The sequence below is a fragment of the Miscanthus floridulus genome, chromosome 15, assembly GCF_019320115.1.
Source record: "Miscanthus floridulus cultivar M001 chromosome 15, ASM1932011v1, whole genome shotgun sequence".
NCBI lineage: Eukaryota > Viridiplantae > Streptophyta > Magnoliopsida > Poales > Poaceae > Miscanthus > Miscanthus floridulus.
In genome coordinates this window covers 30,829,885-30,881,644 of record NC_089594.1, presented here as the reverse complement: position 1 = coordinate 30,881,644, position 51,760 = coordinate 30,829,885, and the positions used below count along the sequence as shown (strand labels likewise).

Below are 51,760 nucleotides of genomic sequence, written 5' to 3'. Positions count from 1 at the left end.
GGACGAGGGCGGGGCCGGCGGCGGCGACGGCGACACGGCGGGTTCCGTCTCGGCTTGGTGGTCGGCCCTGCGCTGATCCTGCTCGCGCTCGCGGTGGCCGCGGCCAGGCGGCGGCGGCAGCAGCAGCAAGCCCGGTGAACCGGGCGGCTTTGTCACCGTGCATTGTTCTTCGGCACAGGAATGACAAGACACAGGTGTTGTGCGCAGTAGTGTAGCGGTGCAGTGAGTGTGGTGTGCTAGAATTTTGCGAACGCGTGGTGTAGCGCGTATTATCGAATGGAGTTTTTCGTGTGATTGCTAGAACAAAGTACAGCTGATTTTTTTTTTGAAACTAGTACAGCTGATTTTTCAGATTGCAAGCATCTGTTCCGTGGTTCTTTACGCTTCAAACAGAATTTCTCAATGTCATAGTTTTCTTTTTTTTTTATCCAAGGTGCTCTTTATTACTCATTCATACCAACCAAATCGCTGGTCACCGCAACCTTAGTCTCACGAGGTACACCCTCCCAAGTAGCCATATGCCCACTGAGAAAATTACAAGCATGAGGGGCCAAAGCGTGTGCCACTCCATTACAAAAGCGATTACAAACACTGATATTACATTACAGGAAGGGAACTCTGTAGCTAACAAGAGGTTTATCTCAGTAATGATACCTCCGACCGCAGAGAGCCTGTGATCATCCGACTCCAGTGCTGCCTTGACGAGCGTAGCATCCATCTTGATGTGTAAATGGGCGATCCCCATCCGAGCAGCTTCTTGCAAGCCCGCCCCGCAACCCAGGAGTTCTGCATGGAACGCATCCAGCAAGAAACCCTCTCCTCCTGCCCCCGCCTTGATTACCTGGCCTTAGTCATCTCTGATCACAAAGCCCCACCCGCCGTCCTTCCTCTCTTTGCTAAACGCTTCATCATAATTCAGTTTCAGGACACCCTCTGGTGGTTTTTTCCATCTAGCTAGGTCAGTTATTCGATAATAGCGTGCGAGCCGGTGTTTTCAGAAAATTTGCAGCGTAGACTGCTGCCAAATTTGCCACCTCTGTATGTGAGCGACTTGTCCCCTCTCCCCTTCTCTTGTTCCTCTCATTCCACAATAGGATAACGATGAGTTGCTCCTTACCCCGTAAGGCCAGTATGGACTCCATGACTTGTCTTGCTGAGTCGGCTGCCATCAGGTTGCACCTGACCCTTCCAAATTCATTTCGCGCCATGCAACTTTCTCTTCCTTGCACTTGAAAAATAGATGTCCGCCATCTTTCATCTAGTCTGTTACAAATGTTGCAAAGAGTATCAGTCTTCACCCCCTGTGCTTTAGGACTCTCTTCGTAGCTAGAGTATTGTGGCTAATTCTCCATAAAAAAAATGTTTGACTTTCGACGGGCACTCAAATCTCTATATCTATTTCCAAAACTCTAACCCCTCGTTACTACCTCCTACTCCAGCACAGCCAAGGCTTCTTTGTCCACAAAATTTCAAAAACTCACTGCAATTTGTATGCAGACTTCACAGAGAAAATACATTTCTCATCAAAATGCCACCCAACAACATCATCCATCTCATGGTGTGTTGGTATGAATCGAATGATTTGGATGTCCTCTTCTCTGAAGATTTCTTCAAGCAATGGGATATCCCAATGTTTAGTGTAAGGGTCTATGAGCTCGTCCACCTTGGTGATAAAATTTCTTCCTCTTGGAGTGATCGGTACCCTAGATAGATCGCGCGGTAACCATGGATCCTCCCAGATATTGATTGATTGGCCATTGCCCACTATCCAAACAACACCATTTTTCAGAGTTTGTACCCAATCTACCTCAGGTGCGGACCCAACCCTAGGCAGCCGACCTGTCGACCCCGTCCCCGTCGCCGCCGGAGGCGCCGGCCGCCACCCCGGTGCCGGCGCCCCCCGCCATCTCCCCCTCCCCCTCCACCTCCCCTCCCCTCCCCTCCCCCGAAAGCCCAGCGAGATCTGGCGCTCAGGGGCCGCTCGCGCCGTCACCGGACGCCATCACGACCACCGCCGTAGCCGGGACGGAGTTGGCCGCCGCGGCCAGATCTGGCGACCAATACCTCCTCCCCGACGCCGGGTGCCTCCGCCTCTCCTCCCCTTCCTCCACCTCCTCCGCTGGCCGCGTCTGGCCACTCCGGCGACACGCCGTCGAGGCTGGGCCACGCCGCCGCGGCCGCCACCTCCACCCCCGGCGGCGTGGTTGCCCCAGGACTACAGGGCGACGCCGGATCTGGCGCGCGCGTGCCGACCGCGGCGCCCTCGCAGCAGCAGCCCCGTCCAGCAGGCTCCACCGCGGCCATCGGCGGCCAGGATGACAGCAGCCGCGTCGCGCAGAGGCCACCTTCGGCCGTGGAGGCCACCTCGGCGCCCCACCCGCAGCTGCAGCAGCTAGCGCCGAGAAGCCCCAGTGGGGACGAATTGTGAGCCGCTGGGTCTGCGTCTTCTGAGGCCTACGGCACGCCGCCGCGGCTAGCGCAGTCCTCCACCAGCGCCTGAGCCGGCTGCCGCCGCTGTGGCCACCTCGCCTGGGACACCAGTAGCCGAGGCGCCGGCCGCGCCTAACGGCAGTCCATCACCCCTGATATGTTGCTCGTCCCCGCCTCCGGGTAGCCTCGACGGTGTCGGAAGCTCCTTCACCCTCTCACCGGACGCGGCGCCTTTCCGTTGTTCCTCCGGTGGGCGCACGAAGAGTCGTTGATGGGCGGACGAAGATGTAAGTGTTACGAAGTACTGAGATTATGGCCCGACAGGTAGATCTAATAATACAGTGAGCTCAGCTAGTATTTTTGGAAGCTCAGAAATCAAATTGAAATTAAATCCACTCTTCATAGTTCAATCGGCAAACAAACAATTTAAGTTTAAAGTTCTATCTTTGATAAATTATATAGTCGAATATACTTAAATAGTGATTTAATATTTTGTTTCTACGAGTTAGTACGAAGTATGGACTAGGTCATGGTATGTTAGTTAGTTAGTTAAAATTAACAAGGCTTAAACACTTTAAAAATTACGACAAAAGCGATAAAGGTTGTTAGTTCTAACCAAGCCTTTACTCAGTCCAAGTCAGAAAAGAATGATAGACAATGCCATTTTGGCATTTAAAATTCAACAAAAATGATTAATCAATACATCTATGTTTTTGTACAGTTGGTTGCATCAAGACGAGCACTTGGGCATGGTGTAGGTTATAGTCATGTTGGTTATCACGTGGAACTCGTAAAAATTGCCCAAACTACGTTGGAACGCGATGTGAACCATGTCATTGGCTCTCTGTTCGTGAACCGGCATTACAGTGACGAGCTTACCTTGGCATTCGTGAACAGGTAGATCATAATGATTGTTTCGTTAGGAACGGGGTAGTGTTGGCTTTAAACTAGCATAAGTGATTGAACATTAGACAAGATAATTAGTTGTTTTTTTAGCTTTAAAATGTGTGCACGACGTAGTTTGCTGCCACTCGGCCTGAGCCGTGGTCACCGCGCGCGTGGGCGATGCTGGCGTCGGGCATGTATCTTGATCGGGCTACGGCCGCTGGCCAGCTTGCGTTGGTTGGCGCCGCACAGCCTTGCCCTAGGCAATGGCCAGCCCTAGCTGGCCATGGCCTGGTCCCATTGCTGCGTGCTCGCCGCGCTCGCATGACCGGCCGCTGGGCCTTGCCGAGGTTGCGGCTGCATCGCTTGGTCGACGTGGCGCTCACCCCGCCCCTCGTTCTACCTACCACGCCAGTCTATGCCTTGGAGCCCTGCCGTCGTGTCACAACGGTGGCCCAACCATAGAAGCGATGGGACGCTTCCCTGCCTTGCCTTGCCCCGCTAGACGCCATGGAGAGCTTGGCTCAGGTTCGGTCACTCCGAGTTAAGAGCGTCGCGCCAAGTCTCCTATTCATCCGTCGCGTGGACTTGCTCGTGTCACAGTCAGTGACCAGGGTTGGCTATCTTAACCCTTCCGCCCACGCGTGTGCTTCTCCATGGCAGGGCACGACCAGAGCTCGCCTTTTCTGCCCTCCAATTTGTTTAGCTCCGGTCCTCCACAAATCGATTCTTTGCTCTAGTAGAGGGCACTGGAAGCCCACTTGGCGCTCCATCTCTTCCACCCCTGGCCATGGGCTATCAATGGTCAATTGGGTGTTTTGCTCATCGTGGGCCTTGGTCGCCGCCGTGACCTGGAACTGGCGAGAGAGGTAGGATTGGAGCGATATAAGTTCGATTGCTTGAGACCTTAAACTCGCATTGACCCCATCCACTAGGCACTCGAGTTGCTTTGTCCAGGAGGGCCACCATCAGTGCGGTGACGCGCTAGTGCCACGCTCGGCACGTCGCCGTGAGGTATGAGCGCACGTGGCCAGGTCGCCTCGTCGCTCCTCCGTCTCAACCGCCACCGTAGCGCGAACCCTGGTGAGCTCTTGATGCTTCTCCACCACTTTCACTCTTCCGTGAGCACGTAGGTTTAGGGGAACGGCCACGCCACTACCACAAATGGCCGCTCGCCGCTGTACCTCGCAGTACTGCATCCCCGAGCCCCTAATCGCCACCTAGACGTGCGCGTTTAGCTGTGGATTGAGGTTGGCCCCTTACTCTTGTCTTAGCGAGCCTTGGTAGCTTGGCGTAGCGACCCTCTGCCATTGGCCGCCGTGGCGGCGAGCGCGGGGAGTTCAGGGACCCCCCCCCCCCCCCATGGTGAAGTCGGCAACATTCGGGGGTCCATTTGCAAAAATGATGACTAGGAGAATAGTATGTTGGGAGGTTGTGCTATTTCGTAGAAGAACATGGTCTCTTTTACAAGAATGCCACCGCACGTGGGCGTCCTAGCCTTGGGCCACGTTGGGCCGTCGTAGTGTGCACGCGCCCGTACCCCGTGCTGGGCCGTCGGGACAGATTGGGTTAAGGTCGGCCCTTTTCTTTTTTTCTAAGTATTTGCTAATTTAGCTTCTAAGCTAAAATTGTAAATTCAATATAAATTTGTGTAGTGGACCAAAAATTATGAAACCAATTTTGTTAGGTTTCTAAAATCATGACCTATCTGCTAATGTATTTTGTTCACTTAGTTTCATAGAATTTTCAAGAGTAGACTAATTAATTTGAAACACTTAAAATGGGTAAAACATGAACTTGTATGAATTATTGTGATGAATTGACAGTAGTACTGGCCCTGAAATTTTTATAGTAGATTCCTAACAATATTAGGTGCTCACTGTAATTTTTGTAGCTCCGTATAAATTAGTTTGTTAAGGTAACTTAATGAGCCCTATTACGAAAATATATATTTAATCAATCAAATGTCAAAAATAATTGGGGGTTTGTAGAACAAAAACATTTTCCAGAAACGAGCCTTACTTGACCACGTGGATACATGGCTTAGTATGTTAGTCATTAGAGCTAGCTCGTTAGCTTGCAAGGCGTAATCGTATTTTAGAGTTGCGGTTGCTGTTGATTACTTATGTCCGTGCGTTGCATCCACGTATTTCATGATAGGAGCGATGCTGGATCGCGGAGTCATCGGGAGTAGCGGAAGCAGATGGTGACTTGATGATCGTGCCACCAAGATGAAAGCTAACTTGGTTATATCTTACACAAACAAGCCCTAGTGCATAACCCCTATTATTCTGTACTTATTCTTATGCTTGTGCATTAAGTTTTAAAGAGTTGAATGAAAACCACTTGCGCGCACACATACACACACACCATATATATATATATATATATATATATATATATATATATATATATATATATATATATATATATATATATATATATATATATATATATATATATATATATATATATATATATATATATCCTTATCCTATAAGTCCTACTAGTATGTCAGGATCGTGTAGATTGCTATGCTATAGGATCCGGTAGAAGTCGAGTGATTATCAATCACTCGCGAGAGAAGATAGAAAAAATATTATTGTTGTTGTTATATTACTATCACATGGAATATAAATGAATGATAATTGGAGACCAGGTGGAATGGTACTTTGGATCTGGACTTGGTTAGTCATTCGAGCAAGGCTTGGATTGCATTTGTTCCGCCTATATCGATTGAGGACCGTCGATTGCATCGGATTCTAGTCATTTCACAGACTTATTATCCTGAGCACATACTTGCTTATGGAAACGGAAAGGCTCGTTGCTCTCTTGTTGTGGGTTCCGGCTCTTTCCGGACCGATTGATGGGAGGCAGGGATGGTGAAGGTCCTAGCACCACACTGAGTCCGGGACTCAGGAGTGGGGGCTTAGAGTCTAAGTTTGGACGAAGACCTAGATCCCTTGACAGGAGAGTGGTGGGTTGGTCTTGTTTGTGCCTGGGGTACAAATGGGACGTATGTTTCGGGGTACCCAGCTAGGATACATTGGTTCATGAATCGTCGTATGATATGATACGACTTGGCTATGATCTAGCACCATAGTAAGAACTAGAATATAAAAGATGGTAAAATGGTTCTGATTGCTTACCACCTACTTGAAAAGTAGCACACGTGCTTACATAGAATGGTTAGTTAATGAACTAATAATGACTGCTAATGAAATTTAATATAAGGACGCACGTGTTAGTAATGCTTCCGTAGATGCAATAACCCACAAGCCAGATAGCCTTACATATCCTTAGAGTCTTTTCTTTCCTCCTAACGGGTAAGCCTTGCGGAGTACAATTAAGTACTCAGGATTTGCTCTATCCTGTTGCAGGTGATAGAAACATGTGGAGCTGACACTTGTGTGTGGAAACCTCCTGGTGGGCTCAGCGAGGATTTTCTTAACGTTGCGGACATAGAGTTTATTTGAAACTTCCACCCAAAATGTTTTACAATGGAAAAAACTTATAATATGTTATGATGTATATAACGGATCATCATGTTAATGTTTAACTTGTCATTAAATGATTTTATTTCCGCTAAAACTCTGATAATATGGTTATATTTCGCTGTTATAAACAATAAATATTATACTCTGATGATGCATGAAAAGTGATGTAAGAAATAACTAAAATATTGTAAGCTTTATTCTTCCATTTATGATCCTATTGAAAAATATGGATTTTCGGGTTCTCCCATGGGGTGTGCTCGACATAACTGTTTTAATTAGCTCACTCTTGGGGTGTTTAGTGTCTAATGGACGGCAAGCACCTCTGGAAGTGAGTTATTTTAGGTGGTTCTACCGCAGAAGACGGCGAGGAGTCCGATGACGACCACCCCATGACCTACCTCGACGTCATTCGTCACCCAGCAAAGTCAGTACCTGTGTCCCCGCCGCCCGCCAAGACTCGTCTAGTCACAATTCGAGCCTGTAGCGGGGCGGGCGCTGTGCGGCAGGGATCTGGGCGAAGGTGGAGGAGACGCAGCCGGCCACGCCCCTAGCTGGTGCACGGCTTTGTTGCTCGACCATTGGATGGTCGTATCCCTGCCCGCCAAAGCCTTGGCCGTCGTGGACGGGTCTCCGCCCCCCAACGCCGATGGGTAGCTGGATATCCTCCCATGGTAGGAGACGCAACCTGCGGCCGCCGCGGTTGAGCATCACCAAAAGCAACTCCCACATGCTCGGAGGATCCCCGTAGAGCTTCACGGCAGATGCTTCAACCGTCTCTCCTGCTCGCACCGTGTTGCGACTTGCCGGTTGCCACAGCATTGACTGCGCTGCCATGGCCTCCACCACCTCGCCAAGGAGTGCACTCGACCTAGGACTACGGCGACAGCGGCGAAGGGTGCCAACCTACCACGGTAGTCTGCTTGTGACAGCCACCCGCCCTCCCAGCATGCGCCGCATGGTGGTCCACCGAGTTCGGAGGGTGCCACACCAAGGGCCGAGGGGGCGCCGGCAGCAGCAGACGACGACGACGGCAGCGATGGCGCCAGACTTGGACGAAGAAGGACATCGCCACGGGTGCGCCTGCCGACCACAACTACAGCGCAGCTGCTTCTGCTGCTGCACTCTGCTTCTCCGCCCCTGATCCGCTGGCGTTGGCACTAGGGTTGGAGCCATGTGCGAGCACGGTGCCACCCGCGTGGTTCGACCCAATGTTGGAGGAGCTCGCCGCCTCGCATGTCGTGCGACGCGCAGCGGGTGCGCCAGCACTGAGGTGTTCGCCTTCTCAGGAGGTTCGAGCTTCGTTGATGGACAACAGTTGTCCAGCGATGGCTACTCAGTGCATGATGGATCCGCCACCGTCATCACCTATGCAGTGCATGCCTCCTCGGATGGTTGTCGCGGGTGATGCAGCGCATGGAGAGGAAGGGCGCACTGTGTGGGTCGCCTCCGTCGACCCAATGCTGGACGAACTTGCCACCTCGTACGCCACGAGCCGACCAGCGGCCTCAATAGCACCTGAGTGCCTGCCAGCAGTCGCAGGTGCTGTTGTGTCAGAGGAGGGTGCGGAGGTGGAGATGGCCAACAACCCTCCTAGCGACGTCCAGTCGACCTCCGATGACGGGGACGGCGCTGCGCGGACTCTTTGCACCCCCCTCCCCCCGCCCAACGCTGTTCCGGTCGCTTCAGGAAGAGCTCGAGTCACATATATGCGTCCCTCTAGAGCCCCCCATCATTCATGCTGCCCCCAAGCTCAGGAGATCCAAGACGCCAAAGTCTGGGTTCACGCCGAGGTGCAAGCGTACGCCTCACCGCGAAACTCCGCGTGGCCATCGCCACGATCCAGGCGCAGAACGTTCTCTTGTAGAAGCTTGGCATCGGCGTCGACACCAACGCTGTGGACGTTGAGGTCGTTCAAAAGTTCCGGGCGGCCTTTGCGGCCCCCATGTCAGCCTTTGCGGCCCCCATGTCGGCCTACAAGCAGAACACACTGCAGGTGCTGTTTTTGGGCGATTTTGACCCAGTGGCCATGAACTTACATTTGACCGGGTTTGACGCCGAGGATATGTAGGCCGTGTGCTTAGCCGGTTTGTCGTGGTTTATTGTTGTGTAATCACAACCACGTTGCGTGTTGTTCGGTCGTTGGTCTTGGTAATCACTGGATTACCGTGGCTACCTTAAGATGTAACGAACTCTACTTCTGCTTAATGAAAAACGTGCCACGGCACGATCGCAAAAAAAAAAAGAGAGTTTGTACCCCTTGTAAGATGTTTTTTTAGAACACTTGTAAGATGCTTCTCCAGGTGTACGAACAACCCTCTTTCACTCTCGCTTTCAGCAGGTGCGTTCCAGGGAAATATTTGGCCTTTAGGATCCTGGCAGATAAGGACTCCAGGTTTTGGATGATTCTCCACCCCTGTTTAGCCCACATGGCCATGTTGAAGGAGTGGAGGTCTCTGAAACCAAACCGCCCATCTGACTTTCGGCTCACCAGCGTTTCCCAACTGAGCCAGTGCATGCACTTCTCCCTGTCCTGAATGTTCCACCAAAACCTTGCTATCATCGAACTAATCTTGGAGCACATTTCTTTGGTGATGTGATGTCAAAACACCCCATCGCAAAGACCAGAATCGCTTGTGCCACAGCCTTGATAAGCACTTCTTTTTCCGGCTCTAGACAGCAGTTTTTCCTTCCACCCTGAATGCACTGCCAAACTCTCTCCTTTAGGTATGCAAAAACATTCGTCCGGGCTCTCCCAAGTACCGCTCGTTCATTGTTTCCGAATTGATACTCAAAGCTTGCATAACTCCTTGCCTGTCCCCAGAGCTTGTGTTTGTACTGAACATTACAGCCGATTTGTCGACATTGATCAATTGTTCAGAGCATTCTTCATACACATTCAAAATATCTTTTAGCTGCCACACTTTTCCCTGGACAAGCCTTGCACATGATCATCAACGAAGAGGAGGTGCGAGACCGTCGGGGCATCTCTAGAGATCCTAATTCCGTGCAGTCTACCCTCCCGCTCTGGGTGAGCCAACAAGGCGGAGAACCCCTTGTGCGCATAGAAGAAAAAGGTACGGCGACATTGGGTCGCCTTGGCGCAGCCTCCTCTCCGGACAGAACTCTTCTGACAATTCACCATTGATTTTGATCATGTAATTAACAAAGGAGACGCAGTAGGAGTATGTAGTACTACAACTGTATAGTAGTAGTTGTCAATAACAACTGCACTGCACGAGTCCGCGATTTGGGCGGAGCCGTTTCGTTATGCGTTTAGCCGAAAGCGGGCTGTTTTCGGCCCGGAAAAAAGCCGGCTTGTTCGTCTTATTTTTCCAGCCGAAGCAGTAATTTTTCTCTCACAACGTTCCAGCATGAACAGTGTTTTTAGACTGAAGAGTAAATAATCCGTACCAGCAAGTCGCCACTGGAGTCCGCGATTTGCTGTGTGGCTCGCAGCCTGGGCCCGTGCACAAGCCATCCATGATCCAACGCATGCGCATCCAACCCGCCCAGCCCAGTCCAGACGAGCTCAGTTTCATGCGGACCACGAAGTAACGTCACTCAAGCGTCCCCGGGACCGGCCCGGCCCGGCCCACCCAGTCATAGCCAACTACACGACACCCACCTTGCCGTCCTCGGCTCCTCCACCCCCGTCCTCCCCTGCCCCGTCGCGTCCGACACTCGCCGCGGGCAACTCCCACCGCCGCCGCTGCAGCAGCAGCCCATCCGCTTCCATCGCCCCGCGGAGGCCTCCGGGTTCGCCTCCGCACGCTCCGCCTCTCCCGCCGCCCTCCTCTGGGGCGCCCTCGGCCGCGCCGTGGCGCGTTAAACCCTAGATCTGCTGCCCCCGCGCTGGCCGTGGCCGCGTCCCGACGCCGCCGCGCCGCCGATCGCCGCACGTCGCTCGATTCCAGGTGACGATCGGTTGCTGCTTGCTGCGGACTGCGTATCGTGGTCACGCTGCTTAGTTCATAGTTCAGCCTTTAACAACTGATCGCTCCATCTCCACTGTTTTGAATCACCGCTGTTACCGATTAATGGCTTGATTCGTGCCGAGTTTGATTTCTGTCGTGCTCGGATTCCAGCTTGGGCGCACGTGTGAGCCAGTGTTGCAGCGGTTGGTAGAATTTTGACCTTATTCTCTAGTTGTGAGTGCCAGTGTTATCGGCACAGACTTAGGTTCATGTGTCTTTTGCGTTGAACTGCTCATTGAACCCATGCTCCCGTTTCCGTAGTTTAACTAGCTTGTTTGGATACATGTGTGAAGTTTTCAGCTGATAAATTTTAGGAAATGCTGTTTTTGGCATTAAGTGATCTTATTAATATATATGGGAGGCCCAGAGTGTCTACCTTCCGTTATTTTGATTTCTGAATTGCCACGTTTCACACGAGGGCGGTCATGCATGTGTGGCACTACTAGATGTTCTTTGTACCTTCTCTATCTAGATGTTCTTTGTACCTTCTCTATCTATGCACAGATTTTTCAGATTAGGTACTTGCTGAAAGCTATTTCTTCTTGTGCTATGGTGGACCATACTAGCATGCATTAGTTGTGATCCTAGTGCCCTTATGAAATATTTATCACTACTTTGTAGGTTTAGCTGCTCCGAGTTTAGATAGGTTCCTTCAATGCATCGTGTTGGGAGTGCTGGTAATACGGCTGGCTCGACTCGACCGAGAAAGGAGAAGCGCTTCACATATGTGCTCAATGATGCTGATGATAAAAAGGTATGCTGTCTATTAAAATAAGTCATCGTTTGCAGCTCTTTCAGTTTTTCCCTTTAGAACTAGCTGTTTGCAGGTCTAATATATACATTTGAAACAATCCATATTTCATTCAAAGGTCTTGCTAATGCATTTATTTCTGTTTGTTTTCAGCATTGTGCGGGGATCAATTGCTTGGCTTATCTAAATGGTTCCACATTTAGTACAAGCGATTATCTTTTTAGCGGGAGTCGTGATGGTACCTTGAAAAGATGGGAATTAAATAATGGGGATGCAAGCTTCTCAGCAACTTTTGAGTCTCATGTTGATTGGGTAGGCCTTTTTCTTTCTTTTTTTTTACTCAACTAGACTTGCTGTTTGAAACAGCAACCAGTGCTTGAAATAGCCATTGTGTTCATAAATTTAGTTATGTTTCTTTCAAATGTTCTCTCCGAGTTAGGCCTATCATATCCATTCCCCCATCTATATATTTAACATGATGTCTGAGGTCTACTATTTGGATCCAAAGCTTAGCACATTTGTTCTAGTGTCAAACTGTCCATATATTTTACCATCAACATTTTAATTGACATTTTGAGTTCGTTTTATTAACAGACATCTAGATTGATATGTTCAAGTTGGTTTCCATTATTTTCTGCCCTTTCTTCTTTACTTTTTCTTTTTTCCGTTCTTAGTTGCAATGTTTAAATCAGAGCACCACTGGTTTATATTCGACAAAATTTAACAAAGGGCTAATGTCAAAGCGGGACTTCAAATTATTTTTTTTGTTTGGCATATTTGCTAGATGCTTTGTTATTTTTTTTAGAACAAAACAACGTAACCTGTAAAGAAGAGTAATCGCTTGCTTTAGGATTAGTAGTTATCTGTGTCCTAATATGCCTGGAAATTTGGGAAGGTGGTGGCAGTGTATTTAGAGATACCTCCTTGGGAGTTTGAAACTAACACTTAATTTCTGTTTGTAAGTGGAATAGTAGCATGGCTGGGTGTTTTATATTGTTTAAACTTTTCTTTATTCTGCAGGTTAATGATGCCATTATAGTTGGAGAAAAGCTTGTTTCCTGTTCCTCAGACACCACAATAAAGGTTTGTTGCCTAACACTTTCTCCTCTTAAATATTGTTCGCTGGGCGTGCACATCTTTCATTTCCTAACTTCACAGGTCTGGAATTGCTTCTCTGATGGTGCCTGTACCAGGACTCTCCGCCAGCATTCTGATTACGTGATTTGTCTCGCTGCTGCTGAGAAGAATGTAATATTATCCACGCTTGTGCTTTTCTGTGGTACTTTTAGCTTTGTCATTTTTGGTTTTACAGTTGTTTTTGTGCCTCTGAATTGTAGAGCAATATTGTAGCCTCTGGTGGTCTTGGTGGTGAGGTTTTCGTTTGGGACCTTGATGCTGCTCTTGCTCCTGTAGCAAAATATGTGGATGCCAAAGAGGATGAGGTTCCTAATGGAAACTCTGGGCCTGCTTTGTCAACATTGTGCAGCGTAAATTCTAGTAGCAATATTGCTTCCTCTAATGGTCAATCACATGGGTACAATCCAATTGCCGCCAAAGGTCACAAAGACTCAGTTTATGCACTGGCTATGAATGATACAGGAACCCTTCTTCTCTCTGGTGGCACTGAAAAGGTATCACACTCTTCATCTAACAGTATAAATATGGATTTTTTCTCTGTGATTAGGAGACCAGTCAACAGCCAGTTTCAGTAGGCATCCCCACCCCCCTAAAGAACTATTTACTTTATTTGCAGGTTGTCCGAGTGTGGGATCCGAGAACAGGTTCAAAAAACATGAAATTGAGAGGGCACACTGACAATATCAGGGCCTTACTTGTTGATTCTACAGGGAGGTTGGTGTCTAGGCATATGCTGTTCCAGTTCCTTGACGACATTGCTTAAACATTGAACCACATCTTCCTTATCACCGCACACTTCACTTTCATCCTAAATGCTGCCATGATTATGTATCAGTAATGTTTGAGTTTACGTATGTACGCATGTGTTGACAAATTGACAGTTGTAATACCAAGACATTTGTGTTTCCTGGTTTACAATTTAGGCCCTGTTTGGATGCAAAGTATTTTTTGAGTTTTAGAAAAATTCCATGGTTTTGCGAAACACATAAGTTTTGGAGCACCATGAAGTGTTGGATGCAACAAACTTTTTGGTTTTGAAAACCATAATAGTATTTTGTAAAACTGTAGTCTTTTTGGAGTTTTAAAAATTCCACTCTACCTCTTCTTTCTAAACCTTGGTTTTGCACATCTATGGGTTCTAAAACTGCAGTTTCTTAATACTATGGTTTCTTGATGCTACAGCATCCGAACATGCACTTACTGTTCATTCATAAAGATTTTGGATTTCTATTATTTGTGCATGAAAGAGAAGTTTGTTTATGGATGAGTTTTAAAAAAAACTCGACCGGGGGGGGGGGGGGGGGGGGGGGCGTTAAGACTGCCCCCGCAGCATTTCAAATAAGAAGGACCTTCTCACCCGGCCGAGAAAACCCCCGCCCCCCACCCTTACACGGTGGCTTTCCGTCGCCCAAGTGAGAATTGGGCCGGTGCCCCCCCCCCCCCCCCCCCCCCCCCCCCCCCCCCCCCCCAGTGCTTTGGTTATGGGGACGGACAAGGGGATTTTTTTAACCTCAGCCTGAAATTCGCTCCCACAGGGAGTCGAACCCAGGACCTAAGGAGTGCCGCTGGGTCACCTAACCGTTTGAGCTAGGCGCCCTTTGGCTTTATGGATGAGTTTACATATGTTGACTGTTGTAATACCAAGACATCTGTGTTTCCTTGTTGTTTACCATGCTAGTACTCAGCTTGCCTGGTTTACTGCTTGCTCAGAAATATTTTGGACTTATAATTATTTGTGCATAAAGAGAAGTTTGTTTATGGATGCATGGTCAGCAATCTTTTAATGCAGTGCATATAGGATAATGTTTGCTCCAGAAACACTATTTGGAGTCAGTCAGCACTCAGAAATAACTGTTTATATCATCAATCAGTTCAAATGAGGAATTTAACCGTTTAGATTAACATGTTAACGTCAATGGTGACCTTAGTTTGCAGAGTCGATGTCCTGGTTACCATCCAAGTTGAGTAATGTGGCATGTAATCCACTTTCATGTTAGTGCAAATGAGTTGATGTGGAAATGGCTTATCCGCTTATGTGACACATTATATAACTATGACTATGATGGTTAAACCATGGTGGTGTACCTGGAGGCAGCTGGTTTTTTTCACATTTTAACCTGAATATGTTTTTGTATGGTCAAAATACTGATTTTCTGGATGATAACACTGAGTGATCTCTCACTGTGGCCTATCAGTTAAGTCTGCTTTCACCAAACCACGTGCTAATCATTTTTTAACGATGTTTTCAGGTATTGCCTATCAGGATCATCTGATTCCATGATAAGGTAAACACGCAGCTCCAACATCCCAACCATCTCCCTCTGTTCCATGTGCTTAGCATAAATGCTGTGATTAGTTTGACATCATAGGTACATATTTTTATATACTTTGCAGACTATGGGATCTAGGACAGCAGCGTTGTGTTCATTCTTATGCTGTGCATACTGATTCAGTTTGGGCGCTTGCAAGCACTCCTTCATTTGGTCATGTCTACAGTGGTGGAAGAGACCAATCTGTGAGTTAATTGTTTTGTGTGTGTTATGGAATAGTCACTATACTTCTTCATTCTGAACTTTTATGTATTCCCTGTATTGCAGGTATACCTAACTGATTTGTCCACAAGAGAGAGTGTTTTACTGTGCACAAATGAATACCCTATTCTACAGTTGTCTCTGCAAGATGACACAATATGGGTGGCAACAACTGATTCTTCTGTTTATGGATGGCCAGCTGAAGGGCGCACACCCCAAAAGGTCTTCCAAAAGGGTGGTACATTCTTAGCTGGGAATTTGTCATTCTCAAGGGCAAGAGCATCTTTAGAAGGATCAGCACCTGTAAGCATGAGCATGAGGGTTATCTTCTTTGGTCAAATTATATTTCTTTTTTTGAAGATGCTGTACCACATGCCATGATTTTTGGGTTTCTGCAGAGACACCATTAAGTTACTCTGTTTACTAGTAGTATGAAATATACGGACCATAATATGGGTGTCTGTTGTGCATAGTTGACACCATACTTGCAGGTGTAGAGGTTAACTTGAACTTGTCTAAGTGCTATTTTTGGTTGTATTAATTGCATAGGATCTAAAAAGTTCTGTAAAGAAATAAGCTTAAGCTTGAGATCTTTCCCAAGTACTCCCAGTAGGTCTTTCTTCTCAGTCTAGTATTCTGGTGATTAACGGTTTCACTTTAACTTCTTAACCTACTTACTATTCGGTTGTTGCCCTCTAGGCTCTAGTGTAATTTTAACTAATGGTAATTAATAAGGGCTTGCAATCTATTTCATTTTAGGTTCCTGTATACAAAGAGCCATCATTTGTTATCCCAGGAGTTCCAGCAATAATTCAACATGAGATAATGAATAATAGAAGGCATGTACTGACAAAGGTGAGATTTTTTTACTTATCCTTTATTACTAAACTGCAAAGAGTGGCATCATGATATGTGCACTCATCTCCTTCAATGCAGGATACCACTGGTTCAGTCAAATTGTGGGAGATCACCCGCGGTGCTGTTATTGAAGACTTTGGCAAGGTTATTGTTTGTCCTCAATTTCTTGGATGTTTTTCCCTCGGATTTATACACATTGTTAAGAACTAAAATCTGCTCATTTGTATCCCATTTTTTAATCACAGCAGTTCTTACTTGATAGCCTTTTGAACTAGCAAGATTTTTGTAGAATGCTAAACTCCTTCATTTTGATTATGCAGGTTTCTTTCGAAGATAAGAAAAAGGAGTTGTTTGAGATGGTATTACTGAAATGTCATGATTTCTATGTTTTATTAAAAAAAATGCTGTGTAATTTGTTAATTGATTATTGATTATTAGGTAAGCATACCTGCTTGGTTCACCATGGATGCTCGATTAGGATGCTTGTCTGTCCACCTGGATACTCCACAATGCTTTTCTGCAGAAATATATGCGGTTGATCTAAATGTTGCTGGAGCACAAGAAGATCTCAAGGTTTGTACAGCAACATATCATTGTGTGTACTGGTTACATCTGTTTTCACACTTCAGTCTATAGAATTTTGTTGGCCCTTTGAATATTGCTGTTAAGAGTGTAGGAAAGATACTTTTCATCATTGATGGATTTTTAATTCTTATTTGCTGAATAGTATTTATGACACATCAATAACATGCATTTTGGCAAAACTATGATTGCTGCTACCTACAGTTCAGTGAAGTGAGATACTGAGTCTACCCAATCTCATCTTCTGAATGGTTCTCCCAATAATTGTGCAGATTAATTTGGCTCAAGAGACCCTTCGGGGTTTGCTAGTTCATTGGAGTAAAAGAAAGCAGAAATCTAGTTCGCACAGCTTGTCTAATGGTGATAGTTCAATAGGGAAAGATGTTCCATCAAAAGACTCGCCCCGGTCAAGATCTGAGGTGGACGATGTCACTGAAAACCATGCAACTCATGTGCTTCCATCATTTGAGTTTTCTACAGTTTCACCTCCCTCAATTATCACGGAAGGTTCTAGTGGAGGGCCTTGGAGAAAGAGAATTACCGATTTGGATGGAACTGAGGGTGATCTTCCATGGTGGTGTGTGGACTGTGTTACTCACAATCGATATCCAAAGGAGAATACAAAGTAAATGCTCAATACAATTCCTAATTTCTCCTCAGATGATATTGTTCCCTTGATATATGATATATCTTAAACTTTGTTCGTTGTCTGGGAAAGATTAACTTGGAACATAATATAGCACCCTTCTGTTTTCTAAATTTTAAGCTAATGTGGTTTTTAAGTTCATGGTGATTGATATGTCTTCAAAACAGTTCAGTTGGGGAGAGCTTTCATAATATTTCTATTTAGCTGTGATTATGTGCTACTAACAGTATGCTAACTCAAAGACATTGAACTTCTATTTTTTAATGAATTGTTCATCTTTGAGTTCTGGTAACTACATATTACTTTATTCAGTCCTGTTAGTTTTTCTCCTGCACTATATCTTTATACAGAGAATCACATGCAGACCGTCCCTAGAGCTTTGTGTAGCCCAAACAGTCGGATAGTGAACTATTGAAAAACATGTGTGCACAAATACATGCATCAGCATCCAATATGGTTTTGTTTACGCCCTACTGGACATTTGAGCTACTGAAGATTAATGATGCTCTCCCTGGCCCCTGCTATATAAATGTGATACTGGGTGCCCTATGTAACCATTGCTTTCATGGGTTATTTCTTTATGTAATGCAGATGCGGCTTTTATTTACATCCTGCTGAAGGCTCGCCTGCGCCAAACATAACTCAAGGGAAGCTTAGTGCTCCACGGATATTGCGAATTCACAAGGTAAGAGTTCTCTAAATCATTGGTCACAGCAAATGCAAGATATCATCAAATGGTGAATCCTCTAGCACACAACATGTGATAAAAGCGGTTGTTGGAGATAGGATGGGGGTGGTGGGGGGCGGGATGAACTTTGTTAGTAAACTAGTTTGCAAAACAGCTAACTATCTACATGTTTGCATTGGACTAGCCAAGCATATACCATTTTGCATGCAATCTTAAAATAGTGATGCTTCAGGACACTAGATTTGAATCATTCAGATATTTACAGCTTGACTGAATAGCATAGAGTAATTTATTGTCATTATAAAGGAACTTCTGTTGTATAAGACTATAAGTCATCTTATTTACTCCCTGAAAGTTTACAGCTATTCCATTTCGTTGTACAGGTAGCTAACTATGTGGTTGAGAAACTCGTGGTTGACAAACCATTGGATGGAGGCTCTGATGGTGCTTTTGTTATGGGATTGAGTTCTGCTCAATCACAGCTCTCAGCGCTAGATAGTTCTTCACGGCTTGGACTAAAGTCATGGCAAAAAACAAAGCCATGTATTGAGATATTGTGCAATAACCAGGCAAGTTCTCTAAATATAGCTATTTCATTATATAGTTAGACACGTTTTTACCTACATTATGAACAAATGGAAGAATACCCCGGTCCCTGTTTCTGTAGGAAAAGAAAATTGCACAACAAACTACGTACAACAAGCTTGTGTTGTCATAAGATTTCAATTGATAATTTTCTCCATTTATTTTCCACCTTTGTTAATTGTTTTCTCCGTCAATAGATTCCTATGATTATGGTGCTACTTTTAGCTCTCCATGTTTTCAAAGTTAGCTTCAGTGTGTAGACACCTTTTGAGCAGAATCGAAATCCTTAGCAGGTCAAACTCAGTTTTTCTGTAAATTCTGTCATACGCTCTTTAGAAATATATCTTCTGTTCCAGTTTGAACTGAATTAATAGAGATATTCCTGGGACTGTATTTATTTGTCTCATATATTTCCTGATATTCCCATGTTTGTAAATAAGCATTATAGAAATGTATTTGCAGTAAACTACCCTTATCTCCAGAATCTAATGCTTATTTCATGTTCTTCCCCTATTGCTCTTGATTTATTTATGTGGCCTGCATTATAAAGCAATTTGCTGCATAGTTTGTCTTTTGCTGTTGGGCTAAAGTGTCCTCTGTGGATCAGGTTCTATCACCAGAGATGAGTTTGGCTACAGTGCGAACATATATATGGAAGAAGCCAGAAGATTTGATTCTTCATTATAGAGTGGTCCAGTCGAGATGATCACGGCTTCAGATGTACATGCTCACATGGTTCTCCAGATATGTTCAGCATGTCTGCACGATAGATGGTGTTGTTCAAGATCACCTTGGCTTAGAGAGGAAAACATCATCTTACAGAGGAAATATTTTGCTCTTGTGCCCCGTAGCCGTTCCCAGAATCGCGACTTGTTTGCTTCTTTGTAAAGTTCCTGATATTGCCCGGGTAGTAAGATGTATCATAGCACAGGTATAAGGTTCTCTGCTGGCTGCCAAGCTTGTAAATGTAGAAGATTGGGATCTTAATAAAGATCAAATGGATATGTTTTTTTTTTTCGTTTTTCTTTGACAACGTTTGTAAGAAAAAAGGCTGATGCTCGGCTCAGACCGTGACGTTCCGAGGTCGATTATTGGATTTAACCCTGTCGCATGCTCTTGGACCTGTTTGTTTGAGATCAGGGTAAGAGGTGGACTGGATGTCCGGAGCAATAAAGCTGTTTTGGGTATATGTTTCGAGAGCTGCTATGCGCGACGGATTAGAAAGACTGCAGAGACTCGGAGATTTTGTGCACCTTTGCAGTACAGTTATGTAATTTTTTTCCCTAATAATAATAATAAACTCAAGATCGTACAAGTCGACAATGCGGGTCATGTGAGTTGGCTGGGCTTTTTGTGAGGGGCTCCTCCGAAGGAGCCAGAGTCAACTCACAATTTATGGCTTTTTCGGTTTTTTCAAAGTGTCTCTGGCTTCTCTATTTTTCATTGAAAAACAGCTGCTTTGACAAAACTTTTGGCAGGGTTCTCCGGAGGAGCCCTGCTAAATAGGCTCTAATCATTTGACATTAAAGTATAAATGTAGAGTTTCTCTCAAAATTATGGTAAAAACTACCACCCTCATTCCAAAACTAATTTAATTTTATGTACATTCTTTTTTTAAAAAGTATCTAAAGTTTAAACATATATAATAAAAAACATAGATGTTGCCAAAGGGCTGCAGTGTAGTGGTTATGAGAGTTTCAGTAGCATCTGAGCTCCTGAGTTCGACTGTCCCCGTCAATAGGTTTGTCAGCTTAGTTTTTGAAGATGCTCATAGAGGTGAGTACATGTTGCATTGTGCTTGTGTAACCTCTAGAATATATATGTTTATGACACGAATGCCAAAAAGTGGTCGACACAACGATGGATGGTGGCTTCACGGCATCGGCGGCTGCACCAATCTTTGAGGATTGCTACAATATATGGAAAGATCTTCCAATGGCTACGATCGAGTATTGTGAGAAGCCAATCAAGTTGCCCACGAGCTAGCTCGGCAAGCTTTAGTTGCAAAAGCTTCTTGTATTTGGGTTGATTTACAACCCACGTTTATTATTGCATTATTAGCAAATGATGTAACACTCTTATCTGATGAATAAAGCTTGCCGATTGGCTTTGAAATATATATATATATATATATATATATATATATATATATATATATATATATATATATATATATATATATATACTATAAAAATATATCTAATGATAATTATTTAATATCATAAATATTAATAATATTATATACAACTCTTCGTACAAAATTATAACTCGTTTTGACTGTTCTAGTACATAGATTTTACTATGGGCTTGTTTGGCAGGGTTCTGGCTCATCTGAAAATGGCTCCGGCTCATCTGAAGAAGCAGCTCCTTTGGAGGAGCTGAAGCCGTTCTGGAAAACGTTTGGCAAAATGGCTCATTCGCACTAGACGACGTGAACCCACAGCAAGGAGCCACGCGAAGCTCATTTTTTAGGCTTCTCCTGCGCAGGCAAAAAATGACTCCGGCTCTTGACCGGCTTCCCATGCGGAGCCCTTTCCAAAACAGGTGTTTGGCACAGCTCCTGTAGGAGCCGGAGCTGAAGCCCCTACAGGAGCCTTGCCAAAAAGGATCTATGTATCTAGACATACGTTATATCTAGATACATAATAAGTTGATGTAAAAAAAAGCCAGAGTGACTTATAATTTGGAATGGATAGAGTACTTAGGTAGATTTAAGATACTTCAACTTCATATTAGGTTGTGTTTAGTTCGCGAAATGAAATTTTTAGATGTCACATCGGATGTTTCGGGGATGTCGGAAGGGGTTTTAGGATACTAATAAAAAAACTAATTACATAGCTCGCCTGGAAACTGCGAGACGAATTTATTAAGCCTAATTAATCCATCATTAGCGCATGTTAGTTACTGTAGCACTTATGGCTAATCATGGACTACTTAGGCCCTGTTTAGTTCCTCCCAATTTCCAGAATCCAGAATTCCAACTTTTTAGAAACCCCAAATCCAAAATCCAAGAAATCTCATGCACCTGTTTAGTTCCACCCAAAATCAAGAATGGGAACACAAATATTACAGATTTGCCATGCATGCTGCTTCTTCTTCCAGGCACAGTCGATGGCACCAGCTGCTTCTTCTTCCAGGCACCAGCTTCTTCTTCTTCCGTGCTTCTTCCCGCTCCACCACGTAGCTGCCCCACCGCCAGATTCGGCGCGCCCACAGCGTCGCCCGCCGCTGCCCCCGCGCCACACCGCCGCCGGAGCCGGCCTCGCCGCTAGATCCGCCCCGCCTCGGTGACGGCCCCGCGCCGCCGGCCTCGTTCTGCCCCATAGCCGCCCTGCCGCCGGATACGCGCTGCCCCGGAGCAGGCCAGCCACCGAACGTGCCCTGCCCTGGAGCCGCCCCGCTGCCCGTCCCCGCAGGCCTCGGAGCCGTCCCGCCCGTCCCCGCCGGATCTTGAGCGCCGCCGCCGGTGGGTAAGAAGAGGAGACAGCGTGCGAGAGAGTGGGCGAGAGAGCGTTCGCGGCCGGGGAGTTGCGAGCGAGCAGCGTGGCGGCGGCGGCCCGGAGACAGCGTACACGGCCGGGGAGTTGCGAGCGAGCGGGCGAGCAGTTGAGTGCGAGAGCACGTGCAGTTGGGCTAAATTTGGGCTTATTTTGATCTCTGGACTCCAGAATCCAGAATTCAGAATGGGTATGTTTTTCCAAAAAATCCTGGATGGTGTTTAGATCCATTTCCCAGAATGCTGGGCCAAAATCCAGAATATTTTGGGTTTGAGGAGGAACTAAACAGGGCCTTAGTCTTAAAACATTCGTCTCGCGATTTACAACCAAACTGTGCAATTAGTTCCTTTTTCGTCTATATTTAATACTCCATGCATATGTCGCAAGATTCGATGTGATAGTTTGGGATGAAAATTTTTGGGAACTAAACCAGGCCTTACACTAAAGTAAGGAATTGAACTACAGCTTATTTGAACGTACAAGTATCAGTTTAAATTTACATGAAAAACACATGAATGGAAAATTTTCCCCAACCGGTTGCTGGCAGAGTGGCAACGCAGTGGGCTCAGCGTATATACCTCGCGGGCGGGCGGTGGCAGAGGGAGCCGGAGCAATCACCCTCAGCTCCTTTCGTCGTTTCTCCAGCCACCCATTCCCGTCGTCCACGGTCACCGGTCGGGGGCACAAACCAAACATAAGTGGCGTCCTGGTCGTTGATCGGCTGTGCTTGCGGCGGCCGCCGCAAGAGAGCAGAAACGAGAGCACGGCCGTCTCGAGGCCGAGCAAACTCGGCACGGGCCGCCGGCCGGATCTTGACCTGCCGTGCCGGGCGCTGCAGTGTCCAACAGGCAGCAGCCAGCAGCGATCGCTCCCACATTCACGCAGACAGAGACAGTCACGCGACACGACACACCGGCTGTCCGGCTGGCATATTCCCCGTCCAAATCAATCAAGCACAGTGTGGCGGAGCGTGGCAGAACAAAAAAAGAAAGAGAAAACAATGAACGCAGCACAGTCGCATCACGCGCGCCCCGCTGCCCGTGCCCGTGGCGAAGAACCGGATCATGTTCTGGTCATGTGCCTTGCCCCGAGGCGGTGTCCGGTAAAGCGCCGGCCGCCACCAACCGGACACCATTATCACCGCCGCGGATCCCTCCGACCGCCCGCGTCCGGATCCATCTCGGTCTCGGCTCGATCGGCGGCCTTTGGCAGCATGATTCCACGCGGGTCCTGTGTTTTCCACGGGCCAGAAAATCGCGGGACAGCCTCTCCTGGACCATCTTAAGGTACCAGCGTGGATTCGAGACCCGCTTTCACCCGATTTCTACAGGGTAAGGAATCCGGACTGATGACATTGGGCGTCGATTCCTGTCTCGCATCCCTCGCTCGGGCGCTGCTTCCCCGTTCCGCTCGAGGCGAGGCTCGCAATTCGCCGCCACCTTGACCTGGCATGCGCCATCGCCGCCACCTCAATTTCCGTCCTAGCCTCAGTCACCTCCTTCGTCCTAGCCTCGGTCGCGTCCTCCATCCTCGCCTCGGTCGCCTCGACGCCTCCGCCGCCGGTTGCCTCGATTGCCCCCGTGAAAGCTCTAGTTTGGTTTTAGTTAATTGATGAAACCCTAAGTGCTAACCTAGTTTATCAAGATGATTATGAGATAGGTGGTGTTTGCAGGATTCGGCACTTTCGAAAAAATGAAATGCCTATTTTTTATTGCGCCGAATGCAAATTCTTGTGGTTGGCACATTGGATCAAGGGTGAAGAAGTTAGAAGTGAAAACGAGTTGATCGCGAAGACGCTGGCGTCGGTCAACTGACCGGACGCTGGGTCTGAAAGCACCGGACGCTGGTTTCTGCGTCCGGTCAAACTGACGGGTCTGCACAGTACCGAGGGTATTGCACCGGACGCTGGTCTGTGTCCGGTCAAGGTGGACCGGACGCGTCTGGTCGAAAAAATATGCCTCGGGGAGCTTACTGGAAACGACGGACGATGGGGCTTCAGCGTCCGGTCAGCTTCGTAGCCATTGAAATCTGATGAACAGCGTTTGAAGCTGGTGACGCGTGGCGTCCATCGGGCGACCGGACGCTGAGGGCCAGCGTCCGGTCAGTATGACCGGAGCGTCCGGTCAGAGCGCGTTTTATCCAGTGAAGGGGTATAACGGCTCTATTTGATGGGGGCTCTATTTATAGCCCCATGGCCGGCTCAAGGGAGTACTTTTGCACATTTTCATTAACATAGTAACCTTGTGAGCTTAGCCAAAGCCCTCCCACTCATCTCCATCATTGATCCATCATCATTGTGAGATTGGGAGATAATCCAAGTGCATTGCTTGAGTGATTGCATCTAGAAGCACTTGGTATTCGTGTTGCGCTGCGGATTTCGCTTGTTTCTCTTGGTGGTTGCCACCACCTAGACGGTTGGAGCAGCGGTGGAGGATCGGCACGAGTTGGTGATTGTTCGTGGTCGTCTCCGGTGATTGTGAAGGAAGTTGTACCTTCCCCAGCGGAGCGCCGAAAGGTAACTCTAGTAAATTGCTCGTGTCATTGAGTTACCTCACTTGTGGGTCGGTTCTTGCGGTGTCCAATCGTGTGGACGAGGTTTGTGAAACACCTCTTAGCCGCCGAACCACCAAGTGTTGGTCGACACAACGGGGACGTAGCATGTTGACAAACACGTGAACCTTGGAAGAAAATCGATTGTCTCTTGTCTTTGGCATTCTCCCGTTGATTGGCTATATATTCATCTTGTGATTGGTTCATCTCCTACACGTCGGTATAATCACCTTACTCACTTATTTACATTCTTGCAAACTAGTTGACACAAGCTCTTTAGTATAATTAGAATTGAGAACTTGCTTTGTTATTTATATTCATCTAGTTGAGCTCTTTAGAGTAGCAAGGTTGAGAGCTCTTAGTGAGTAATTACATAGTAAGTTTGTGTGCCTAGGTAATCATTGCAACTAGAATTGTTGGATAGGTGGCTTGCAACCCTTGTAGAGCTAAAGTAAGTTTGCATTACGCTATTTGTTATACTAATCAAATTCTCTAGTTGATTTGTAGATTTTTAAATAGGCTATTCACCCCTCCTCTAGCCATATTAGGACCCTTCACCCCATCGATCATCCGCCTGCCCTGACTAGACCCGAGAAGGTACTCATTCCCCTCCTATCTCTCGTCAGATACTACTACACTCGATTTCTTGATCGATCTGAAGGAACTAGTGCTTACTGCAAGATCTAGGTGTTCTCTGTCTTCCCTACATGAACTGTGTCTAACTTGATCTAGGAGCTGTACGGGCTTTGCACTATTTGACAAATTGCAGTAGAAATTCACAAGCACTAGTGTAATCACTATGATGCATGGATTGAACTATCATAAATTGAAGTATTTTCTTTTGGAACAAAACTAGACCTACTCATTTATCTGTGTTAGCAGTTTCTATTATCAGTGCCATCTGACTATTAATTATGTGGAAAACTATATTTTTTTAAGCATTATGGCCTTGGTGTTTGTTTGTATATAGTTAATCCATGGTGATTTCATTACTGTCCTGTTTCTTACGCTAACTACTAAATTACTATAGGTTAAGTATGTCTCTTCCCTATGTTAATCAGCACTAGATTAGTTTGCTACTCTAGTACTCATCGGTGATTATTTTGGCTGATGTATGTGAGCATGCAGCTAGTTATGTATTTGGATGAAGACAAGTAGCATTGAGCATGCAGCTAGTTATGTATTTCATTTATCTTAGCATTGAGCATGTAGCTAGTTATGTATTTGGATGAAGACAAGTAGCTTTGACCATGCAGCCAATTTTTTATCTGCTAGCTGCTCATCAAAGCAGTGGTATTCGAACTTGTTGGCATGAGTTTTTTGCATGATTATTTGTCCTTTTGGTGGCTGTAGTAGCTATTTTTACTCAATCATCTTGTCATGTACCTGGTTATTTACATTTTTTTGGTTTTGTTACTTGCAGGGTGCTTGTTGGTATCACTGCAATATGATGGTTTGGGTTCATTCGTGCTATTCAGAAACAAGGTATGTTACAACTTTTACTAAGTACATTTGCTAAGTATGATAGCTGTAATGGTTGGGGTCTATTATATTGTAGTAAGATGTTGAGATGTTAGTAGTAAGGTGTTGAGATGTTTCACTTTCTCCATGTATTACATGGGAAGAAAGCTGACAGGTGTAGCCTGTGACTAACTTCCCACTCCATTCCATGTTTGTGTATGATAAAAGAAAAGAAAAGCCTCCACTAGTTGGTCTGAATTGAACTACTTCTACATGTGCTAACTTGCTGCAGTTTCATTCTTTAAACTTCTACTTTCTTATATGATACATTCATGTACAGACTTGTTGGGGGAAAAGCCAAATTTATCACAAGAGTTCACCATTTTCGTTTTATATTACTTGCAGAGGTTTTGGTGGAAGAAATGCATGACTTGAGACAAGTGAAGTGTGGTAAGTTTTGTAATGATTGTTGAATATTTCTGGCTTCTATGTTATATGGCAAAGACTTATTTCTGTTGGATACCTATGTATTTTTATGTAAAAAAACATATTCCTAAGATTTTTTTATTTCTTTATACGATACGAGCATCGATATGTAGTGACCTTGTTATATCATTTTCTTTTCTGAATTTTCTTGATTTTTTCGTATTTTTTAAAGATGTTTCTATACTATATCAGTCAAGATTTTCCTATAATCCCCGAGGAAAATATTTAATACATGCTTTATCTGACAACTTTATTTACGCAATACATCACATAATCTATTTCTCTGCAACTCCGTGCTTTCAAACCGCCACAGGGAATCTCCCCTTCTGGAAGAGAGGGGATTAGCCTGTTCAGAAAAATCCCTCCCCTCGGTTTGCTTCCCTGGAATAGTCCGCCCGAGCTGCCAAAGTAGCCCTGAGACTCCGGCGCCGTCTCGCTGCCGTGTGGGCCCAGTGACGGTGCCCTGGAGAGATCGTACGTACGAGTAGGATTGTTAAGGCCACCGTAGAACCGTACGAGTACTCGAGTAGTAGCTTGGTGTACGTACAAATGTGCGCTAGTACCAGATGTCAATTAAAGTGGTCGCATAGTTCAAATTTAAACTCCACAGCTCGCCGCACAGTGACGTGTCGAGAGGATTACAGTGACCAAACCGTGTACGAGTACAATGCTACTCCTACGTAGTACTACTACTACGCTAGCACTGGCGCCATCAGGTGGGACCAGCCACGTCAGCACGTGAGGCCTGGCCCACTGACTCTGCGGCCGCGGGCCCACGGGAGAGACTCCGGCGACGCTGCTGTCAGTCGGGCCTCGAGGACCGTGGACCAGCGACCGTCAGTCCGTCACCGCCGCTGCCGCACTTCCGGGCCACCACCGGGCCGGGCCAGGAAACCCAAAGCGTCATCCTACGGAGCCCGCTTTCCGGTGGAGGCGGACGATACCGTGACGACACTGTAGACTAGACGGTTTCCAGGAAGGCGGAGGCGCGGAGCGAGAGGGCTTGGGCTTCGACCGCCGCTGACAAGCGGGCCCGGCGTACCCGCCCCCGCCCTAATCCATACCTGTACCTGTACAGCTACGGCCATCATGGCCCCCCCCCCTTATTAATTCCCGTCCGCTCCCTCGCCCGCACGTGCCGCGCGGCGTCCACGTCGTGCCGAAAGATGCTGCTCCCGGGCCCCGCTGCACCTGCGGCGCCACCTGGCAGTGAGGGCGAGCCCAGGCATTAAAATCCCCTTACCCACCTGTCTCCTTCCTCCCTCCTCCTCTCTCTCTCTCTCTCTCGTCTGCTCCACCACCGCCACACCGCTTTGCCGCTCCGACCCGCCTCCCCGATCTCCGCACGCTCCGGCGAGCGGGGCCCACCGGCCGAACATCCCCCCTACGCCGTCGTACGCGCCGCCATTAGGTGTCACCCGTCCTTGCGCCGCCGCCGCCGCCCGTAGCCTTCGACTTCCGATCTGCGAGCTACCGATTCGCCGCTGAGGAGTGGGACCCGTCCCTCCGCAGCCGAACCCCAAGGCAGCCGCCGCACGCGGCGAAGGCCCAGGCCACACGCGTCATCCTCACGCCGAACGACCGACGCTGGTGGAGCGCGGTCCACTCTCCGCACGCGCGCGCTTCGCCTCCCGCCGAAACCGCGCCCCTGCTGGTGCGAGTGTCCGGGAGCTTCCAAACCCTAGGGCCGGGCATCGACTGAGTGAGGGAGAGCGGAACCTAGGCCTCGCCGCCCGCGGGGATCGAGGGAGTGATGCGCGGATCGGGGCGGCGGGCGCGGTGCGGAAGCTCGGCCGCATGAGGTGCCTCGTCGGCGGCGGCGTCCAGGACAGCCCGCGCGCAGCGGCCAAGAGGGTATCGCCGGCTTCGTGGCGGCTGGACACCGCCGCGGGGGAGGCGGAGGCGGAGGCTGAGCCGGGCGCGGGGGGAGCGGCGGCGGCCAAGGGGCGCAGGGTCTGCTTCAGGCCGCGGGACGTCATGGAGACAGTGCACGAGGTGGCCATTTACATCCACCGCTTCCACAACCTCGATCTGTTCCAGCAAGGGTGAGAATTGCTCGTTTTTTTTTTCTGTAATTCATATGTTTTTTTGGTAGCGAAAACTTTTCTCGGGTTTAGTTTCTTTACTGCCTTTTAGGGAGAAAACATGAAAAGTTCAGAGTGCTTTGAGGTAAAGGGTACGACCGCTACGCATTCCTAGGCCAAATGTTTGGATTTACTCGAGCATATCGGCGTTCCTTTCCTTGGCTTTCTCGTTCGGTCGGTTGTTTCCAGGCATTTCTTCTCGCAGCTCGGGAATTCTGATTTCCCCCATGATTTTGTTCCCCTCAGTCCCTCACTGCAGCTTTGTTCGTGAGTTATGAGCAGACAATTCTCACTGATGCCGCATGTGAAGCCTTTTTGTCACTTGTCTGTGAAGTGTAAACATTTACTGTTTATTTTTCTTTCTTGTGAGATGATTTTTGTATTATATGCAGATGGTATCAGATGAAGATTAGTGCAATGTGGGAGGAAGGTGGCAACAAAACACCGGCTTCGCCTGCAAGGGTCGTGCAATATGAAGGTGTGCATCTCTCTGGGCACTGAATAGCGTGCTTGCATTGGAAGCGAATGTTTAGATTGGTACACGTGCTAGCATGCATTTGGTAACTGCTTAATTGTTGTCCGTAGTAGTACCAGATGCTATCTGGACCATATGATACTTAAGATACTGAAAACAGAAACTTCCCAATTTACACGGGGGTATACGTTATGATTTTCAGAGGTACCCTGCGTCTAGAGACTACCAGACCATCTTTGTTTCCATCTAAATTCTACTTTGATAGCATCAAGAAGTTTGTCACGCAGCTGGATACGGAACATAACTGTGCAAGCGTGTCATAAATAATATCCCCTTGTTTCTATTACTTAGAGCATATCTAACAATCCCAACAGTTTTGTAAATGCTATATTCCTTTCATTGTCACCACAATAGTCAAATTGTGCAAGCTCAAGGATACATTTCACTTTCGTGTTAAAGTGATGATGATGAACTACGGTCTACTGAAAAGTGAAAACACAACTAAAGTATGACCATGAGGGAGCTCCTGTCAAATTTTTTGCTGTGGTGTTTATGGAGAATGTGAACACATTTGCACTGGATCATATCTTGAACTTGTTTGCCAATGATGTAGTCTCTGGATCCCTTTTTGTTGTAAATTAGAGAAGTATCTCAGGGGATTTTGGTTGTTGTTGATCCTTTTTTGAAGTCCTCTCTGTGGCTGTCAATCTTTTAGCTAATAGATAATGACATGGTAGGTGGATTGTGCAGCTTCTGATGTTGGTGCGGATGATGCATTGGGCATTTGGAGAATAGATGACGTCGACAATAGCTTCCACACACAGCCATTTCGGATCAAGTATGCCAGACAAGATATCTATCTATCGGTTATGGTGTCTTTCAACATATTAAATAGTGAAGAGGAGGTTGGCACTTTGACATATCACCTTTTTCATTAATTAAAATTACTGTACCCTTATTACAGTCTGGTATGTTTGTTCAAGGGTCCAGCAGCTTCGGCTGTGATGTTGAAGTTTGAGCTGATATATGCCCCAACCCTAGACAATGGGTGAGTAGACATTTTACCACTTGTGCTCTCTCTTACAAGACTTTCTGCATACTAAAGTGCACATGTATGTACAAATATCATTTTGCAATACTGACCATGCTTTTGCTTTTCTGAGTTCTAGGTCTGAGCTTCAAGCTTCTAGTGTCACATCTTCAGCAGCTGTGCACGAATTTAGAATCCCACGCAGAGCACTCCTGGGTCTACACTCCTACTGTCCAGTTCACTTTGATGCGTTCCACTCTGTGCTTGTTGATCTGACATTACACATAGTGTACCTGAAAGCTGGTGCAATTAAATCATCATTGAAGGTACACAGGTTTGTGAAGCTTTAGCTTTAATGTTCTTTGAAAATGGCGGTCCAATGCATGCTTGTTTTACGTTGTAACAACGTAATAACTTGGATACTGTGAATAACCTCTGTCATGTCCATATAAAACTGTACATTGGAATGCTTAGCTCAAATCTAGTGCTATTCCAGATCGAAGCACTTGGAGTTTGAATGCATAAATAAAAACAATACTTTTAACACTCCCGGCACAACTCTTGTGGGATGGGCTGGGAACAGTACTGGCGTAGAGATGCAACTCTGAACCTTTTTAACAATCTTGCAATGCTCAGGAGTTGTTTGAAATAAATGTCTGAGATCAAACTCTACAGGTTCAAATTTACTTCATAGTTTAGTGGTCTTTTTTTTTTCTTGAAAGCGCAGGTGAGCTGCGTTTCTTTGTACTAAGAAGGGAGTCATCATTTACTCTCTCCTTTTTCGAAATTGTAAATCGTTTTAGATTTGTCCCAGGTCAAACATGTCTTGCTTAGTAAATGCAGCGTCAAAATATATTTCGGGGTGTATTTAATCTAATGATTCCGGTTTGATGTTGTAGATTTTTGTGCATTTTTCTATGAACTTAGACACTTAGTCAAAGTGAGAGAAATTTGAATTAGGAAAAGCTAAAACGACTTACAATTTAGAACGGAGGGGTATTGATTTCCCAATAATTAGATCCTGCAGTGGTTGATTGTCATGTTTTTATTGTATTTTGTTGAACATTTGAGTAAAAGTGGCATTTTATTTGCAGGTACCAGACCAAGGTTTAGGTCCTACATCATATAACATTGTTAAGGCATTATTAACTTCTAGAAAAATGTTGCTTGAAGAACTCAACAAAATCAGTGGTGCTATTGGTAAGACAGTCGAGGATTTAGATGCTGCTGACTTGAATCTTGGTAAATATGAGTCATTCAATGCATCAAAATCTGGACTACCGAATTCTAGTAAAGTGTTCCCTGCAACTGGCAAGGGCGTGGGACAGTTGGCTGGAATTTTACATGACTTCTTGGAGGTATGCTTCATTTTATGCTTATGATCATCTTGGATATATTAACGACAAGAAAGTTGTGGATTTAAAATGTGTTACGTCTGGCTTCTGCAGAGACCCAACGATATGGTTAATGGTACAGATGATTCTATGCTGTATACTCTTCCCCAGGAAGAGCTGTTTGAACTGTTTCTAACTCTGAGTGGACAGCTTTCACTCCTATGGAATGCATTCTTGAAATTTCATAGGCAAGTGTTCTATTGATTTTATCATGTACTTAAAGCGATCATACATTCTATGTTTGCCATGTCCAACAATATTCTCTTGATCTATTCAGGCTAAATAAAACAAAGATATTGGATTACTTGCACGATGCTTGGGCTATTGATAGGAAGGCAGAATGGTCAATATGGACTGTTCACTCAAAAATTGAGATGCCTCATCGCTATCTGCGGAGTATGACTGATGACTCATCTCACCGTCATTCCCTTCTTAGAGGTTCTGTCTCAAGGAAGTTCCATGACGACGTAATTGCCCTCGCCAAGAAGTTCTATTCATAACTAGTATTTTATCACTCCTATCTCTATTTAACAGTCTATATATGTGTGCAGCCTGTACAGAACTCTGCTTCACGAGCGGAACTACACAGGAAAAGCATAGCACAAATGAAGGTTTGACACTGTTCTGTTCTTTAAGAATAGTTGAGTGCAAAACTTGCCCCTGAAACATGTACTGATTTGATGCAGATCAATACACAGTCTGTTCAAGATATGCATATATATGCTGATCCTTCACGTGTTCCTGTTGTTCTTATAGAACAACATGTCATGGTTGTTCCACAGCATAGTTCCAGCAAGGATCTGGCTTCGAATGCTTCTGAACAAAAGGATACTATTGTGCTACCTAAACTACAAGGGGAGTCTCTGGTACCCAAAAGTAGTGCTAGTAAAAAAAGTGGACGCATCTTGCGAGCTGTCATTTTTGTGCATGGTTTTCAGGCAAGCTCCATTCCCCTCTTTTATGCTTGATCTGTGTTAAAAGTAATACTTATCTGAACCTTACTCTTATTTAAATAAACAGGGTCACCATTTGGATTTACGTCTTGTTAGAAACCAATGGCTTCTATTGGATCCTGGAGCTGATTGCCTAATGTCTGAGGCTAATGAAGATAAAACATCTGGAGACTTCAAAGAAATGGGTAGCAGGTTGGCTGGGGAGGTAGTTGCCTTCCTGAAGAAGAAAATGGATAAGCTTTCAAGATACGGAGGTTGCAAAGAGCTGAAGTTAAGTTTTGTTGGCCATTCTATTGGGAACATCATCATTAGAAGTGCCCTGGCAGGTCTCTTCCAACTTTCCTAACAAATCTTTTCAAGAATCTGATAGATATAATGCTGATTGTTTGCCCCATCTTAACAGAACCTGCATTGCAACCATTCTTGAAGAACCTCTACACGTACATGTCAATATCAGGGCCTCACTTGGGTTACTGGTACAGTTCAAATTCTTTGTTCAATTCTGGACTCTGGCTGCTGAAAAAGCTCAAGGGAGCGCAATGCATCCATCAACTCACTTTCAGTGATGATCAAGACCCCCAAAATACATACTTTTATAAGCTTTGCAAGGTACGAAGTCCCCATCTGGAGTAACTTAGGCCATTCGACTTGTTGGTGATTTATGCTAGATTTTATTCAAATCAAGATGAATTTATGATTAACTATTATTGTTCTTGTTCATACAGTTGAAAACATTGGAGAACTTCAAAAATATCATATTGTTATCATCACCACAGGTTATTCTCTTTTCTCATCTCTAATAGTAATTTACTTGTGTGTGGAATTTGTTTTGCTGCAGTAAAATTTGGCCTCTATAGTCCTTATAGCATGTCATGAGTCATGACTTGTGAGCAATGCACATCTTTTTGTTCTTCCAGGATGGCTATGTACCATATCATTCAGCGAGAATCGAGCTCTGCCCAGCTGCATCATCAGACACCTCAAAGAAGGGTGAAGTCTTCACAGAAATGCTCAACAACTGCTTGGACCAGATCCGTGCGCCCTCATCCGACACCAGGACATTCATGCGCTGCGATGTGAATTTCGACCAGTCCAACCAAGGGCGAAGCCTGAACACCATGATTGGCAGAGCAGCCCACATCGAGTTCCTGGAGACTGACCTCTACGCCAAGTTCATCATGTGGTCCTTCCCTGACCTGTTCTGATGACGACGACACTGCTCGTCTTTGTAATACTGCCACATACCAAACCAATAGCGCGCACTACTGAGTACTGACCAGGCAAGGAAAATTAAGCTTGCATAAAGGTTCCCACCAGAATCCAACACCGCCACAGGCAGGTAGCACTGTAAAGATCCTAGAAGCAATGATTTTTCCAGCTTGCTAGATCCTATTCTGTATAAATAGTTGATTCTTTTTTCATTTCATTCATAGTGCTGTAGATGTGCACCCTTGCTGTGAATTTATAATCCTTGTCGTCTGGTGTATTTATTTAACACTTAAGTTTAGGATGTGCTGACAATCAGTGAGCTTATGCCCAAATAAGCCTTTTTTTTTTACATTTGATTTTTGGTCACCTTCGTTTTTGTGAATGCTGTAAAGCCTGCAACCTGCTTTGTACTTGTACATGCAGACGATAGATCTGGATGGTCCTGCCTGACCTGCCGTCCAGGGTGTTGTTTCTGTTTGGTGAAATTGGTATAGGAATATTTGTTCTGGCATACAGTACGTACTACCATAGCTGGATCTGCATGTGCTTCTAAGGGCTTCCCTAACGCTACATTAAAAAAAAAAAGTAGGTGCTCTATATTTACTAGTGGTTTATAGAAGCTATATATACTTGAGGAGAGAGAAGGTGTGCTAAAAAAAAAGAAGAGGGAGAAAAAATAAATGTGAGGTATGATGAAAGAAAAAAATTTCTTTATAAACCACAAGTAGTAATAGTTTTTATTGTGTGAATAATAGTCTTAACATTTTCTAATATATGTGGATCATTTTATTTGTACTAAAACCATCAGGTGTGTTAAGGCTAGCCTCGTGGTGCCCTAACACTCCTAGTGATTTTAGTATAAATAAAGTGATTCACATAGATTAAAAAATATTGAGACTACTATTTACATTGATTTTAGTATAAATAAAGTGATTCACATAGATTAAAAAATATTGAGACTACTATTTACACAATGTAAGCTATTATTTACAAAGAAACTTTTTTTTTCATCATACCTCATCTTTATTTACTCTTCCTCTTATTTTTTACCACCACGTTCTCTCTCCCTAAACATATGTAGTTTCTACAAGCCACTATAATAAACATAGAACACCTATTTTTTTATTTAATCCTACGTGGCACCTGAGGCTATCGAAAAAAACAAAAATACTATAAAATATATATGTATTTTAGAGAAAAAAAACACATGGATTTTTTCTTCTCTTTTTCCGCTGGCTCCGTCCCGTCCGAGCTGCCTCGGGCGGGTACAAGGTGATCCATGTCGCCACGCCGTCCTGTGCAGTGACGGCACAGTGCAGTGAACTTGTCCTCACGCGGCACAGTGCAGTCACGTCGCCACGCCATCCTGTGCAGTGAACTTGATTCATGTTCTCACGCGGCACAGTGCAGTGACGGATGCGGCTCCCGCTTGCGCATCTCCTTCTCGCGATGTGAAAAAAAAAATTGTTTATTGTAATTTGTGGATCTGTGATCTTATGGATAGAAGAAGGCCGAAGATGAAAGAAAACCAGAGATGGTTGGATCTTAATTTATAATGTAAAAAAATTTATATATTAAAACTATATAAAATATATGGTCGTTGAGTAGACGGACTAAAAAAAAAGCAGCGTTGGGAAGCGGTGCCCTAAAACTGTTTCCTCATGCCGCCCGTGTCTCGTGCGGTCAGGCTCGTGTCAGTGCTGCGTATGTGCGTGACATGCTGGCTTTTCCGGTGGCAGGCGAGACCCCCATGACTGGTGTGGATGTTAGGCTGCACGTCTGAACCCTTGTCCTGTCCAGAAGAGAACAGCAATTCTGGTATGTAGTTGACTGTTGAAAAAGCAGAGGTGGTTGATCCTTTCAGCACCGGGTCAAGGCGACGAACGGTGGGAGACTACGCAGCCGAACCCGGTTGTCGTGCCGACCTCCGGCGGTGACCAGTGATGTGAGGGGGCCTGTCTGTCGCCGCCGACGGAAACGTGACGCGAGGGACCGCGGCTCGGGTTGCCATTACGGCGACCAACAGTAGCAGCCAGCCGGCCGGCCGTCCCGGGGACGGGGAGAGCGACGGCATGTTGCTGTTGCTGCAGCACCAGCTGGGCGAGAGAGCCTACCACTGCTGAACAGAACAGAGCTGCCCTCTGCTCTGACCAAGAACAATTCTGCAAGGGTCCCCGGAGGACAGCTCACGGCAGTGACGGGCATCTGGATTGCTGAATTGGCTGATGCCCAAACGAAACAAGCTTCTCCCATGTCATCCTCTGGATCACCATAAAGCATCCAAAAATGTGAGACGAGTAATCAGTAGATGGGAAATGTTTGACCATCAGCAGATCAGATGGTGGTGGATTCCAGCTGCATTTCAACAAAGCTCGCAAGGAAGACGACCTTTCCTAAGTTTCTGCTAACTACAGGTGTCAAATCTAGCAGAAACAAGATTACGATGCCGTAAACGCTACGATCAGCAAACGTGATGATGATTGGACATTTCGTAGTGCCCAAAGAAAAATGGCGATTGCATTTATGTTCAGCGAGAAACGGCTGGTGCTGGTTCAACGCTTGGTCAGGACATATCAGTCTTTCTTTTGAGAGTGTAACAACATACAGTTTTTAACAGAACACAAGCCAATTGATTCATCGTGAACCCAATCAAACATAATTTGCCAAACATAGCATATTGTCCAAATATGCTCATCGCAAATTTTCAAATTCAAATCACACAGAACATGTGTGACAGCGTGTAACCTTCAGAAAGCAAAAATATACGAACGATACCAAACTGTAACCGGCAATTTCAGTTACAGAAGAAAGCTCGCTTCCCCCATTTCCATAACTCCTGGAGTACATCAAAGATCACATGTCTCAAGTGATCATGGACAACTTTAGAGCACAAGAAGACCATATATTCTATTAACATTCTTTGCAAAGCAACTTCCGAAATCAAATCTTTGCAACCCAAAACATGCCATCCATCTCAGATTATTTTTAGCGGCAAATTCAGTCAAGGGAGAAAACTATTTTCCCCTCGTTCCATCTTAATAAGTAGATCAAATGTCACATTTCTGAACAATCTTGTAGAACTCTAGAAGTAGAACATAATAACAGGTTAGTCATTAATCGGCCACCATGGCTAACAAGAATTGGATGAAATATTATATATATACCAAATGCAGCATCAAAAACATGGGAACTAAGCAGCCATCTTTACATCATGATGGCCACATTCAAATCCCTTCTTTACAGATATACGTACTCAATATGACCAGAGAACATAAACGAGCAAACCAAGAAGCAAGAAAAGCTACCTAGGGTCGCCACATTGCCCAATTGCAGGCAGAATTCCGATCGGCGGGCGGGCGAATCAAATCAGTCGGCATTGTGCATGGATGAATCGAGGCCATCGACGCGGCTGCGCACAATGCGGTGGAACACCTCGCGCACCAGCCTTTCCAGCGGCTCCAGGCCGTCCCTCATGGATTCGCACACGGCGGCGAGCTCCGCGGCAGCCTCCCGCACGTCGTTCTCCCTGTCACCGAAGAGCGGGATGGGGGCCGCGTCGATTGCCTCGGCGAGCTTCTGCGTGGACTTCTCGAGCGAGTGGATCTCCTTGAGCAGGCCGCAGGAATGGCGCCTGTCCTTGCGCTTGCCCTCCTCGGCGAGGCGTTCCTGCAGGGCGAGGAGAGGCGGCGCCCAGGGGAACGCGGCGCGCGGCGGCGCCGCCGGCAGATGGTGCGCCTGCAGCGCGTTGCCGCGGTCCGGGCACGGGACGGCGGCGACGAGCGCCCAGGCTGTGAGGTGGAGCACGCAGCCCATGGAGTAGACGGGCGCGGCGAGGCCCGCCTCGTGCGCGCGCGGGGCGGCGAGCCCGGCCCCGATGGCCTGCAGCTGGCGCGCGGCGGACCAGGTGCGGGACACGCTCCAGGAGAGGGAGCGGAAGTGGGAGGCGGAGGCGGAGGCCGCGGCGCCCGCGACGGCGGTGCGCGACGGGGACGCCCGCGCGCGGCCGAAGGAGCGGTTGCGGTGGGAGGAGAGGAAGGAGGCGACGCCGCCGGCCCCCGAGGCCGCGGCGGCGTCGTCGACGAGCAGAGTGGAGAGGTCCGTGAGCGCCTTGCGCGCGCGGCGGAGCTGGCCCTCGTGGACCTCCCCGGGGGCCCCCAGCGCGGAGGCCGCGATGTCGGCGAGGCGCTCCCAGCGGCGCACCTGGTCCACGCCGTCCCGCGCCGCGTTGCAGACGTCGAGCGCCTTGACGGCGCGCTCGTGGAACTCCGCCACCATCCTCTCGGCGGCCACGGGCAGCTGTGCCCCGGCGCGGCGCCGCGCCTGCGCGACCACGACGCGGAACTCCTCCTGGCACAGCACGAACGCCTCCAGCAGGCGGCGGATCCACGCGGCGGAGAGGAACTCGTCGCCGGCACCGGCGTCCGCCGCGGGAAGCAGCTCCGCGAGCGTGGACGCTACGTGGCGCTGGAACGCCTCGAGGTCGGCCTCCTCGCCCGACGGCATGATGGCGGTGGTGTCCCTGCGCAGCGAGAGCAGCGAGCGGCCGAAGGAGAAGGGCGAGGAGGTTGAGCCCTGGTAGTCCGTCACCGGCATCGCCTGGCGTCCGGCGATCCTGCTCGCCGCCGGCCCGGAGCGGATCTCGTCTCTCTCTCTCTCGCCTGGGCAAGCGAGCGCGGGCGGGCTTCGCGGGCTGTCGGGTGCGCGCCCGCTAGTGGCGTGGCGAGGGCGAGGCTCGTTGGCGATGGGGATGTGGGGCGGGGGTGGTGGGGAGGTTTTATATGAGGCCGCGAGATTAGGGTGGTGATTAGTTAAATTAAGCGGGACAATTAGCTAACGAGTTAAATACATCGTAGATTCATTAACTTTTAATGGTGTAGATCCATTAACTTTTAATGGTGCAGATGGTCCTCGTGGATATTCGAAAATTGCTACAATCAATATAGAAGGATATAAAAATATACCCACTTTCTGATATCGACGATAAATATGATGCCTCTCATGATATTCCTAGAGAGATTTTTGAGGAGGCTAGCAATGAGGCTAACGAGGATGATGTGGCTCTGTCAGACACCCTTAATGAGGAGCAATGGGCTGCATACAATGAGATCATGTCCTCGGTTGATACCGAGGACGGGGTCTCTTCTTTGTGGATGGTCCTGGTGGGACCGGAAAGACTTATCTGTGCAGAGCACTTCTCGCTACTATATGTAGTCAGAAAAAGATTGCTGTGGCAACAGCTACATCTAGTGTCGCAGCCTCAATAATGCCTGGTGGTAGAACCTCCCACTCACGCTTCAAGATTTCCCTCACCATTGACAATGGGGCCTTTTGCACCTTCACGAAACAGAGTGGTACTGCCAAGCTGCTTCGAGCATCATCTCGCATTATTTGGGACGAGGCTAGCATGACAAAGAGCCAGTCTGTCGAGGCGCTGGACAACAATCTCCGTGATATAATGGACTAACCAGAGCTGTCGTTCGGTGGGAAGATCGTGGTGTTCGGTGGAGATTTCAGACAGGTTCTTCCGTTGTTCAGAGAGGGTCGAGGGCTCAGGTGGTTGGTGCCTCACTGCTATGTCGTACCTTTGGAATTCCATGCGACATCTAAAATTGGTGCGTAACATGAGGGCAAAGAGCGACCCGTGGTTTGCAGAATACTTGTTGCGCGTCGGTGGAGGATCTGAGGAGGCGACTATTGATGATGAAATCCGTCTTCCTCATGATATATGCATACCGCACACCGGGGAAGATAGTGACCTTGATACTCTAATTGACTGCATATTCCCTAACCTCAATACGAATGATGTCATGCAAAGATTATGTCACCTCTCGAGAGATCTTATCTACGCGGAATGACTGGGTTGATATGATTAATATGAAGATGATAGGTCGTTTCCACGAGAAAGAGATGGTGTACCATAGTTTTGCATGTGCGGTGGATGATCCGCACAACTACTACCGTGAGGAATTCCTTAACACTTTGACACCCAATGGTCTACCTCCACATGTGTTGAAACTGAAGATTGGTTGTCCGGTCATATTGCTTAGGAACATTGACCATGCGAACGGACTTTGTAATGGTACCAGGCTTATCATACGGGGGTTTCAAAAGAATACCATAGACGCAGAAATTGTGTTGGGACATCATGCTGGAAAGCGGGTTTTTCTGCCTCGTATACCCTTATGCCCGTCGAACGAGGAGATGTTCCCTTTCCAATTTAAGCGAAAGCAATTCCCTATCCGGCTCAGCTTCGCGATGACCGTTAACAAGTCATAGGGGCAGACTATCCCTAACATTGAGGTATACTTACCGAAACCAGTGTTCTCGCATGGCCAATTGTATGTGGTGCTATCAAGAGCTACGACAAGATCGAATATTAGGATACTAGCCATGCCGGCTGCTGAGAAGGACGTGAACAAGGGGAAAGAAAAAGGGAATGGAAAGAAGAAAGCGACAAAGGATATATTCATAAAGAATATCGTATATAAAGAGGTTCTAACTCCATAAAAGAGGTAATGCATCACACGTCGATACATATTTTTTCTGGATATCAATGGTACTTTAACTTTAAAAATTAACAAACAATTTATATGTAGGATACTTCTAACTATAGCTTCCAGCCATCTCCATGCTTCAGCTATAAGAAGTCAGACTCCGTATCTTGGACTAGAAAATCTTCTGGATCATCATTGATTGGTGACCAACTGCAGCTTGGTATTTGTGCAAAGCACGTTCTCTTAATCGAACTATTGAGAGATTAGATTCTTAATTGTAGAATAGATTGTAAAACATGTATTGTGAAACACAAACTTGTTATGATTATATTTCCGTCGCACTTGATTCCTAAAGAAGTGCAAGCTTATCTTTCGCGTATCGTAGGTATGAAGTGATGCGACAATTGATGTTGATGTTTCAATTTTGCATTCAAATTTAGAGTTATATTTTAACTATCTATCTTTCGTGAAGACTTATGTAAAATTGATTGAAACATTATGATTGCGGTATCTATTTTATATAACAGTATAACACACGCTCATACATATGTTATCGTGGTATTATGTGTTCCTGTTGCAACGCACGGGCATTTACCTAGTTAAATAGATAAACAAATCACATTATCTAAAAAACATTCTAATTAATAGTAGACATTATAATAGAAGTTAAAAAATCGACAAAGGCTCTCTTATGCTTCATTAACATATCCACACGGTAAGCAATTTTTAGATCAGCTAACCTTGTTGTGCTGGTGATGATTCTGCTAACATGTTTCTAAACACTTTAGGCTCTCCTTTGAGACGAAGTTGATTCTAGAGATCCTGAGCGTAGAAATTTCACATAAAAGTACTTCGATTCGCATAGAAAAAAAAATAGCAGTAATTTTCACATGAAGTACTTCAATTCGCGTAGTAAAAACAGAAGGGCGCCGTCCATTGAGGCGGAGAACAGACTCAACAATATACGCATCAATCAAATCTAGCAAAAAAAATCAACCACGCACACATCCAGTCCTAGAAATTTCAACATCACGTGGGTGACTGTTAATATCCACAACCAACAAACGCATAGTATACATGTCCCTGAGCAACACAACATGGACTAATCTCACCGCTGAAATTCCTCGACACACCCAGATCAAGCAAGCCAAGTAGTGGCTAAGGAACAAAGCAACACAAATCACTCGAAAATCACAGGGCGGATGGAGAGGAGACAGGCACACGTACCTCGCCTCCGTGAAGAGGAGGGTGTGCGCCGGGCGAGGATGAGATCCTCGTCGTCTCTCCCTTGGCGGCGGCAGGTGCGGCTCGTTCTCCTTCTCGGCGGACCAGTAGAGATGGCGATGATCGTCGATCTGTTCCACGGACAGCAGGGCGAGGGCGAGGGCGAGGGATGGTGGCGCGCGACGTCCTGTGCGAGGACGCGGGATGGTGGCGGTGGTCGTAGGAAATTCGCGATGGTGGTGACGGGGCTGAGGGATCCGGAAGGAAGGCCAAATCACCGCGTGAGTGCAAGGGGGAAGGCAGACCGTCGGAGATTGCGGTGACTGCGGTGATTGCGGGGCGAGCGGCAGGGGATCGCGGTCGCAGGGGAAGTCATGGTGGCTGCAGGGAAGTCACGGTCGCAGGGGGTGAAGCGGACCGATGGAGCGACGATTGTCGCACGAAACCATTTTCGCACGGGCGGCAGGAAGGTGAGGCGATGTTTTTGTCGCACCAAAACGATGTCTCCTCTTTAGTCTTTTTAGTCGTGGGAGAAAACATATCGTGAAGAGGTGTAGTGTTTAATTTCCTAGGTTTCAGAAACTCAAACTCTATAGACCTGTTTTTTTTTCTAAATCATGAATTTTGCATGTCCCTATGTTATAGAAGTACAAGTTCTCAATGCCACAACTACTCAAAAAGAAGTTAGGATATCTGAAAAAAAGACACAAGCAGCCAAGCTATGGTTTTTTTTTCTTGAGGAAACAGCCGTCTCTTTTTTGAGAAAAATTATCATGGCGTCTAAAAAAGGCTTAGAATGGTTTCTCTTAGAGCAGCATGTACAATTGAGATGCTTAGCAAAAGTTGCTTTCATTATACATTACCGGTTCATGTGTAGAAAGTGGATAAGATGTTTTAAGTTTGCAATGGTATGTAATGCGTGCTCACAAATTAGCCGAGCTTATCTACATGTATTTGTATGGTAGGGTATCTGTTTGTACAACGACAAATTATAATATATTATGTCCCCTTAGAGTAGTCTTAACCCAGAAATTATCTCGTAGTTTCTATACTTATCAATCTTGTTTTTAATGATTTTTTTTGTCTAGATCGTTTGTCTGTTTACTCTCCTACTATTATCTACTACCTATCACATCTCTTGTGTAGACATGATTTCTTGTCAAGAAACCATTTCATCATCTGTTTTCCTTAATTTTAATGTCATGTCATCATTTTGCTTTATCCTAATTAAAGAACATAGAAATCATTTTATTTTCTGCCCTTGTATCATTCACAGTGGAAAGTTTAATGACATTGTTTTCAAGACTGTCGCATCATACAGTACATACGTGGATGAAATACTCACCCTCATGGCCTCAGTGTATAACTTCGTCCTATTTGTTTCGTATGTAGACATTTAACTTCATGACTCGTCTCAAAGTTAGAAACCGAGTCAACTTATTTTTTTTCTCTTTATCACGTTATGGAAACATTATCACGTCATCACAGATGTTTACGTGATGAAACTAGACCTCCGACGTTACACGTACTACCTACATTACATGCTTTGTCCGTGTGACGTGGCAAAGCGCGATTAGCTAGGCTAAACGGCGCGGTTACCACGAGTGGTGGCACTAAAACAAACCGAGTGAAGTTAAAAAAAAACCGAGTGAGTTTGTTTCTTCTTGTAGAGTGGGGGCCAGTACAAAACCGAGTGAAACGAAACGCGGACGCGGACACGGCCACCCCGAGGCCCCCAACACGCGGCAGCGACGCGCCGTGGACGCGCTGCGCCTGACGCGTGGGACCCAGAGGCCCCCTCCGACCCCGACCCCGACCCCGACCCCGACCCGTGGACCAGGGACCTGGTCCCCATCCCTCGACCAGGGCGGGCCCCACGCCTCACGGGAGCGGACGCTTCCAGAAGAGCGGAAGCCAGCAGCACGTAGCAGTAGCAGCCCACGCGCGGGGCACCGGGAAACTTTTACTCGACGGACTGAAATGCCCTCTGCATCCACCTATGGACGCCAGGGGGGGCAGGGGCAGTTCCGGGCTTTCAGGGGCAGCAAGAGCGCTGGACCGCTGGTTCCGCGGCGATCGGCGCTCGGGCTTGACCCGTGTGGCCCCGCGCCGGCCCGATGGACGGGGAGAGGCCGGGAAGGTGGGGGCAGTTAGTGTCAGTTGAAACCGTCTCCGGCAGGCACGTGGCGGTTGCGTGCGCGTACGGACGACCGCTTTCTGTTGGCGGGTCCCACGTGCTAGAACGAGATAGAGACAGACAGAGGGGTGCCGCTGTCAGAGAGAGAGAGAGAGAGAGAGCCGAGAGGCGAGAGCGGCACAAACAGGATCTGAGCAGCAGTGCACAGCAACAGGCGGTCGATCGTTTTCATGGAGATGGGCCCGAAAGCTACGCTATGCTGCTACTAGTACGCATGATGATCGTCGTCGCCTGTCACCGGTTCAACGGAAGTTAACGCGACTGTCGTTAAAGTTCCCCTGTCCCTGAAAATTTGCATTAAAAGTTTGCGTAGCAAGCAAAAACCTCCTCGACGGAGATATAAGCTATCTTGCAGTGTTCTTTTCCTTTTATTGTTATCACCAACTTACCCGATCACGTTTTTTCTTTATTAAGAGGGTAGGTGCAGATGAGATGACCTCTCTCGGCGTTTTATAGAAATCAGCCTTCTTCCCTCTATTAACAAAAAGAGTGCGATTATAGAGTTCAAAATCAAGAAGTGAAAACTCTACCAAACTGTTCATAACATCTCATGATAGCACGAGGTGTTCATATATAGGGTCCGTTTGGTTGGGCTTTTGGCTTTGGCTTTTGACCCCAAAAGCCAAAAGCCCAACCAAAGGGGCTGTTTTTGGAGACTGCTTTTTCAGAAGCAGCTGTTTTTTCGTAGTACATTTTTGAAAGCTGGTTTGATCCTGCTTTTGGTTTTTGTCTTTCTGCTTTTCGAAATTGGTGGAATAAAAAGCTTTTCCATAGTTGTTTTCAAGAGAGATAAAGATAGAAGGCATATTTTATACTTGTTTAATCAAACAATTTTTAGCTTTTCTACAGCTCGTAGCCCACGGTAGCTTTTCTACAGCTCACAGCCCGTAGCAGTTTTTTCCCATAGCCACAGCTCAACCAAACACACACCTAATCAGCCTGTTCGCTTGTTGGTTTCAGCCAGCCCAAATCAGCCAGCCAACAGTATTTTTCTCTCACAATAAACCAACACCAATCAGTGCAAACCAGCTCAGAAACCAATCAGCGAAGAGACCGAATATCTCACATGACTTCGTTGCGTGAGATGTCCCCGGGCGGTGGAGGTGGACGGGTGGAACCAAAAAAAAACCTCTATACCTGGTCAGTGGTGACATACTAGCAAATAGTATATACTACTCCCATATGTAGTATCTTGATATGTCATCTATCTACAGGTGGATTTGATTTGGTTTACCAGCAACGGTTAATTAACAAAAACAAAACCAAACACAAAACTACTCGTTGATCGATGACATAAGCAATCAACAATCAGTTTATATAAGCAAAAGAAAGGTGAGCCAATACTACTTCTACTAGATACCACTCATCATTCCCAAAATGATTTACTACTAATATAGTACTAGCGGACAATTCGCCCTGTTTGTTTGGCTTATAAGCCATACTTTTTCAGTCAACGAACAATATTTCTCTTATAATAAATCAGCTAATAGTATTTTCAGTCATGATTTATCAGCCAAGCGAATGTGACAAATGATCAACGGCGGTGGCCTACTACTTTTCCTTCACCCGGCCGGTTAACGGAGCAGTAGCACAGCCCGCACGCAACAAGTCCTTGGAGTCAATGGGCCCGGCGACTTAGACCGGCCACGTCAGCAGGCCGCCGTCCTCGGCGACACGTGGCACCGAGAGCTCTCAATGCGGGTCCCGGGTCCACGTCGACGCCGCTCATTGGCTGCCTGCTCGTGCCGACGTGTCACTGATGGTGACGGGGGCGTAGACCAGTCACGGTCTCCTGATGACCTTGACCGGCTGACGAAGCCTGCGATGCATATGCATGCATGCATCCTATCTATGTACCATATTATTATTATTATTATTATTATTATTATTATTATTATTATTATTATTATTATTATTATTATTATTATTATTATTATTATTATTATTATTATTATTATTATTATTATTATTATTATTATCGACAAAATATTGTCAGTAGTTCTTCGAGGAGTATCCCACTGAAGGTAGATTGATCGGTAGAGGTGCATGTAATCAAGAACTAAGAAGGCAACAGAGACACAAGAGTTAGATAGGTTCGGGCCATCAGCACAACGTAATACCCTACTCCTGTGGCCTGTTGATTTGTATTGGCTATCGTATGATGATGCGTGTGTTTTGAGGGAGTCCCCTACCCGCCTTATATAGCCGAGGATAGGGTTACAATTCGGTTAGATCCAGGAGATAACCGGTAAGTAATAACAGATTACAGGAATCATGTGATCGAACATATCCTAACAGATCTCGTAGCATCTTCATGATATCGCCCTTGATGTCTTGTGGTACACGTCGAGTAGTACCGTGCACCGTAAGCATACGTCTTGTGGGCTGGACCGCCCCTGGCAGCGCAACCCATGTAGTCTGTCAGTGGGTATCCGAGGTCGTACCCCCACAGCTAGTCCTCGAGCGCCTTGTATCCATTGTGCAACGCCATCTTGAGCTTGTCCGAGCAGGTGTAAACAAAGCCGAGCAGTTAGACTCATGGTCCGACCACCTTAATGAGTCGCCGAGAAGTTGTGGACCGTAACCGGCTAGCTTAACTGTCCGGCCGAGCATGGGCTTACCCAAGTAAGGCTTGCTAGAAGGATGTAAGGAGCCCAAGTTCAAAATCGAAAATTTTCTCGTAGTGAACCAAGTGTGTCCACTTAGAGTCCAACCACAAGAAAGGGAGATAATCTTCTTCAACTTCAGGAGGCACGAGGTCTTCCAATGAACAGATTAAAGAAAACACACTCACCGTAAGGTGAAGTGTGCCCACTTAGTCCTCGAGCCTAGCAGCAGGTGACGTGGTCACGTGGTGCCAGGGTCTAGAAAGTAGAAGAAAGGCAGAGAACTAGCTGAGCAGGCAACCAGTCCACGGGCTGAGCCCTGAAATGAAAAACGCACATTCACCGTAAGGTGAAGTGTGCCCACTTAGTTATCGAGCCTGACAGTAGGTGACGTGGTCACGTGGTGTCAGGGTCAGAAACAACAGTAACCAAAAAGGTCCCCAGTATGGTGAGAGACCAAGTTATAGTGATGACATAGTCCCTGAGCCACAAGTGAAAATCTCAGATAAATCAAGAAGTGTCGATTACTCAAATCGTGGAGAAAAAGCCAGAGTAATGGCTATATAGTAGAAATTACTGAGCCTTGATAGCATTGCGGAGAGGTCGGTGAATATTTGGTGTGCAGTATCGAGTTGCGTAAAAAATGAGCGATATGGGCCATAGTTGCGTAGAAGCCCAGATAACGGCCCACCACGTCGCTTTGGAGAATTCGAAAGGGCGCAAATCAATATTGTGTGGTTTCCCAAAAACCCTTGAATACAAAAAGTGGGTACGGTTTCTTTATAACTACATCACCACACTCCACGCTCCCACCTTTGCCACTCCGCCACTTCGTCTTCCTCCTTGCCCTCGCACTCCCCCATTCACATCCACACGCGCTCCGCTGCTAGGGCTAAAAAGCTTGCGTAGAGGGAGCAATTCCGATCTAGATCTGAGGGATGGCGCCAAAGAGGGGAGGTGGTAACCCGAAGAAGGCGGCCGTCGGGGCAAGCCATGACAAGGAATGGGTGTCGTCACTCATGGGGGAGACAGAGCTCAACAAGATGGTGAAGGCGGGCATTCTTCCTAATTGTGTCACCGTCTGATGGCATCCGGCTGATGGTGAGCCCTATCCGATGCCACACACCGATGAACTCGTCATATTCGAAGATTATTTCTAGTGTGGATTAGGACTTTCGTTACATCCTTTCTTGCGGGATCTGTTGGAGTATTGGGGAGTGTGCTTGTGTAATCTTCATCTGAACACTATTTTGCACATTTTCATGTTTATCCACTTCTATGAGGTCTATCTTGGCATTCTCCCACATTTCAATCTCTTCTGACACTTTTTCTGGCTAAAGAAGAAAGGAGGGGGCGGTTCCCAAGTTGTTGGCGGTGTGTATCTACAGCTTCGTGATAGGATGGTGAGCGAATACATTACTATGCCACTAAATACCTCATTGAAGGGGTGGAATAGCAGGTGGTTTTATATGAAGCAAAGTCATCCTGCCATCCGATGCGATGTCGACCAGATTCAGGAGAACTAGAAGAGCTAGTCGGAGAAACCAACCAGTGCCGATATGGAGCAGGTGAAGGAGCTCCTCAAGCTAATAAGGGGCATGAAGATGAGCGGAGTGGTGGTGGCGGTGAACTTCATAATGCGCCGTGTCCATCCCTACAAGGAGAGGGCTCATCTGGGCTTTGACTTCAAAGGAGATACTGACGGCACCCAAGAGAGGATGGAAAGACTGACGAAGGAGGCTGTGCTACACTAGGCCGCTGAACTATTCACTCCAAACATGTCGTACACTGTGCTGGGGCAGCCAAAAACCTTCAACTATGCAAACCCACCTCCTTAGGTAAAATTCTCGACTGTTACTCATGGTGCTTTTTATCTCGTGCCGGTGCCAAGCAGTGGACTAATTTGCTTGTGGAAAGATCCATTTGCAGGAATAGGTGGTGTACTTCTCAGGCATGCCGAGGAGCGATTAGCCAAAGGCAGTGGATGCCAGGCCAACCACTCAGCCGGAGGAAGGTGCTGTTAGCACCTCATCCGAATTCAGAGGTGAAGGTGCTGGTAGGAAGGAGAGCCCCCCGGTATCGGAGAAAGTTCAGGGGAAAAGAGCGGTGAAAGATGAGCCAGCCCGAAAGAAGAGAAGAACGACGGATGTAGCTCCCCTGCAAGCCTAGCGGCATCTCACTTGGTGGTGATTGGACTACTTGGATGCAGAGCACGACTGATATCTGAGTGGTCGGACGACAACAAGGCTCAAGAAGCTCCCCCTCCGAGCACTAAAGCATCATCAGCTGCAACACGTGCGTGGAGGTGCAATCGAAGGGAGGAGAGGAGTCACTAGAGCAGCAAGCAGAGAAGATGCCGACAGCGGGGGCCGCAAGACCTCCAAGCCTAGGCCACACTGGGTTGACCCTAGAGTAGTGACTGGGTGCTCGGGGAGGCAGCGTTGGTTTAGAACCATCTACCGAGAAGCTGATGTGTAAGTATCTTTGGCTTGGGATCGGTAGCTATCTGATTTTTATAGTTGCGGTGACCGATAAGTTGATTTGATGCAAAATAGGGTGCGCGGAGGATCTAAATCCTTCAGGCCAGACTGGCGAGCAGCCAGGGGCTGGTCTAGGGTGGAGACATTGCGGACGGACTCTGTCCTAGAGTCCCTAGGTTCTCATCAGTTTGTGGAGGATTCGACCACCACTACTGATGGAGTTGGAGGTGGAGAGCTGCTAACGACAATGGTGGGCTATTCGATGGAGACGCCAGGATCAACGGCGAGAGCTATCGAGTCTTTGACGATAGAGGCAGGAGCTGTCGATGATGTGCTAGAATTGGTGGCGTAGAGGCCAGCAGCATCGGAGGAGCAAGCGACACGCCCTAAGACATCGCAGGGCATGGTCGGTCACTCTATGCGGCCACCGAGCCCCTAGGGAGCGTCACCGGCTGTGGAGGAAGAGGACATGGTTAAGGAGATTGAGCGTGAAGGATCACGAACTCAAACCATCCGCATCTTCCACAAGCGAGGGGACGAAGTTGTGGTCGTGGAAGAGGACACCACTAGGGAGGTGAAGAGGCTATGGTCCACCCTTTCCACAGCTATGAAGCAAATTGAGGTAAGCTGATGTGTAAGTATCTTTGGCTTGGGATCGGTAGCTATCTGATTTTTATAGTTGCAGGTGACCGATAAGCTGATCTGATGCAGAATAGGGCGTGCGGAGGATCTAAATCCTTCAGGCCTAGACTAGCGAGCAGCCTGAGGGCTAGTCCTAGGGTGGAGACATTGTGGACGGACTCTGTCCTAGAGTCCCTGGGTGCTTCGTCAGTTTGCGGAGGATTCGACCACCGCTACTGATGGAGTTGGAGGTGGAGAGCTGCTGACGACAACGGTGGGCTGTTCGACGGAGACGCTAGGATCAACTGGCGAGAGCTACCGAGTCTTTGACTGGTAGAGGCAGGAGCTATTGATGACGTGCCAGAATTGGTGGCGTAGAGGCCGACAGCATCAGAGGAGCAAGCAACACGCCCTAAGACACCACAGGGCATGGTCGATCGCTCTGTGCGGCCACCGAGCCCCTAGGGAGCATCACTGGCTGTGGAGGAAGAGGACATGGTCGAGGAGATTGAGCGTGAAGGATCACGAACTCAAACCATTCGCATCTTCCACAAGCGAGGGGACGAAGTTGTGGTTGTGGAAGAGGACACCACTAGGGAGGTGAAGAGGCTATGGTCCACCCTTTCCACAGCTATGAAGCAAATTGAGGTTAGTATTGAGTCAGCGGTGTCCATATTTAGCGTTGGAGACTATGGTCCTTTACAATCTTGGTGCTTTGTAGGGCATAGCGCGAACTGCTGTAAAATGATAGCAGTTGATCAAGAGGATGGAGCCCCTGGCTTAGGAGAACGAGAAGCTAAAGGAGGCGGTGAAGCTGATGGAGAAGAACATCCAGAGGGCCTAGTGCAAAAGGGATCTTGCTGAATCACACACCCTAGGACCTAGAGCACCAAAAGGGCACCTTATCTGAGCAGGTGAAGATTGTCTCTAAGCAGCTGGGGCGCACCTCCGAGCAGCTAAAAAGCAGGCTCTGAGTAGCTGGAGCGCACCTCCGAGCAGCTGAAAAATGTCTCCGAACAGAAGAAAGGTACCGCGGATCGGTGAGTTTGTTCTCACATTGCCGAACAGTCTTGATGTTGCCGTCGACCGTTACTTTTGTAGAGCAAGATGCAGAGCTTGGCCTGGTTGTGTCAAGTCAACGGTCAACTCCAAGAGGAGAAAGAGAAGGCATCTAGGTAAGCAAAAAAACTAGCTGAGGATCTTGAAGGTGAGTAGTTCATGGTCGGAGTTGTTGCTATAATGATTTCTTCGTTCGACTGGATCCCTTTGGTGTCTGCAGAATACCATCGAAGAACCAAGGCATAGTTCGACATGCTAGAGCTAGGAGGCAAAAATCCAAAGGGGAAAACTTGATGCCAGTGGTGGCCGGAAGTCAGGCTGGTGCTCAACTATATCGACATGGAGGTAGCTCCTCAGCTCGATGACAGGCTGCCCCCGCCTGGACGCCATCATTGACAGGTGCAAGGCTGATGTGGAGAACTTCAAAAGCTTAACCGAGATGATGCTGTCTCCGTCATGATGCATGCCCTAGCGGTGGTCTGGTCTCATTACCCTGTAATCAATCTTCGAGCGATAGGGGTCGGGTTCACTAGAGGGATGGGTGCGATGGAGGAGCAGCTGAAAGATGAGGTGGAGGATGTGGCAAAGAAGCTGGCCGATGATGTCGGCGAGGTAGACAGTGATGGCCAAGCCTAATATCCTGAGCGGAGAGGAAACCTGTATGGGAGAACTAGAAAGGGAGTTAGATGCATGAGGGCCTGAGCAAACATTTATGTACTTGTATAAATGTTGTAAGTAGACGTCGTATGCGTGTTTATGTGGCTTGCTAGCACTTTCGGTGAAAAAGAGATGTGTTGTTAACCCTAACGCGTTTATACGTGGTATAAGTAGCGTCTGAGCAGTTAGTTCATTACTGGGCTCTTGGCCTTGGGTAGCCCGTATCCCATAACGTCAAGCGTTAGAGCCCGTGCACATGTAGGGGAGAACAGACGTGACTGAGGAACCATAGCCGACCACCCATAATGCAGAGCGCTGGAGCCCATAGCATCTGTAGGGAGAGATCAGGAGACATGGTTTTCTCCAAAGAACACAGAGCAGAACATGTGCTGCTCGAAGGTTGGCGGAATATCTTAAAGATATTTTAGTATGGAGAAACGGGGCGGAGCATTTATGGAGATCATGTATAATTGCTGAAGCTTATTGAGGTGTGGCTTGGAGCTAGTGATCGTAAACGGAGATTAAATTGGAGTGGAGAAATAACAGAGACAAATTATGTCGACAAAAACTTCATTCATTATGGAGTGAAGAGTACATATCTAGAGCATTTCAAGGATAGAAACATATAAGTTGCTCGATGTGCCACGAATTGGGGATATCGATTCCCTCCATGTCACATAGTGGGTAAGACCCTAGTCAGGTAACCTCTTTGACCACAT

The 51,760-nt window shown here is 47.0% G+C and overlaps 4 protein-coding genes and 1 pseudogene across 5 annotated transcripts in view; 4 read left to right on the top strand and 1 right to left on the bottom strand.

Annotated features, from left to right (window-relative positions):
* LOC136509390 (uncharacterized) overlaps positions 1-334 on the top strand; it is a 2,189-nt gene extending 1,855 nt beyond the window's left edge. The window contains exon 2 of the mRNA XM_066504205.1: positions 1-334. This exon is cut by the window's left edge and continues 1,559 nt beyond it. Within this exon, the coding sequence (XP_066360302.1) occupies positions 1-138 (138 nt within the window). The 3' untranslated portion in view covers positions 139-334.
* Positions 335-10,413: 10,079 nt separating this feature from the next.
* On the top strand, positions 10,414-19,689 carry LOC136508080 (uncharacterized). Its single transcript, XM_066502696.1, has 18 exons — positions 10,414-10,726; positions 11,408-11,540; positions 11,691-11,849; positions 12,558-12,620; positions 12,696-12,785; positions 12,875-13,168; positions 13,291-13,388; positions 14,924-14,959; positions 15,069-15,189; positions 15,272-15,508; positions 15,965-16,060; positions 16,142-16,207; positions 16,384-16,422; positions 16,502-16,636; positions 16,918-17,270; positions 17,883-17,976; positions 18,363-18,548; positions 19,172-19,689. The coding sequence occupies exons 2-18, from the start codon at positions 11,442-11,444 to the stop codon at positions 19,268-19,270; spliced, it is 2,265 nt and encodes a 754-aa protein (XP_066358793.1). The 5' UTR covers positions 10,414-10,726; positions 11,408-11,441; the 3' UTR covers positions 19,271-19,689.
* Positions 19,690-28,049: 8,360 nt separating this feature from the next.
* LOC136508040 (uncharacterized) lies at positions 28,050-34,211 on the top strand. 2 transcript variants are annotated; one of them, XM_066502647.1, is made up of 14 exons: positions 28,050-28,603; positions 29,035-29,120; positions 29,868-30,022; positions 30,101-30,165; positions 30,287-30,473; positions 31,242-31,505; positions 31,596-31,729; positions 31,819-32,008; positions 32,093-32,152; positions 32,228-32,479; positions 32,562-32,820; positions 32,898-33,103; positions 33,220-33,270; positions 33,412-34,211. In XM_066502647.1, the coding sequence occupies exons 1-14, from the start codon at positions 28,356-28,358 to the stop codon at positions 33,697-33,699; spliced, it is 2,445 nt and encodes an 814-aa protein (XP_066358744.1). In that variant the 5' UTR covers positions 28,050-28,355; the 3' UTR covers positions 33,700-34,211. The 2 variants fall into 2 exon arrangements, with proteins under 2 accessions (XP_066358744.1, XP_066358745.1); XM_066502648.1 differs by having other exon boundaries at positions 28,541-28,603; positions 29,855-30,022.
* Positions 34,212-36,834: 2,623 nt separating this feature from the next.
* On the bottom strand, positions 36,835-38,457 carry LOC136507996 (protein BYPASS1-LIKE-like). Its single transcript, XM_066502585.1, has one exon. It carries the CDS (start codon positions 38,294-38,296, stop codon positions 37,070-37,072), a length of 1,227 nt encoding a protein of 408 aa, XP_066358682.1. The 5' UTR covers positions 38,297-38,457; the 3' UTR covers positions 36,835-37,069.
* Positions 38,458-39,307: 850 nt separating this feature from the next.
* Positions 39,308-40,191, top strand: LOC136506535 (uncharacterized; annotated as a pseudogene).
* The last annotated feature ends 11,569 nt before the right edge of the window (positions 40,192-51,760 follow it).

Coding starts and splice junctions, on each gene's coding strand:
- LOC136508040 (XM_066502647.1), top strand. CDS start 28,356: ATGAGGTGCCTCGTCGGCGGCGGCGTCCAGGACAGCCCGCGCGCAGCG. Junction 31,730..31,818: donor GCATTCTTGAAATTTCATAG/GCAAGTGTTCTA, acceptor TGATCTATTCAG/GCTAAATAAAACAAAGATAT. Junction 33,271..33,411: donor TATTGTTATCATCACCACAG/GTTATTCTCTTT, acceptor TTGTTCTTCCAG/GATGGCTATGTACCATATCA.
- LOC136507996 (XM_066502585.1), bottom strand. CDS start 38,296: ATGCCGGTGACGGACTACCAGGGCTCAACCTCCTCGCCCTTCTCCTTC.
- LOC136508080 (XM_066502696.1), top strand. CDS start 11,442: ATGCATCGTGTTGGGAGTGCTGGTAATACGGCTGGCTCGACTCGACCG. Junction 13,389..14,923: donor CTTGTTGATTCTACAGGGAG/GTTGGTGTCTAG, acceptor CGATGTTTTCAG/GTATTGCCTATCAGGATCAT. Junction 16,423..16,501: donor AAAAGGAGTTGTTTGAGATG/GTATTACTGAAA, acceptor ATTGATTATTAG/GTAAGCATACCTGCTTGGTT.